Source organism: Miscanthus floridulus, chromosome 14 (genome assembly GCF_019320115.1).
Source record: "Miscanthus floridulus cultivar M001 chromosome 14, ASM1932011v1, whole genome shotgun sequence".
Lineage (NCBI taxonomy): Eukaryota > Viridiplantae > Streptophyta > Magnoliopsida > Poales > Poaceae > Miscanthus > Miscanthus floridulus.
In genome coordinates this window covers 69,112,809-69,169,972 of record NC_089593.1, presented here as the reverse complement: position 1 = coordinate 69,169,972, position 57,164 = coordinate 69,112,809, and the positions used below count along the sequence as shown (strand labels likewise).

General features: G+C 44.4%; 2 protein-coding genes across 2 annotated transcripts; one reads left to right on the top strand and one right to left on the bottom strand.

Annotated features, from left to right (window-relative positions):
* Positions 1 to 26,329: 26,329 nt before the first annotated feature.
* On the bottom strand, positions 26,330 to 28,337 carry LOC136504615 (cytochrome P450 81Q32-like). Its single transcript, XM_066499572.1, has 2 exons — positions 27,234 to 28,337; positions 26,330 to 27,141 (listed from the first exon to the last, which is right to left on the bottom strand). Exons 1-2 carry the CDS (start codon positions 28,173 to 28,175, stop codon positions 26,503 to 26,505), a joined length of 1,581 nt encoding a protein of 526 aa, XP_066355669.1. The 5' UTR covers positions 28,176 to 28,337; the 3' UTR covers positions 26,330 to 26,502.
* Positions 28,338 to 54,755: 26,418 nt separating this feature from the next.
* Positions 54,756 to 55,998, top strand: LOC136505445 (zinc finger protein 1-like). Its single transcript, XM_066500598.1, has one exon. The coding sequence runs from the start codon at positions 54,925 to 54,927 to the stop codon at positions 55,681 to 55,683; it is 759 nt and encodes a 252-aa protein (XP_066356695.1). The 5' UTR covers positions 54,756 to 54,924; the 3' UTR covers positions 55,684 to 55,998.
* The last annotated feature ends 1,166 nt before the right edge of the window (positions 55,999 to 57,164 follow it).

Below are 57,164 nucleotides of genomic sequence, written 5' to 3'. Positions count from 1 at the left end.
GATTCTCGTCACAAGGGTAGGCTGGCTGGGAAGGGCACCAGTGGTAGAAAAGTATTCATCGACCATGATTACAAAGAGGTGAGTCAGGCGCATTACAGTGTCTTGCAGAGTACACAACTGATGCAACCGTATATTGATGAACACTTGGCTATCATTATGGCGGAGAGAAATGGCCATTCGGATGATTGGGTCATGAAACAGCACAAACAACGACTAACTACATGGTTGAAGGACCAAAACATACCGCCTAGAGAAACCATGAACTCTATTACCATCAGTAGGTTGGCGGAGGGGCCATCGAGACAAGTGACATTTTGGAATGCTTATGACATCAATGGGTATACGTACTATACCCACGCAAAGGATAGTAAATATATGAACCAAAACAGTGGCGTTCGAATAGAGGCTCTCGATGGATTGGGGCAAAAGATCCAATACTTTGGCATCATTGAAGAGATATGGGAACTTGACTATGGAAGGGATATAACGGTGGCCCTGTTTCGATGCCGCTAGATCAAACAACACCAACTGAACGAGATTAGATTGAGAGTCCTAGACCTCAAGAATCTAGGCTATCAAGATGACCCTTGGATGCTCGCTTCATGTGTCGCACAAGTTTTCTATATGTCTGACCCACAAAGTAACCTTCCCTAGAAGAAGAAGACAAAACACGTGGTTGCCTTCGGGAAACAGCACATTATTGGAGTTGATGGCGTGGATGATGTTGAAGCTTACAATAACTACGATGAGATGCCGCTATTTACAGACTTTCCTAAGAAGATCAATATTGTGGAAAAGAACCTACCCAAAGACATATTGCCATGGGAACGAAAAGGTGTCAAGGGGAAAGTTGTTACAGCGGGCTAGCTAGTTGTTGAACGTGGAGTGTTTGTGTAAGTGTGTGTTTGTAAGACTTTATTTATGCATGCATGTGAGACTATATATTTATATATGTGTATAAGACTATATATTTTTGTATGTGTGTGAGACTACATTTATGCATGTGTGTGAGATTACCCTTTGCAACATCCAGATGAATCTATTTCAACATCCACTCTATTACTGCTAAAACTTTATGAAATCACTTAACACTTTATAAAATGAAGAAATGGCCAAAATAAAAGTAGGAGATCTTGACGAGTTATACAACTTTTATATTCATCACCTTTACAGCTGAAATCATTTAGTGGTTGAAAATCAGGTTTGAAGCTGTCATTTTCTGAAATTCAAAATTTGAACTATTCAAATTTTATCAAATAAAAAGATGACCAAAATAAAATTTGTAGATAGTGATGTGTTCAACAACTTTTATATTCATCACCTTTACAGCTAAAATTATTTATTGGTTGAAAATCAGGTTTGAAGCTGTCATTTTCTGAAACTCAAAATTTGAATTGTTCAAAATTAGTGACAAAGAAAGATGACTAGACTCAAATGATAGAGCATGATTTTAGAAAATTTTAGGAAAAAAAACCAACATATTTGAAGTTAGTATGAGGGAGAAAAACTAGTTACAAGTTTTAGCCACACATTAAAAAGAGAAATCACACTTGTTCATCATTGATCATCATGAACAGTTGTGATTTTTCTTTTTAATCTCTGGGTAAAATTTGTAACTAGTCTTTCTCCCTCGTACTAACTCCAAATGTGATGATTTTTTTCCTAAAATTTTCTAAAATCATGCCCTATCAAGTCACTGTGTTGATTTGGTCATTCTTTTCATTTGACAATGTTTGAGCAATTCAAATTTTCAAATTAAAAAAATGATAAGTTCTAACGGGATTTTCAACTATTAAATGATTTCAGCTGAAAAAGTGATGAATACTAAAGTTGTATAACTCATCAAGATCTACAACTTTTATTTTGATCATTTCTTCATCTGACAAAGTTATAGGAAACATTGCTCACAAATCAATATGTTTCTCCTATACTTCATGAAACTATGAGTCATATGTGAATTTGTGAACAATGTTTACTAATATTTTATCATATGAAGAAGTGACCAAAATAAAAGTTATAGATAGTGATGAGTTCAACAACTTTTATGTTCACGACTTTTATTGTTGAAATCATTTAAGGTTTCAAAATCTTGTTTAAAGTTGCCATTTATTGAAATTTAAAATTTCAACTATACAAATTTAGTCAAATGAAAAGATGATCAAAATAAAAGTTGTACATATTGATGAGTTCTACAAATTTGGTATTCATGAGTTTTTCAGCTGAAATCATTGACTCTTTGAAAATATTGTTTCAAGTTGAAATTGTTTGAATTTCAAATTTTGAATCGTTCAAAAAAAGTCGCATGACAAGATGACCAAAATAAAAGGTTTACATGTTGATGAGTTATACAACTTTTATGTTTACAACATTTTCATTTTATTTCATTTAATGTCATAAAATTGTAGTCGAAGTTTTAAAATTCAAATTTTTAATTTTGTTTTTTTTTGTTTTCTATATTGTTTTTACTACAGTTGTTTATATATATATATATATATATATATATATATATATATATTTTTGCATATATAGAATAATACAAAATATTATATTTGTGCATATATACAATTGTTTTTATATTACTTTGTTTTTTGTGATATAAAAATACAAAATTAACAATTTAATAAAATAAAAAATATTTGTAGGGGCGGCTAGATCAGGAACCGCCCCTACAAATGCATTTGTAGGGGCGGCTGGATCAGGAACCGAGGGGCGGTTGGATCAGGAACCGCCCCTACAAATCGCCCTTGGTATATAACTAGGGCCGCTCGGGTGATAAATTGTTGGGTGCTCTCTTCTTCCTCCCGACACCGTCAGGCTGCCTCTCCGTACCCCAAGGCCACAGCTCGACATCCCCGACGCCGCCGCCTCCCTCTCCGCATCGCCTCTCCGCCACCTCCCACCGCCTTCCGGACCTCTCCCGACATCGGCGCCCCCTCTCCACACCCCCGGGCCACAGCTCGACATCCCCGAAGCCACCGCCTCCCTCTCTGCACCGCCTTTCCGCCGCCTCCCGGACCTCTCCCGACACCGGCGTCCCCTCTCCGCACCCTCGGGCCATAGCTCGACATCCCCAGGCCGCCACGACGCCACGCGCCCCATCTCCACGGTGGCTAGGGTTTGCCAGATCGACTTCGGCGGGAGCTAGGGTTTGAGCTCCGCCGGCTCGGCCGCGTGCTCTAGCTGGTGTCCCCACCACCGGTGCTCCCTCTCCGACCTGGACCACCGAACTCACCGGCCCACGCACAGCCGCCGGTGTCCCTCTCTGTTAGGTCTTCTACAGGTACTCCCAACCCCTTCTCCATTCCCCGGCTAGCGATTGAATGAACTTAGGTGGATAGCACTTGTTGGAGTTTATTGTTTGGAGATAGCAGCAGCAGCATCTGTAGCAGAAATATCGCTATTAGACTAGACCCATCAGTATTAGCAATTATTAATCACTTTCACCCATGAATTAAGCGATCGATAGTGCGGTTGGATACTCTCTCTTGGCCCGTACTGCTTTTTGCTTACTTAATCACCACTTTGGTTCTTAATCCACTTGTCGGATGTTGGGTGTTAAGAGTTATCTAACTGTATGCCTAGCTACATAGTATGCTCATACACTAATACTCTAGCTACTAATTGGGACTTGTGATCTTGAGTCTTGACTGAGTCAAAGATGCTGATATGAGCGGTTAGCGCAAATGTTTCAACACACAAGAATTTTGATACTGCCAACAATGCTGCTGTGTTAGCTTATCTCATAACAACTATATATGGGAAGGATTTCTTTTAGGCATGATGTGTGAAATGACTTATATTTTATTGCTTTGTTTAAATGGCCAATTTCGGTTGGCTCAAGGCAAGTTAGAATGGTGCAACAACTATTCTATTTGATGTGACATTTATTTTAAATCAGAGTCTAGGTTTGGCCATATGGGCATAGAAACACTTCCTAGAACATCTGACCATGTCCACTAATTTTCTTATAAACCATTCACCTTAAAATTTTTTCCAAATTAAATGTTTATAAAAAAATATTACCCTGATCCATCTTTAATAGAACTCTCTTCACTATCTTTTTTTTAAATAATGGAGCTGCTGACTTCAAGGTAGTGAAGCCTTGGCAGAATTCGATACCCCAATAATGCATTATATCTATTTGCAATACCTTCCGGCATAGGAAATTTGCAATACCTTGAGATCTTTGCGGCTGCAGCAAATTTACTAGAGGCCACTACACCTAGGCAATGGAATAATTTTATGGATGCACTAACAAATTGTACTGGTTCACAAGTATTGGACCTTGGAGATAATCAACTCCAAGGATTTATACCCAGTTCCATAGGCAATCTTTCAAGCGATCTTTTCTTTTTCAGTTTGCAAAATAATCCTATCTCTGGTAACATCCCTGCTGATATTGGGAAACTAACTGGCCTGACAAGAATTTAGCTGTCCAACATGCTACTTAGAGACACTATCCCACAAGAAACTGGCAGACTATGGAGACTTGAAATAATAGATCTAGTAAATAACACCATTTCAGGAGAAATTCCACCAACTTTTGGCAAACTTACCAAGATGACCCGTCTCTTCCTCCAAAACAATGAACTTGTAGGGAGTATACAACAGGAGCTAAGTTCGATGCAAGCCTTAGAATCAATCAACCTATCAACTAACAATTTTTTAGGAAATATTCCAAAGGAAATTATGCTTCCCTCCCTTTCTATAGCCATGGACTTGTCACACAACCATCTTAGTGGTCCACTGCCACTAGAAATAGGCAAGATGAACAATGTACAAAAGATTATCTTATCAAATAACAAATTATTTGGTGACATTCCAAGCACCATTGATGGGTGCCAGATATTACAGACACTCTATCTTGACAGAAACATGTTTCAGGGTCCTTTCCCTTCATCCTTCAGCAGCATGAAAGCACTGCTAGACCTTAATCTATCCCATAACAATTTTTCTAGTCCAGTGCCACAATTCATCGATCAGAGGTCGGATAGTTCATGCGATCTTTTTTTAGAGGTAGCTTTGCACGTTCCTGTGCGTGCGTCCTTTCTGGAGTAGGTCGGAGAGTAGCCCCTCGTCGCTGTGCATGTACTGTCCTTGCTTGATTTTGCTTTGTCAAAAGCTTGCTTGATGCATCCATGAAATACCAAATCAATCATTGGCTATATATTTACTAGAAGTGTTATATTACTTCATTTTGATTAGAGTAGTATGCATGGTTGAGAGCTTATCTCTATCTGTACCTCTTTCTCTCTCTCTGGTGTGTGCATAGCAGCAGCAAGGCTGCTCAGCCAAGCCTGCTGATCCGCCAGGCCATCCAGACAAATCAGCCAAGTTTTTTGTGCAGCAGCAACATCTCCTTCCTGTGCTGTGCGTTGCCTTGTGAAGACTGATTTTCTGATTGCAGCTCTTGGAATTTCCAGTCCAGCAAGCTGTTTTGTTCGTATCTTCCGCGTTTGAGCTCTTGGAATCTCCTTCCAGTTTGACTTACTAAGTGGCTCCTGCTATACTACTATCATACTACTCCTCTACTACTCTCAACTACACTACTAAGTGGCTCTACTCATGTACTACTCCTGCTATACTACTGTTCTACTACTACTGAACTACTCTCTACTCTACTACTACTGAACTACTCTCTACTCTACTACTACTCTACTGCTATACTATTGTCCTACTACTGTCTTAGACTACTCTACTGAACTACTACTACTCTACTTGCTACTGCTAGCTACTCCTACTACTACTAGCTGGCTACTACTCTACTCACTTCCCTATACTACTAAGTGGCTGCTACTAAGTGGCTCACTTCTACTACTCTATCTACGACTACTACTGTATCTAAGTGGCTGCTGCTCTTAACTACTGGCTGCTACACTTCTCTACTCCTCCACTACTCTACTCCTCTACTATTATTGTATCTACTATTACTCCTCCTCTACTCTAATCCATTATTTACCACATCTAAGTTACCAGATTTTGATTTGCAGGGGTCTTCCAACCATGTGGCAGCAGTCAACTGTTTTTTGGCTATTTTTCCTATCCTCTATGTTTGGGAAGCAGCAACTGCTTTTTTATACCTTTTCCTCTCTATGTTTGTTAAGCAGCTGTTGCTTTTTTTTTGCCAAATCTCCCCTCTCCTCTCCTCTCCTCTCCTTTATTTTGCCGATGATGAAATTATCTAAGTCCATACATTATATGGAATATGAGCTGATGATCAAGAACTTGTGAGGAACTTGGCATCATTAGCAGCCACCCCTACATTACCTTCTCCTCTCTTCTTTGTTATGATGCCTTGATGCTCTAAGTTCATGATCAAATGATGATTAACATATTTTTGAGGCCTCTACTACTGCTACTACTCATTTTTTTGATATATTATTGTTTTATAGGACTACTTTGGTTTATAGATATTTTTGATTTCTTATACCTTCTCGCGTACCTAAAGCACACTTTCTTGCATCTATTAGAACAAAGCGCGAAATAATGTCGTGGACACCAGACAGTGCAGCCTGATGCCCCGAGCATGATGAGCAGCCAACCTATGAGGAGCAAGCACTAGAGGACCAGCTTACTCAGGAGCAGTTCAATAACGAGTTAGAAAAGGATCTAGAAGTGATGCTTACTCAGGACTAGTGTGACGAGGAGGAAGGGGGCGCAGAAGGAAGAGCAGGAGAGGCTGCTGAAGGCGAAGAAGAAGAGGATGATGATGATGATTCAGAAGAGGAATATGTAAGTCCCAAGGATCTTTTCCCATGTGAAGCCAGAAGGAGACCAATGGAGGAAGATTTGGACAAGGATTTTGACCCGAACGAGGAGGTAGGGATAAAGCCTTAGCTTGTAAATTTTGCTAAAGCTTTGGCTGTGTTACCTCTGCTAACACTTTGACCTATCGTATATACAGGTCCCTCCTAAAACTCGGAAAAGATGACATCGACGTCCATGACATCTCACTGGACACGATGGAGTAGAGGAAAGGAGAGTAGAGGCAACAACCATAGAGATGGACATTGAGGCCTCTGCTCCACAACCTCAAGACACAACTATGACTACCGAGCCTAAGAGGAAACAGTGGCTTGTGCTCGCAATGGCAGCAGGCGGTGTCTTTGCCCCCGGTTCCTCTGTGCCTCCCGGTCCTTTGCTCGTGCCCTTAGACGGACTGCCGGGAGGTGGAGGTGGACTTGTTGTTGGAGGAGGAGAACGAGGGTGAGGGCTTGTGCCTCCCAGTCCTTTGCTCATGCCCTTAGACGGACTGCCGGGAGGTGGAGGTGGACTTGTTGTTGGAGGAGGAGAACGAGGGTGAGGGCTTGTGCCTCCTGGTCCTTTGCTCATGCCCTTAGATAGACTGTCGGGAGGTGGAGGTGGACTTGTTGTTGGAGGAGGAGAACGAGGGTGAGGGCTTGTGCCTCGGGGTGAGTTCCTTCCCTTGTCATCCCTGCCATTGCCTTCGTCATCACCGTCGCCATGATCCAGATCATTGGGGGGACAAGATCCAGCAACGGATGGTTGTGATGCTGGTGTTGCCGTCAGCGTAGAAGTCGGCATTGAGAGAATGATCTCTATGTCATCCTTGTTCCACAGGACTTCGGAACCCATGACAGCTCCAAGGATCGTTACCCTTCTGTAGTTGGATATTCCATTTCAAATTCTTCGTATTCGGTCACATACCATGTAAGTATCACGGCAGCATAGTTGGCAGGGATCTGGTCTTGGTTAAAATCTTGGATATCTTCTTTGGGGTGCATGTAACCCTCACCCACGGTCAACTTTTTCGCCCTGCCGAATGGGATCGTGAGGTGGACGCGCATGGGTTCCCGGATGTCGTCGATGGGGTGCCTTGGGCGATCCTCTATCATCGACAGTGGCTGCCCTTGTGTCTGCCCTTGTGGAACTTGAGGCACAGCCACGCCAGCCTGGCGAAGCATTTGTGACCTCATCGACACCATATCTGGGTCATTGCTCATGAAGGCTTCTCTTATGGACTGGCTAATCATTTTGGCCATGCCTTGATCATAGCCCTTCTGAAAGATGCCCTCCTTGTACATCTACCTTGATCGGTATGTGGCAGCGTCGGATTGCCATGACTCCACTGAGTTCTAGCTCATCTTCGATGACATGCCACGGACACGGCCACGGTGCTCGGGGGTTCCCAGCGCCAGGGTCAGCAAGTCCTGGCCCCTGCGAACCTCGAAGCTATCCTTGGATTTAGCGTCCTCGATGAGAGCCCTCTCCACCTCCTCAAACTTGGGCTCATTGAACTTGCTCGCGCCCTCCTTGAGCTTCTTCGGCTTGCGGGCATAGATGAAGTCCTTAGCCCTCAAGTCTACACCATCGTACGGATCGGGAAGCCTGGTGGCAGCTCTAGCCCTTTCTTCCTCCTGCCACTGGGGCTTCTTACCAGCAAACCTAGTCATGCCCAAGTGGTGGGGGTGTAGGTTCTTCTTCGTGAGTGCGCTGAACTTGGTGCTCTTTGCCTTTGCTTCTTCTGTTGTTCTTTGTTTGTAGAAATCTTCCCAGTGATGTTCCTTCACCATAGTGTATTTGACACAGGGTGACTTGCCTAGCTTCAGGTAGTACCTGGTCAGCATGGACTTGAAGTTTCCAAAGGCTCTTCCTGCCACGTGCATGACCCACTCCCTGCATTTGTTCAGATCGGTGTCCTCGGGATAATGGAAGCTCCTCATCACCTCACCCCAGATATGTGTCTTGTAGTCGACTGGGACATTGTTCCACTCCTCCCAAGTGATCTCCACCTTGTCCTTGACTATACATGCCACCTGGTTGCTGAACTTGGCAAGGACCGTGGGAGGCGACAATGGGTTTCCCTCTGGTCCCACCTCATGGATCACATGGACTTCGTCGTGGGTTTCCCTCTGGTGCCTCCCATGTTCCCCCCTTCTCAGCTTTGTCCTCTGACCCCTAGACTTGCCTGAAGTGGTTGGAGATGGAGTGGGGGGTTCTTTGTCCCTGACTTGTTCCTCCTCGAAATTCAATTCTCGAGGCACCACCGGCATCTATTCAGGGTTTGGAGACCGCGCACTTTCAACTTCATCGTCCCTCGGTTGGTAGGTTGGATCATCTTCGTCCCCTGTACGACGTTTCTTTGTTGGCCTCGGGGTCATGGACACTTGGCTCTCGAGGCTAGTTGATGATGATGCACTAGGGGTAGGGTCACGCCATTCGCTTATTGGTTCCTCCGCCATTGGAAAGCTACAATGAATACATATTTCAGTTGTATAGACACAGTTATAGAGTAGTAAAGTAGAGTAGTACTAGAGTAGTAAAGTAGAGTAGTACTAGAGTAGTAAAGTAGTAGTAGTTGGCTCAGATTTGCCCCATTGTCATCACATCGCTTTTAAACTAGTTGCTTGTATATGGTATACAAGCCATCCTAGTTTAGCGGGGGCACTCGATCATCATCGCCGCTGCCTCAGCATAAAAGGGTTCACATCATTGCATATGCCACTGCCTTAGCTTAGAAGTGTGAAAAGAATCATCATTGCAAATACCAAACAAAAGCCATCAAGATAGTTTCAAAATTCGGCCCCAAAGGGCTAAGTCCTTCGGCCATCAAGATAGAGTAGAAGACTAGAGGAGGTGAGAGTAGAGTAGAGTAGAGTAAGAGGAGTAGAGTAAGAGCTGTACAGCTCAAAAGTTTGTTTGGCAACATAGGCAGCAATAAACCCCCATCACAGCTCAATCAAATTTAGTCAGTAAGAGTAAGAGTAGTAGAGGAACTACTCAATTTAGTCAGCAAGAGCATAGTAGAGGAGTAGGCAATAGAGGAGGAGAGAGTAGAGGAGTAGGCAGTAGAGGAGGAGGGAGTAGTAGTAGGCAGTAGTAGTAGTATACTAGTAGTAGTATACTACTAGAAAGTAGTAGGCAATAGTAGTAGTATACTACTAGAAAGTAGTATACTAGTAGTAGTATACTAGTAGTAGTATACAACAGTAGTATAGTAGTAGTATAGGAGTAGTATAGGAGGACAGTAGTAGCAGACAATATAGGAATAGATTAAGTAGAGAAATAGGTAGCACCACCACCAAAATTATATCAAATTTGGCAAAATTGCAGCAGAGTGACCAATTCATCTCAAAATTCTCACAAATTTATCATGTGATCAGTTTAAAGCAAGGTGCATCATAGGCAATGGCATATGCTTAGAATTTTGTCACAAATTTCTTTGGCATCATAGGCAGCAAAAAGAATTGAATTCAAATGCTACGGTTCACCAAAAGCATCATAGATCAGTAGTATAACAGTTCAAAATTCACCAAGTGTAGTATAGCAGTTCAGTTGAATTTAGAGTAGCAGCAGCAGTAGTAAGACAACAGTGGTAGAGAGAAATAGGTAGTAGGTAATACAAGTATGCCTGATAATAATAGCGGGGTGACGGCGGCCCTCGGTGTCGGCGGTTGGCGCTAGGGTTTCGGGGACAGGGCCCAGCGCGGAGGAGCTTGGCGGCCGGAGCAAGGGTTCCGGGGATGGGGCCCAGCGTGGAGGAGCTCAGCGGCGGCGTGAGTCTTCTCAGTGGCCGGCGCTAGGGTTCTGGGGACGGGGCGCCGGAGGAGCATGGGGGTGGGGCGCGGGCAAGGGAGGGGAGGACGGGGGCGGGTACGGGCACGGGGGAGGAGGATGGGGGCGGGGGTCACCGCGAAGGAGCTCGGCGGCGAGGATGGCGGCGACGGCGCTAAGTTTCGGCAGCCCTTCGGGGTCGAAAATGAGGCACGAAAGACTTAGAAAATTTAGGCGAGCAGCAGCACATATATAGCCACGGATTAACCGCGGCGGGCAATATAAGCCGCCCGCCGCGGTAAATGTTTACTGCAGCGGGCACCTTAGACTGCCCGCCGCGATTAATCGATTAACCGCGGCGGGCGCTATTACGTGCCTACCACGGTTAATATTTCTAATCTTATTTGTTATTAATCTAAAACTAATATTATCAATCTAAAACTTATTAATCTAAAATTTATTGTTAATCTAAAACTTTTATACTGCAGCGGCCACTGATATTTATTATTAGTAGAGAGTAGTAGTGTGTAAGTAGAGAGTAGTGTTGTGTAGTAGTAGAGTAGTGTTGTGTAGTAGTAGTAGTAGAGTAGTGCTGTGTAGTAGTAGAGTACATGTGAGTAGTAGAGAGTAGTATTAGTACAATAGATAGTAGTAGTATTCTATAGTAGTAGTAGGTTGAGTAGTACTAGTAGAGTAGTATTGTATAGTAGTAGTAGTAGATTCAGTAGTACTAGTAGAGTAGTATGGTTCCATGATATTAATAATAAGTTACAAAACTTGTCTTCAATAGATTGAGCTCTATATTATTACATATATGTCTCTGGGATACATATATCATTTTGGTGCAGGTGCTCTCATTGTCCTCTTCTCACCATCGGGGCGGGCCCACGGCATCATCCTGGACTTGTTGAATCGGTCCTCGACGGCCTTGATCTTCTTTGGATGATCGGTAAAAAGCTCGAGCTCTGCGTAGTTGTTGTATTGTTCGGGACTCTGCACCCCATCAGCTCCCACAATCCGCTGCTTTCCAGACACAACCACATGCCTTTTTGGGTCCTCTGCATATATATAGTAGGCCACTTGCACAACATTGGTTGCTAGTACCCACGAGTCATCTTTGTAGCCGATGCTTTTGAGGTCCACGGTGGTTAGCCCATAACTGTCCACTGCAACCGCATTCGGTTTGACCCACTGGCAACGGAAGACGGTTATGCGTAGGTTTTGGCCAAAGTCAAGTTCCCATATTTCTTCGACTTGCCCATAGTATTGCCTCCTCTAGCCCGTGGACTCTTCTTCGCCCTCGTATCGAACACCGCAGTTCTGTGCTGAGCTCTTCTTGTCCTTGTCTTTCGTGTGGAACCTGTAGCCCTGGACGTCATACCCTTGCCACGTGGTGATTTGGCTGGATGGGCCTAACACAAGCCTCTTAACGGTCTCTGTATCTTCATCAGGGCATCCTTCAAGGGGTATGTGTTGCTCTTTGAGCCACTCTATGAAATTGCTCTTGTGATGGTTCTGGACCCATGCCTCCGTGCGCTGCCCGTCATTAGCGGCACGGATCTCTTCTAGGTGCTTTTCAATGTATTTCTCCATGCTCACTAACTGATGAAGGATGCTGTAATGAGCTTCTTGCACCGTTCGGTTTGCCACATCGGTGCGTACTTTTCGGCCTGTGCACCCCATCCCTGAGGTTTTGCCTTCGTGGTGATGGACAGGCAGCCCAATCACCCTCCCATCTCTTATGTACCTCATACACCAGTTCATGGCCTCCTCCGTTGTGTATGCCTCGATCATAGAGCCCTCCGGGTAAGCGTAGTTATGGACGTATCTGTTGAGGGTGGACATGAACCGCTCGTACGTCCACATCTGGTGTAGGTACACGGGGCCCAGTTGATGGATCTGATCGACCATATGCATCATTAGGTGTGGCATAATATCAAAGTAAGATGGTGGAAAGCACATCTCGAGCTGGCAAAGGGTCTCCGCGATGAACTCCTTCAGGGCAGGCAGCTCAGCCTTATCAATGACCTTCTGGGTGATGTAGTTAAAGAAGTATGACATCCGTGTGATGACCATCTTCACATACTCTGGATGGATAGCCCTAATCGCAATTGGTAGGAACACCGTCAGCATGACGTGGCAGTCGTGTGAGTTGTAGCCGGTCATTATGAGGTCTTTCATGGAGACCAGGCTCTTGATGTTGGAAGAGAAACCAGTCGGCACCTTGATACCCCTAAGCAACTTAAGAAAAGCCGTCCTCTCGTCTTGCGTTAGGTTGCAGGCCGCATCCGAGATATCGACTTTACCGTTCTGAGGCGGTCCCGGGTGAAGGTCCGGCCTGATGCCCAGATTGACAAGATCCATCCATGACTTGATACCATCCTTTGTCTTGCCCTTGATGTCCAGCAGGACACCGATCGTGCTTTCGAAGACATTTTTCTCCAGGTGCATGCAGTCGATGGCATGGGGTGTATTCAGTGTTTTCCAATATGACAGGTACTTGAAAAAAATTGACTTCTTCTTGAAAGAAATGGCGGTAGGGACTTCCTCCGTCTGGTCCCGCTTTCGCTTCCTTGTCTGCTTGGTCCCCTCTTCAGGTGGCTTCTTCTTCTTTCCAAACTCCACCTGATCCATGTCCTTGACCATCTCATACACCTTTGTCCCCCAACTAGTCTGCGTCAGTTGATCACGCTGCGGCTCGTCCTGATTGTCAAAGTATTTGTTCATAATACTTCTTCTATACCTATGATTTTTGGTGAGGAACTGTCTGTGCCTCATGTACACCGTCTTATTGGATCCCTTAAGGTAAGTGTAGCAGGTCCCGTCGATGCAAATTACGTAGCCGATCTTCCCTTTGATCTGCCCCGACAGTGATAAGAGACTGGGGTAATCGGTGATGGTGACAAAGATGATTGCTTTTAGTGTGAACTTCTCCTTGTGGGATGCATCCACCATCTGGACCCCAACATCAAATAGTATCTTCATTTCCTCCATGAACGGCTCCAGGAACACATCTATATCGTTGCCGGGCTGCTTTGGTCTGGAGATAAGCATGGTCAGCATAAGGTACCTACGCTTCTGACATAGATGGGGAGGTAGGTTGTACATGGTGAGCACGACGGGCCAAGTGCTGTGCGAGCTGCTAAGCTCACTGAACGGGTTCATCCCATCGGTACTCAGCGCGAACCTAACATGCCTGGGCTCCTTGCCAAACTCCAGGTAGGCCTCATCAAAATCCTTCCACTGCTTGCCATCGGATGGGTGCCGTAGCTTGCCATCGTCTTTCAGGCGGTCAGCTGATGCATGCTAGGACATGAGCTTGGCATCGTTCGGGTTCCCGAATATTGCACGTAGGCGATCGGTCACGGGCAGGTACCACACCGATAGTGCTGGACTTTTCCTGTGTGTGTAACCCTCTTCATCGTCCTGCTGAGCCGAGATCTATTTGGCCGCACTACTTTCTTTGCCCCCTTCTTGTTCTTCTTCCGACCACCCCGCAAGCCTCCCTCGTCTTCTACATCCACGCGACAACCAGCATTTTTCTTGTACCGACTAAAGCCGCAGTGCGGACAACTCGTCAAATTCTCATACTCAGTGCCTCGATACAGGATGCAGTGGTTAGGGCATGCATCAAACTTTCTAAGCTTCATCGCCACTGGCCGGATCAGCTTCTTGGCCCGATAAGTATTGGCAGGCACCTTGTTAGCCATTGGGTACGTGGTGGCAAGGTAGCTTAACAACTCATTGAAGCTAGTGTCAGACCAACCATGACGAGCCTTCAACATCAACATATGGAGGTTAAAACGGAGCGTCGTGCACTCCTTTGGACAATCGCCGCCGTCCTTATAGAGAGGATCAACTGCCGCCTGCTTCAACTCTCTGAAATTCTCCAACCACTTTGGGCAACCCAACACAACGTCGTCTTCATCGAAGTGTTTGACTAGATCTTCAACAAGCTGTACATCCTCGGGTTGGCTCACAGTATCCTGACCATCCCCACCGTCGCCGGCTTTGTCGGCCATGTCTTGCATTAGATCATCCACCGTGATGTAATCACGACAACTGTTGTCACTATCGGCTGGCGCAGCTGCTGCTGAAGATGATGAGGAGCCGGGTGCTCCTAAAGGATCTTTATTCACCGGTGGTGCTGTCGTCGGCGGCGTCGAAGAGCTCACTCCAGATGCACCGCCACTCGCACCAACTCTTTCGCTGTGAAATGTCCAGACTGTGTAGCCCTCGACGAAACTATACATGATCAAATGAGTTTGCACCTCGCTGTCTCGGTGGGCTTTCAGGTTCTTGCAACGAGAACATGGACATATGGTTGTCATCCGCTTCAGTCTCTCATGGTGAGCTTTACCAGCAGCAATAAACTTCCTTAATTCAAAGAGGTACCGCGGATCATTCACTCTATCGAACCGATACATCCATTCCGACCTATCCATCATACCTGCGAACATTATCCATCACAATCAACATTAAATAAAGAAGAATTAGGAGAAATTGATGACTTTTACGTCCAAAATCATGAAAAAGAGAGGAAATGACGATGTGAAAGATGAAGCATGCATCTATGATGAATCTAAAGTTAAAGAAATACATAACATCATTTTTTCCATTAAAATTGATCTAGATCTAGATCTAGATCTAGAGAGAAACTCTAGGTGATGGAAATAGAGAGAGAGGATGGAAGGAGAGAGGGAGAGCCTTTATGAACCTCTTATGATGTCCTCCTCCCTCAAATCCAAGTCCTTCAACTCAAATCAAAAGTTTCCTCAAATTTTAGGGCAAAGCCTCCCCCCATGAGTTTAAGAGATGAAGACCCGTGGAGAAGATGAATGGGTGGTGCTGTGTATTTGTACAGGCTTTACCGTGGCGGGCAAGATAAAGCGCCCGCCTCGGTAAATCAACTCTTTACCGTGGCGGACAGTTTAAAGAGCCCGCCACGGTAAATCGTATTAACCGCGGCGGGCGATTCATACCGCCCGCCGCGGTAAATAACGATTTCCTGCGGCGGGCAAGTAAGGTTGCCCGCCGTGGTAAACCCTTTTCCCGCAGCGGGCGCCTCGGTGGCCGGCCTCGTTGGCCGGCCACCGGTTAACCGTGGCTGGCAAAAGAGGTGCCCGCCACGAAGCCCATTTTGGCCACGCTGCGCAAATTGATTCCTGTAGTAGTGAGTTGTATTTGCTAAAATAATTCGAATAGGGCATTAAGGTTCTATGTCACTAAACATCACAGAAGGCATGATCTAGTAAGGAAGGAAAGCTAGCTATAAAAACACTCGGCCTGTTCGTTGGTTGGTTTCTGGGCTGGTTTGGGCTGGCTGGTGCTGCTTTGTTGTGAGAGAAAAACATTGTTGGCTGGCTGGTTTGGGCTGGCTGAAACTAACAAGCGAACATGGTGACTATGTGCGGTAAGTGTAACTTACTTCTTCAGTACCCCATTAGATGGCTGTCAAAAGCATTACTTAACATTTCCATATGCAAAATACACAGTGCCCCAAGCAGAAGCCTGGGAGTGTACATTGTGGATACTATGTATGTTCTATGATGAGTAACACCGGTGCATACAGGAGACACCCCTTAAGGGTAAGTTTGAACCTCTTCAACCATAGTATAAAACTTCGTACATGATATGAAATACTAAACCGAAACTTGTTCTCTTATAGTGGAAAGAAGAGAAAAAAATGAAAAGAGACCCATACAAGGATGACCAACTCTTAGAGCTCGTCGAGGACCTTTGCAACTTCATATTGGACCAGATTGTACACGTCAAAGACACCTACCATGACCGAGAGTCTGACTTAGGTAGAAATCCTCAGTACTAACACCTTCATGAGACTGAAAGGCTAGCTCTAGGACGTTGATAACAATGTGTATGGAATTTAACATTGGTTTTACCTTGTGAATTATGTCTATTTAATGATGGATTATATATATTCTTGTGAATTGGACTTGTAATTGTAGTTTATATAATACTCTTGTGCTTGTATTTTATATAATACTCTTGAGCGAACGCGGTTCGGAACGTTGGTCGCGGGGCGTTTGGCGGGATTATCTCGCTTTCCTCGCTCATGTTGGTCGCGGGGCGTTCGGTGGAACGTTGGTCGCGGGGCGTTCGGCAACGCGAACACTGGATGGAATACGCGGAAACAAACAGTGTTCTGGTCGAAATTGAATTGTAAATTTAAATTTTTTTTGGAGAAAATATACTGTAGGGGCGGTTCTAAACTGAACCGCCCCTACAAATAGGTCCTATAAATCGATTTGTAGGGACGGCTAGTAATACTAGCCGCCTCTATAAATCGATTTGTAGAGACGATCTGGGAACCACTCATATAAATACATGATTTGTAGAGACGGTTTGGTAGGGGCGGCTGGTCAAACTACCCCTACAAATAATCTTGAGCCGCCCTTACAAATGATATCTGTAGTAGTGGGGTCCGGGCAATGGTTCGGTTGCAGCGGTGCCCGTTAGTAATTTCCAGGAACGGAATGGAACAGCACATGGTTTCTCGTCGGATTACGGCAGGTTCGGACAGAGCTGTCGTCCTTGCCGACGGTTTGAACTCGGCTACCGTCCGCTGGCTCTTCCTGTCTGCGTCGACTGCCCGCGAGCGTGATGTGTTGAAGGAGGAGTTACGGTTGGAGGGGAGGTGCCCGGAAGCGAGAGTGGGAAACCATGCAAACCTCATCCCTGCTGGAAAAGGATGGAAGATTAGTCTATCTATATCAGGGCTCGCTGTTAGCCAAGCAGTAAGCCACTGCGTGCTGCACTGCTGCGCCACACTAGCTGATCCAGAGATCGTTACGCAGGCAGCAGCAGGCTAGCTGGGGCTATAAATGTCCATGCAGCCCGAGACACGACGGCACGGCACGAAGCCCGCTTTTTTAGCACGACACGAGCCTGGCCTGGCCCGGTGACGTGCAGGCCCGGGCTGGCCTGGCCTAAGGGAGCAGGCCGTGCCTAGGCTGCTGCCCAGGCCCGTGGGTTGGCACAGCACAGCCCAGCCTGCGTAGGCCGGCCCTCCCCCTCCTCACTCCTCCTCCCCTCCCCGCGGCCCAGTGTGGCCCAGTCCCCCATAGCCTGCTAAAGGCCCATCGCCCCTAACCCCAACTCCCCCTCCCGACACCGACAGACGGCCGCGCCTCGCTCCCTCTCTTCCACACGGCCGTGCCGCATCACCTCTCTCCCTCGCCCCCTCTCCACGACTTGCCGGCGGGATGCGCCGCCACGGGCTCCTCTCCTCCGCGAGGACGCGCCTCGAGAGCGAGCGCAGCATGCCCGAGTTCCGTGACTTCCGTCCCACCACTGTCTCGAGCTCGGCCCGTCGAATCCCCTACGCCTGCCTGCTCTATTCGCTAGATCTGGCATCGAGGGCCTTGAGGGAGAGCGCTCCGGCGGCCGACGCCACCTCCTCGCCCCCCGTACCAATGGACGCATGCTTCTCCTCCATGGTCAAAGCCTCCCGCAGACCGCAGTCCCGCGTGGCCGCACCGCAGGCACCGGCCTCGAGTGCGGTAGCCTCAAGCGGCTGATCTGAGGCCGCTGCCGCCGTTGGAGCACGTGGCCGATCTGAGGCCGCCACTGACCGTGCCCAGTGCCTCTGCATCGCCTCATCATCGCGCCTCTGCATCGCCTCCCCGGCCTCCTCCACGGCTCCACGCGGTCACGTGCCTCGATGCCATCACCGCCTCCGCATCCTCATCCACGTCGTCGCCTCGTGTGCCACCACGGCCGCAGGACAGCGCCTCGACCTCATCCTCCATCCTCTCTCCTTTCCCCTGCTGATGCGGGCCTCGGGCCAGCCTGGCCTGCTAAAAAGGCCGTGCTTTCTGGGCCGGCCCGGCATGGAAAGTGGCCCGACGGGCCGTGCCTGGGCCGTCGGCCAGGCACGGTGGACTGGGGTGGCACGGCCCGGCGGCCCGTTGTGCTCTACCGTGCCGTGCCCTACCGGGCCGTGCCTGGCGTGGGCCCGTGCCGTGCCGGGCCAGGCGGCTCGAATGGACATTTATAGCTAGGGCATGTTTGGATGCCGAGCTATAGCCTTACTTAGATGTTCTGCTAGCCAAGCTTAACCTTGCTTGTTAAGGAGAGCCGATTTGTGACCTTGCTTGTTAAGGAGAGCCGATTTGGCTAGCTCACTTCATTTCAGTTTCCGGTTATAATCCAATCACTTATAATCACTGTACCTCATGGATTTTTTTTCGATTATCGATTCTGTTAGTTCAAAGTTATGAAACGACGGTTAAAAGAATCCGAAATGATTGGAATGTTTGGGGGGGGGGGGGTTCTCGTTTTTTTACCAATAATCCAATTATAAGGGGGAAAAAACATAGCCTTCATCCAAAACTGATTTGCACAGAAATAGGGGTAGCAAGGTAAGGGAACCAAAGTTGTTTCATTTTTCGGTTCCTGTGTGGGCAAGGCAAGGTGAGGCTTGACCAAATGTGCCACTACTATTTTTCTCACTGAGGAGATAAGCTAATTGGCAACAGTAGCTGACTGACGACTAGCTCGGTCGGCATGCCCACATCGCGTGTGTACTTTTCTCCACCCTCTCCATCACAAGGATGATATTCACAATGTATGTGACGATTATGTTGTACAGTGACTCAAATTCTACTTGTAATAGCACTCAAGAGATATGTGTGCTATTAGGACTTCTAGTTCTGTTAGGATTTCAGCGCAGAATTCCTAGGAGTAGGACTCATTTCAGCGCAGAATTCCCAGGAGTAGGACTTTTTCCTTGCATGTATAAGGGCCTTTGGAGGAGACTATATAAACAAGGGGTAGAGGTCATAGGCATCAACCAAGCCAACACAACGGTCCCAAGATTGGTAAGGAGCAATTGAGAGCGCTCAAGAGGATAAGGCTAGACAACGACTCTATTGCACTAGATTCTTGTATAGGCCAAGAATTAAAGGGTCATAGAGGGGTCAAGCAGGGTTCTGAGAAAGCAACAATCACGTGTACTCTTAAGAAGTTGTGCTTATAGAATTTTTGCAGTTGGCTTCGCGGAAATTCTAATATCTTTGTCGTGGTTGCTTCAACATTGCGAGCTTGTGTCATACTCGCAATTTCTTTCAAAGATTTGAGGGCTACTGCATCATATAAGTAGGCAGATTCTAACAGATTAACTATTTCTAGTGAACTTAAGGGTTCCAAGGTAGGGAAACATGGCAAAAACATCAGGAAAGGTTTTTTTAATGGAAGGTAGACAAACACATTTTGTTGTGGTAGATGCTTTGTTTATTTCTGCTGTCTTCTCTTGTACTGCTTTTCACCGTGACCTGCATCTTCGTGGATCCCGTGCTAACCCACCCATTGCACGGCCCATCTGGCCCATTAGCTTCCCAGTGCATGGATGAGACATTTCCATCCGCTTGAAATTTGGTTTGCCCCAAGCCGATGAACCAAAATTGGCACCAGCTGGATCCCAAGGTAGCCAGAGATGTTTCCCTCCACTTGCTCAAACAACATGATTTTATAAATGTGGAAGTTATTATGAGCAGCTCTATCCAGTGCCCCTTTTGGCTGAGCATGAAGATTATTTTCACTTGTTCTTGGATCGTCACAAAAGCATCAACTTTTGGAATTCAGTTGGTGTCGATCCTTCCAACTATTAGCAAGAAGATGGGATTAAACAACTCTGCACCTCTCCCTAAGATGCATTAACAAGGACAGAAGAATTAGAAGCACATTCTAATTTGTGTCGTCATTCTAAGTTTTTTCTCGCAAGGATGAAGTAAACTCTCAAATTTCCAGAAGATGTTTCGATGATCTTCCAACCTGGGTTTGTCGATACCATTCTTCTGTAGAAAAGATAATCTTTTTGAGTGGTCCATTCTTTTGGAATGTACTTCTCCTCTTTCCTTTTTATTTCTCCTCTCCCCTTTGTAAATATCTGCAAAGTCTTCCTATTTTTTTTGCCTGGTGTAATGTTATATACCGTTTTTCAATAAAGTCCAGGCATCTTGCATCATTTTAAGCTTGCATAAGTTGTCAGTAGATTCTTTAAAGAAGCCCTTAACTAAATTTCCATTGTTCTCAACTCTGCTAGGAAATCATTCGTGGCAGCTTGCCTCCAAGGTAACAAAATTTCCACTGTTCTATACTCTTTACTGTCCTTCCTTGAGGGTCAGCCACCACGAATAATTTTCTTGGTGGTATTTATGGGTTTCTTGCGAGTTTTTGGCCCTCGAGGCTATTCCCTTTTGTGGTATTGATAGATGCTACCCAGCTACTATTTTTGTTATTGAATAGCTATATGTGTGGATACACGATATTCTGATACGCAGGGGCGGAGGACCATTATGGCAAGGTATGGCAGCTGATTATTAGGCCATGTTCGCTTTGCTGAAAAGCCATGACTGAAAGTACCGTTCACTGATTTTTTGTGCGAGAAAAACACTGTTTGTTCGCTGAAATAGTACGGCTCATAAGACAAGCGAACATGGCCACATGTCGCAGTTGCTCTCTTGAATCACTGCCCCTTGCGCTAATCTGCCATGACAAGAGCTCCTAACCTCTTAATGTTGTCTAGAGGAAGAAGAAATCATCTGCTCTTATGCTCTGCGACTCAACCTGTATTTTGGGCCTTAAGCCTATGTGTATTCCCGACTTTGCAACTTCTCATGAACAATTGAATCGTGATCTCGTCCGGGCGTCCGGCCGTCACCGTCTGTGAGTTCCAGTTCCAGCCCTCTGCGAAATTGTGCCCTAGGCCGCTAAACGAGCTCCAGCGAGCAGGCGAGTTCCGATGTGGCAATAGGCGAGTTTTGGCGATTGTCTGCACTCTGCGAGTTCATGCAAATACAGTACAGCAAACAGTATCTTAAATGTTTTTTCCGTCCTTCGTCATTTTATACTTGATTATGACGGTATTTCATATGTGTATAAACCATTTTAATTTTAAATTTTATACTTTTATTATCTATGTTATCAATTTCGCCGTACCTAAAGTTTTTTCCGTCCTCCGCCACTGCTGATACGGATGCCGGTACGATGATACTATAATTCTTTGAAGCACTCAAGGTACATTAAAAATATTTATAGATTTCTTAAAATGCAAATAACTTAATATGTCATAGAACAAGACACAATATTATAAATACATGATGTCACGAAACATAGAAAATAGTTTTTTTCTCGAATATGCGAAAGATTTGCGCATCATTGTAATTAAAGTATAATAGTTTTAGCGTACAAACAACGCGCTTCTGGTGAGCGCCTTAGGAGGTCTATAGAATATAGACGAGGGCTAGGCCATCATCTCATACAAATTCAAACTTTGATATTACACAAATGGTAGATACACTACTACACAAAAACTTTTGCGAGACATTTTCAAATGGGGCTCCGAGGCGGCCCAGCAACCGGCTGCCCTGCCTCGAATAATGCTTATTAACCGAGACGGTTGCCCTAACATAACCGCATCGGTTAATGTATTAACCGAGACGGTCGCTCCAAAACAACCGTCTCCATAAATCAGGTGTGACCGATTGGAAAGAATTGCAGCGCAAGTGGCAGCGCTGGGCCCGCCCCCAGTCCCAAACCATCGGCGCCTCCCCTGGTTTTTCTGAAACCACCGTCACGTGGCGTGATATTATTGGCCACATGCTTGGACACCACACAATCGCCCACAGGGATCGGATCCACACCGCCCATCCCGCCTCGCTCTCTGCGCTGCCCGTTGTGCGCAACGTCCGCACCGTCCTCCACCGCGCGCAGTCGATGCCCCGGATCACTGGCGTGGAGTCCTTGGACGGCTGGATCGGAGGCCACTGGAGTCATCTCAACCGTTAATTCGTTTGTGCTTCTTCACTGAGAATGACAGGCGAGCCCCACGTGACGTCATCTCCAGCCTAACGGAGAAATATCTCCCCTCCCTCTCGTGTACGCCCGCACTCCCTCCCGACGCCGCGCATCTTTCTCTCTCCCTCAATGCCCTTCTCTCTTCATCGACGCTTCCATCTGTGGCGCGCCCTCCACCTCCAGTGGGCCCCTCCCCTCTAGAGCCCAACGACACTCCTCTCCTCCCGAGCACGATGGCGCACGCTCTCCCTCCTGAGCACGACGGCGTACCCCTCCATCATAGTGCGGAGCGGCGTGGTGGCCGCACGTTGCGGGGCGCGCAGTGGCCGTGGTGGCGCGGGATGGTGTGGTACGGGGAGCGAGGTGGTGAGCGGCGCGGTGGCCATGGTGGCGTATGGGCCCAGGTGCAGCCTCCCTCTCCTCTAAGCACGGCATGGCACGACGTCCGTCTCCTCCGAGCACGGCACGCTACGGCCTCCCTCTCCTTCGAGCTCTCGGCGCTAATTCGGCCTCCAACTGGCCACCGGCGACGGATCCGGCCACCGGAGGTGGTGGGGGCGTAGATCCGGTCATCAACAACAGTGGATCCGGCCACGAGCGGCGGCGACGCGCGGGACCGGGCTCGGTGGGCTTTTTTTATTTCCTGAAATTATTTACGAAGGCGGGCTACTTAACTCTACCGCCTTCATTAATAGCATTAACCGATGCGGTTGCCTTATTCCGCCCGTCTCGGTCAATCGATTAACCGAGGTGGTTCCGTTAAGGCCGGATTAACCGTGACCTTTTGACGGAGACGGACAGCTTGCCCGCCTTGGTTAATCCAATTTGCCCGTCTCAGTTAAATTTACTGTTGTAGTGACAACCGAAGTAAGGGCAGCAACACCGCCTAGGAAGTGGTTAAAAATCAAGAAGCACAATAGCAAACATAGAAAATAGTTTAAAATCAACAAGCACATGAGCAACAAAACATGAGTTCAAAAATTTTAGGGCAAGGTCAAATATGATTGCTCCACATAAGCTAAATATGGAAACAATTTCATCCAAACTATCTCTTCAATCTTGATGCTTAAAAAGCTTATCCATCTTCACATACCATATACCGTCAAATTCAATCTCGCCCAATCCAACGTGAGATTAACGACTTTGAGTATTAGGATGCATGGAGGATTAGAGGTATATTGATGGAGCATCAGAAATTAAATCTTTTTATTTTTAGTCAAATCTTTCTAGTACCTTCTAATACGTCATTTGGGAGTATTATAGTGTGTGGTATCGGGACACTCAAGTATGGGTGATACGAGAAAGCTGCGCTAGGATAAGAATAACAGTTTTAAAGTAATCTGGTCAGTTGGTCTGCGATATAATTTTTTTTTAAAAAAAAGAGTATTGGACCCGCGAACAGATCAACTGTTGTATGCATGGCCCCTAGACACATGACGTGGCTTTTAGTACTACTAGCCCCTGCTTAGTGACTTGATTGATTGTTTAGTGTGGTATTAGTGACATGAACAGAGTGCGACTGTGCTCGTTATGCAAGTGCAGCGAGCAGGGTGGGTGTTATCTAGTATGTTACGAGCTTTATCTGAATTGTGCTCCTAACTTGTATGAGATTAATCGTTACTACTTGTTGAATGAGATGGGTCAAATTTGATGCCTGGTGTCATATTCTACAGGTTGACATATCTATCGCTCTTAAAATATCATTTTGATTTTGATGTTTATTGATCGTTAACTTTTAGGTCGGATTGTTTGATTTATAATATTACTAGAATGCCAACACCATAGTCATTTCAGATACTATTGTATCATTTCTATTTTTAATATCTGAGAATAACAACATGGAGCTATGCCTTCAGGGTCCAGGCTTTTTTTCCCTTCTTTTGACAGGTCCGCAAGAGCTGTTTTCCGGTCAAACAGAAAGAAAAGTACCCTTTTTCTGCAAACTTCCATTTTCAAAAAACGAGAATAAAAACAAAAGCTACTAGTTCTTTTCTTTCTGTTTGACAGGGACATAGTTGTTGGCAAGGTAGTTGACAATGGATCCTCAGCGGCCCATATGCTTCAGGTTGTTTGCGTCCTTCCATCGATGATAGAACGTCCTCGTCAATTCTCCTCCCTTCATTTTAAATTATAGGTTGTTTTAGTTTTTCCAGATAGATAGTTTTTATCATGTCTCTAAACATAACTTATTAGTCATGAGACTGCTATGTCTCTAAACATAAGTTATTTGTTTCCAGATAGCAAAGAAGGCCCAATCACTCTCCCCCTTCAAACCAGCACTATCCACACTCCACCTCATCCTCGCCACAGCACCAACCGCCAGAGCACAATTTGCCGTGACATAAATGAACAAATGCACCGCCTTCTTTGCTTGTGGCCTAAATCAACAAATGCACTATTGCCGTGACATAAATGAACAAGCGCACTCTGGCTTCGACGTCGGTCTAACTTCACAAACATTCTTCCAGTGTTGTTAGGGCCTCATGTTGACTACAGACTACCAAAAGTGTATACGGAGAGCTTTCTCCCATAGAGAGCACATATAGATACTATATGTAAATAAGTTGGTCTGTTACGTATACTGAATTGGCCAACAAGGGTGGTAGAGGTTTTATAACAAGAAGCAACGGTGGTAGGTGGGTTCAAATGGTGATAGGCACAATCAACGGTGGAGAATCAATTATGTGATAGTTATATAGATCCAATGACAAGTAAGAATACTGGCGGGTCAGAATGATAACCAACAATAATATGCAAATGTCAATGCCAGGTAGTGGCTTGACTCGGCAGAAATATATCACTGTCGGGTGGTGTTTTTAGCCGGTAGTGATAGACATCATCACTGTCAGGTGATTAGCTTCCCACCAATTTTCTGAATCCTCGCCTTGCCACTTGATAGTGATTAGTAGTCATCTGGTAGTGATGCTCTGGTAGTGATTGTGTGTTCTGGTGTAGTGTCTAGTGGCCTCATCGGAGCTTACCACTAGAGCTCTCCCAACAATCATGACTCATGTCAGAAACTAGCCATGTTAGTGATCGAAGCTCCAGTGCCTCTTCTTTGGTGACCATCGGAGGGTTCCGGTAAGCTCTATCTCCATGCGCGCACAAAAAACACCTTCTCTGGAATAAAACTCCGTAGATCACTCCGATGCCATTACCGGAGGCTTCGGGTGCTCTTGGATTGGAACAGTTTTGCAAAAGTTTTGGATCGGAACACACCAACACATATCTAAGAGTATAGTAAAAATGATGTACCTAGAAAAACTAAAACGACCTATGATTAGGGCAGGAGGGAATACTTGTATGCTGTAGCAAGCAGAACATGCTGCTGCTTCTAGCAATTTCATTTGGAAGTGGCAAACTGACGCTTTGTTTAGTTCCACCCCAAATTCCCAAAAAGTGCTACAGTACCTGTCACATCGAATGTTTACGGCCCGTGCATGGAGCATTAAATATAGACGAAAAAAAACTAATTGTACAGTTTGGTGGGAAATTGCGAGATGAACGTTTTGAGCCTAATTAGTCCATGATTGAACACTAATTGCCAAATAAAAACGAAAGTGCTACGGTAGCCCCAAATTCCAACTTTCTGAAACTAAACGCGCGCTGAGGTTTTTATAATACTTACGTGACAAAATAGGAAACTACTGAAATATTACCTCAATCAGAATTCACAAGGGTAATCCAATTCTACCAAATAGCTCCTGTTTCAATCTTCTATGTTAGATATAAGATTGTCTCTGAAATCTGAGTCAGGCAGCTAATCTTAATTGTCAGAACTTAGAAAGTAAGAAGGGTCAAGTTAACCATCGGATGCATAGTCTCTGAATCATTTGAACCATCAGAAGAAATTCAGAGGCATTCCCAAATGGTTCAATATCTGGATCGGAGGGCACTGCTGGTTTAAGATCCGAAATCAGTTTCGGTGGGCATACATCATTGCTTGTAATTTTGAAGACTTTGGTATTTATCATCAGATTGCTAATTGCAACTGGCATTTTATCTTCTTCTGTTTCACTTCATGAACAAATGCATAGTGGACACTGGAATAAGCTACAACATTGATATATCATTCACATCTAGCTGGAAGCATTCTTCCTTACAATCATAGGTAACTGAATAGCTTAAGTGTCACATAATTCTGCTTATTCTTCAGAAACCAATGTTCTGTTATTCATGTTGATCCAGAATTCCAGATAGCATGCTATTGACAAACTCCCTGGGCTGACAGATTGCTGCCAACGGCTTCGCCATAGGCATAGACAGGCCAACTCCTTCGGCCATGTCAGGAGCACCACATTCACCGACATCCCACTCGAAGCATTGGACGAGCGCCGCCAGTGTCAAGCTAACAAGACGCATTGCCAGCCCCTCCCCTGGGCAGCGCCTCCGTCCAAGCCCAAATGGCAGCAAGGGGGCGGTGACCGTGGTCACCATGCCAGCGTCCAAGAACCGCTCCGGCCTGAACTCTTCGGGCGCCTCCCATAATTTGGGGTCCCGATGGATCGCCCAAGCGTTCACAAGGATCATGGTGCCACGCCGGACATGGAACCCACCAACAGTGCAGTCCTCCATGGCCTCGTGCGCTGGGAGCACTGGGCCGACAGGACAGAGCCAGAGGGTCTCCTTGACCACACATTGCAGATATGGGAGGTTTGCGATGTCAGACTCCTCCACCAGCCGGGATGTGCCGACATTGGTGTGCAATTCAGCTGTCACTTTCCGCATTGCTTCCGGATGCGTCAGCAGCAGCGCCATTGCCCACTCAGTGGTCAGTGCCGATGTGTCCGTGCCGGCGCTGAGCAGTATCTGAATAGATGCATCATCACGGAGATTGCAACCATGTCATGAATTCACCATCGTGGTGCCACAAAGACTGATTCATAGGAGAGATTACTCACCAAGACAATGCCTTTGATGACAGTGTCAGTGTAGTACTCGGGATTAATTTCTTGCAGCGACAGGAGTTCGTCAATGGCGCCGTTCTTCTCCGTGTGCCGGCCACCGGTTCTGCGACTCTGGCATTTGTCGCGCACGAGGCCCGCGACGAGCGCGTCGCGTCTCGCCTGGAGACGGATTAGAGTCGCATCGACGCCGCGGAGACGGTCAATCCACCGCAGCGCTGGGTAGAAGTCCCCGATGCTGGGGGCGCCGCTCACCGCGAAGGTCTCCTCGATGATCCCCTGGATCCTGCGCACGTCGTCGCTGTGCCCAGGCGCGCCGGTGAGCGAGCGCAGCATCACGTTGAGCACCAGCTCGAAGAGCCGGGGCCGGAGCGTCACCGCGGCGCTGGACGCGTCTGGTCCAGCGGCGGCGGCGTCACGGAGCAGCAGGCTCTCGACGAGAGCGGCGACCTCGGCGCGTCGGTCGGCGGTGCACGCGGCGAGGCGGGACGCCGAGAAGAGCTCCACGGCGAGGAAGCGGCGGACGGCGCGCCAGTGGTCGCCGTGGAACGCCCAGCTGACCACGGTGTACCCGTACCCGAGCCTCTCCCCAGCCAGCAGCCGCGGCCTGCCCGCCAGCGCGGCGTCGTGCGCCGTGAAGCACTCCTCGGCCGCCGCGTGCGACGACACCAGCAGCGCGCGCCGCGCGCCCAGGCGCAGGGACAGGAGCGGCGCGAGCTGGCCCCCGGTGCCGTGCGCGGCGGCGAGCGCGGCCAGCGAGCGGTGCAGCGGCTTGCCGAGCAGGTGGAGGTGGCCGAGCAGCGGGCGCGACGGCGGGCTCGGCGCGCCGCTATTGTCGTGCCCCCGGACACGCCTGTTCCAGACAGCGGCAGCGATGAGCAATGTGATGACGATGGCAATGGAGAGCAGGAGAGCGTCGCCGCTCGGCGACGCTTCCATGGCTGGCAAGACTCCCAGAGGGCGGCGCTGTAGCTGGGGTGGGGAGGGAGGAGGGCGTGGAGGAACGAGATGGGGAAGGAGATACGGCAAATCCTGAAGCCAGAGAAGATAACGAGTTGATGACCTTGGGAGTTGGGAGAGTTGTCATTCGTTAGTGTGCAAAATTACATCTGGTTCTTGTAGAACGAAAATTACCACTGTTGGAGTGCCGGTGAAGAAGATACGGCAAATCCGGAAGCCTGCCACTTGAGCAGTTGACCTCACCTATGGAGGGAGAGGTTGACGTGGCAACCATCTCAAGGATTGAGGTGACAACGGGAAAAAAACAGTGGAGATTACTTCATGAGGCCAAATCCAACATATGATTTTTAAATCAAGGAAGTCCAATTTACCTCCTCGTTCGATTTTCCTCCCTTCCTACAAAAACCAGTTTTTTTCCTCTTTTAACTTTTAGAATCATTTACTAGCAAATATGCCAGCACGTTGCAACGGGAGTATTTTTTCTTGAGAGTCTAAGAACCGCCGCGGGGTTTAGGGTTTATTTAGTTTATAACCACAACTTGCCACGTAATAAGTTAGTCACGCCATAGTTTTTTATGTAATTGTGTGGTTCACTGTCATAACTATGATGTGTCACACTTTCTTAGCACTGTTTTCACATGTCAGTCTTATTTTTTTACCAAACTTTGCCGTAAGTGTGGCTTTTATTTTGCTCCCTATACTTTGATCATGTTTGGCTTGGCTTGTGCATGCTCACCGTGCAGTGCATATGTGTCGACATAGAATTTCGTCCCGTGCCGAGGGCACACGAGTAAGCCGGAAGGGTCCGCTTGATGGAACTGGAGATCCGCCTAGCTTCAGCGCAGGGATGGTTGATCCTGCGCACTCCTCCCGATACGTGCCAGTCAATTTGACACTGCAATTGACAAGGAGAGAAAGTTTATCAGTAATTAAGGGCGAAACATGTCGGTGTTGCCAGACAGTCCCGAATATGCAGCTCTGAGAGCCGATATAAAAGGAGATCGACTAAATAGTCGATTCCAACATATCCATAATAATAAATCGGTTAAAGCTCATGGGGTTGTGTAAGAAGAATCGGTTATCGTTCAGGATGCATATCATTCTTTGGACAAATATTAGTCAATGGCAATAAGATGTCAACAATAATTAATTCATGCTAAGCCAATGATTGCAAGCAACCGAACTCCTTTATAAAAGAAACAGCTCATCAACATTCAACCATTTAATAGAAATAAATCTAATGAACATGTTAGATCTCATCTATCGCTATAACCAGTGGGGCATGAGGCAGAATCATGCAGGCCATAGAAACAACAATAGACTCGACGACCCTAACTTATTACTAATATCAGTGGGGCATGAGGCAGAATCATGCAGACTGTAATACAATAATAAGATCATAGGGCTAACACACCTTTTAACCTATCGTTACTTCAACGATCTCGTGATGCAAACTGTTCGTGAAAGCGCTTGATATCGGCAAAAATAGTCGATTCAGGCATAGCGCACAGTTAAGGTCATGCCCTCTCAGGAATAGATCTACCAAATAACGATCCCCACTCCACGGTGCTAACAGTGGGGTGTGAGGCAGAACCACACAGACCGTGATAACGGCCCATGGAACAGTTTTCGCTAGCCAATAGATCTACTCAAGATCAAACATGCCTTAACCGCACGCTATGTACGATCAAGATTGATGTAAAACAGCCAATAAAATATAACTCATCGTTTAAAGTACAGATTAGATCAGTTTAGATTAAACAACGATGGGTTAAAAAAGATGTAAGGCCGATCTAGATCAATCCTAATTGAGCGAAGTGATATTGCTGTAATTAAATAAATAATGGAAGCAATAAGCAATATCGGTAACTTAATGAATCTATCCGAAGGAACGCCACCCTTAGATAGAGCCGATAACTTGACCTTAATCTGGTTCAAGCAGTGGAGATCGACCGAATTGAGGCAACCGTACTCGAACTAGATAAGAGTTGATAACTGACTTATACCAGAGTCGTAGTGAAGGTCGACCGGATCGATGCAGCCATACGAACAGAGGTATAAGCCATGACGGTACTTACAGACAAGCAGTGGAGGTCGATCGGATCGATGCAGCCGTACTTGCTGAAGAACTCGCCGAGATCTACTCTACTCCTACTCCTAAGGGGTGGCCGGAGCCGAAAAAAGTAAATAACTGGTATTTGATTGATTGTGTGTCCTTTATTATAGCCGGGGTTTGATATTTATACCCGAGACCTACGCATGACTCCTGTCTAAGCACGACTCATCATAATTTTTGACCCTAGAGAAAACATTCCTAATTTAAGATAACTTGGACTCTAATCTTTCCCTTTTTGTAGAGTCCAACATGTCTCGTTCTGGCGCCGATCATAGCCTTCATCGTTATTCGCTGGCGCTATCTAAAGAATGTTGATTCTAGTTTTGCATTCGAATCAGCTAGTTTCGATCTGCACGCAATTGATTCCTTGATGACATGATCTTGGAAGTTTTCGAGTCCCTGTGACTCTTCTTCTAAATTTTGGTATAAACATATGCCCCCAAATTTTGGAATAAAAGTAATTTTATTCCAAAATTATCATATCTGTGCCCCCGATAGGTCCACAGTCACGGGAAAAGAATCTTAATCTGGGGTCTACTGCTTGTCGTCGTCTATATCAGCTCATGAGCCCATGCTTCAAAACTTTTTACGAGAGCATCATTGCTTCACGGGCTCTTGGATTCATCCATCCAGGCCAGCTATAAAAATATCTATCCGACCCTGGCGAGAGCAACTCAACAATTCAGCATGTTTCTCTTCTATCTTCCTCCTCAAGTGCTCCCGACTACACTGGACCCTTCATGGTCTATCCTTTTGCTATAAAGATCTTGAGCGGTTAGAAGAACTCTTGTGCATAGGCTGATTGTGTCTCCCATCTTAGCACCTTGTCAAGCAAGAGAATCAGCTACTACGGTTAGAAGAATCCTTGTGATATCGCCTGGGTCTTCTCTCCATGCTCGCAGAGCTATTCTAGTATTTGCAAGGGCCAAAATGCGTGGACACTTCCTCTTGTTTGCTCAATCAAATGCCCATCGGGAAAGCCACAAGCTTCTTTCCAGCGGCTTCCTAGTCACCGAGAAATCAGCTGGGCATATGTTAGACAGGCGGCTTTCTCCTTCCTTTGTCGCAATTTTATCAACGGGCCGATGTGACTCGGTTTATGATGACTTTCAGCCCTGTGGGGATTCGAACTCCCTTCAATCCAAAGAAACTTTGGTGGGCTGATTGCTGGTTAATATAAATCTTTTGTATCTATCCCATGACATTGGGAAAGCAATAAGTCCGAATCTGTTATCTCTTTGTTATTTGTTCCCTGAATTCTCGGAGAGTCGATCTTTTTTCCATATCTGGTTTCAATTTCACACCGCTGGCGAAATCTACCTCTTTGCCTTCCCGGGCTATATATACGGGTCACGGCTGGGGATCGAAAAACAACTCGCTTCACCTCATACCTTCTGTGTCCTTAGTATAGTTCCTGCTCTTCTGTAGGTTTGAGACCATGGAGAACAGCAAGAAGTTTGCTAAGGAGGCCCTCAATGGACCTGCATCATCATGGTAGCGCCTTCATCGTCAGGAGGGTACAACTCATGGTGCCCCCACTGCCTCGGGGGATAGGACCGACTCCATTCGGCCTTTAGGGTTCTCTTCTTTAACAGCTCGTCGCCAGCTCCCTTGTTATCAAAGGAGACGGATGGACAACGATGATCTGCTTGCCTCCCTTGATCGGCATGGCCAGAGTCTCGCTGAATGTCTCTCCCTCATAGAATCGACCATGGCCATGGTTCGATGTCGATCACCTCCCGAGGTCAGTTCAGTGGAGGATAAGTTGGCCAAGGCCGAGGCCAGAATTACGAGTGAGATATCTGTCGTAACCTTTGCTTCCTTTCAATTTCATCTTCAAGACTCTGATTATCTCCCCTTTGAATCTTTTTTTAGATCTGTCTGCCCAACTGGAGAGCCTCCAATTGGATGCGGAGCACGTGACGAGATTCGTCAATGCCAGAGGCGCCGTCTCGGTGGTTCGCCTGCACGACATCCTGAACCGTGTTAGGGAGGTCGCTTTGCATGGCGTTCGCCATGGTGCCGCCATGGCGCTGGCTTCTACGCAAGTCCATTCTAGCCACGAGCTTCGATTCCTTCCCCATGGTTTCCCAGCCACGGCGCACCTTGAGGATTATGAACGCCTGATTGAGGATTTCTTCAGTGATGCTAACTCCGTAGCCTTTATCTCCATCTTGAGTGATTTTCCTTTTGTTTTGTACTTCATACTATATGCATCACTTTATCCGTGTTTACTTTGCTCCTACGGGCGATACACATTATACCGGCCTTTACCCCTCTGGGTTTATCTTCGCACTAGAAGTGATACCCTTCTGGTATCGGCTATTAGAGCTGACAACCGAGCAAATTGGTTGTCAAGTATTAATCCAAACATTAGGGTAATATTTCTTTAAATATTCCCCATTTGATTGCTCTGCCGAATTCTTCTTATCCTTTTAGTGTTTCCAAAATATAAGTATTACCCAGCGCACAACGCTTGATCCGATAAGGTCCTTCTCAATTAGGTGACCACTTTGCCGGATTTGTTGTCATTTGACCCGATCGGCAATTTTACTCTCTAGACTAAATCTCTCTCAGAGAATTGCTCATTCTTGACCTTTTAACTGTAATATTTTGCAATCCTTGGTTTATGGGCTTCAATGTTTTTTAAGAGCACGCAGCCAAAGGCAACTCAAGTCTTCTAAGTCATTCATCACAAAATTTCTTGTAGACTCCGGCTGATAAATTGCTCTGCAACATAACATGCCTCGATCCAGTTTGAACTTCCCAAGGAGGGACTGTATTATGGATATGCACGAGTTCATAAGGTGACTCTATCAGCTCTTTTGCTCTTGGCCATCAGGGGTAATTCATCCCTAGCCCTCTCCAGAGTCTTGTCTCCCTTCTCCATTTTTGAAGATCTGGTCCTGAAGGTGACACAGGCTTCAAGGGAGTCTTTTGATCATGAAATTCTTTTGGCCAAGGGGAACTCAAACAGGCATGAGGCTAAAGGACTGTCACAGTCGATTGATCACCTTTGTTCTGGCTAAAGAGCCGATTTTGAAAATAGCCGATTCCAGACTCTTGGTTTTAATCCTATCTAGGTCTAAAAACACGACCTTTATTAAGAGAGCCTTTTGATCTTCTATCCTTAGTCATCTAGCGCCGTATTCTCTTTGGTACCAATGAGGTGACGCTTTGCCTCCTATTAATTGCGGTTGCCTTTTACACGACCTAACACATTCACCCCTTCGTCCCGTGGCTTCAAATACCGACCGAGGGCTTTGGCCTTGAACACATCCGCACTTGCAACTGTTCCTATTTCTCTGCCTTTCTCCGCCCTCGTAGAACTCTGTAGCGGCCTTTCTCTCTTCCTGTAGATTCAATCAACTTCATGGTCGGCGAGGAGAATCACGGCAAGCGCGCGGAGGAGGAGGTCCTGGAGGAGAACATGCCAATGAACCAGCGCCTCCAATGCATGAGGTGAGATTGATATCCTATGTTCATGATGATGATCTTTTTTGACTCGCCTATGGTTCATCGTGAATGACAGTCTTCATCTCCTCTCTAGGGCTGGCAAGCCCTCTAATGCTGCATCTTCCGTGTCGGCTTCATCGTCGGGCTCTTCCAACTCATATGATGGCGACGATGCCTGGCGCTTCTTCCAAGAATGGAGGGTGGCGGAGGACCACTATTTTGAAGCAATTCAGAAAAACGGCCAGCTTGAGATCTGTCTAGGGGTCTTCCAAGCGGGCCTTAATGTGGCTGAGGAGGAGGCCAGTGCCATTTGAGTGTGGCTGGCTGAGTCTGACGCCATGGTGGCAGGTAAGATGAGTTCCATGTATGCTTCTATTCTGGTTTCCACTGCCTTTGTCTTGATAGTCTTTTGTAATCGCCAACCCAAATGGTGCAGTTGGAGTCTCTCCAACTGGTGGTGAACGTGGCCGTGGACACCGTCAATGCTCGGGGTTCCCTCATTGATGCTCGTCTCCAAGACATCTCGGCCCGTGTTTAGGAGATTGCCCACTATGGCGTTCGTCATGGCGCGTCGGTGGCATTAACCGCGGCATAGGTCTAGACCGGGCATGACCTCCATGCCATGGAGGTTGGCTTACCAATTAGCGACGACCCTGAGGGACATGAGGATTTGATAGAAGAATTCATCGTAGCGGCGGAGGCCATCATGGACATCACATCCGCTCAGGATGTAGTGAACAAGGTCTTCGATTAGTTTGTATTTAGGGTAAACCGATGAACAAAGACTCCTATTCTTTCATGAATGTGTCTTGGTGCAATACCCTTGTGTATGACTATTTTTGTTTTTACTTCTTGCTCTGGAGGCGATACATATCGTATCGGCTTTTATGTCTTTGAAGATTTTCATCTCAGATCTCATTTTTTAAACTAGAGGCGATACCCTTCTGGTATCTGCTATTAGAGCCGACGACTAAATGAATCGGCTATCGAGTATTGATCAAATGCTAGGATAACATCCTGCAGAACCTTTCATAGCAAAGGTCAAATGATTAATCAACCTAGGCCAAGTATTTCATTATGTGCCACAAAACTTTGTTTAAGAAATCCATTGATTCTAATCCGCACTAAGGATTCCATTTAGCATTCATACGTCGCCCTAAACCCATACTCAGAACTAATGCTTCCTTAATCCAACGGCCGATGTGAATCTGTGACTATTCACTAAAACAAACTCTCAGAGTTGATTGCTTGCAACGGCTATTGGCTTTCATTGCTGATTTTAATGAAGCCTCCTTCCCATAACTTGCCAGAAAAGCACTAGAAGTCTCCTAGTTCCCAGAAGACTGGATCGATTGTTGCGATGCTCACAGACTCATCAGTGCGAACCAGCTCAACATCATCTCCATGCCATTGAATCAAATATTGATGCATGGTCGATGGCACACAACAGTTTGCATGAATCCAATCACGACTGAGGAGCAAATTGTACGACCCTTTTCCATCGATGACGAAGAATGTGGTGAGCAGAGTCTTACTCCCGATTGTTAGTTCGATGTTTATTGCCCCCTGGATCTTAGATGCATTACCTACAAAATCCTTAAGCATCATGTCAGTCTCCATCAGATCTTCTAGTCCCTTGCCAAGTTTATGAAAAGTAGTGTAAGGCATAAGATTGATAGAAGCACATCCGTCCACCAACATCTTGTTCATTGGCTTCCCATCAACCAAACCTTTCATATAAAGCCTTTAAGTGCTGATGCTTGATTGGTTTATCAAATATTGCTTGTTGTACAACTGTCAACTTGGCCACTATTTCTTCATACTTTGATTCATCAAAATCTAAATACACTTCTTGATTTATCGGAGCTCTGAATTCTGATGGCAATAGAAAAGCCATTTGGATATTAGTCGATGGTTGCTTTTTATTGGCTGTTTGCTTAGTACGCCATACTTGAGGTTTACTGGGTGCCTGAGCCTGTTCCAACTCTTTATTCCTTAAGCGTTGCACCCTTCTCTTCTGGCTTCTAATTAAACCTCCTGGACACCATAGACCTTCCTGCCAAACATATTTTCTTTTGTTGCCTTCTTCTTCATAATCAACCCAGTCTTGGTCAACAACTCTTTTTCCAAGCTGATCATGAATACTTTTATTTTTAAGTGCTGATCCATGTTATTACGATGATATGCATCTTGAGCATGGATAGACCGGCGGTTGGTTTGAGATTGCCTAAACTCCCAATATTGATTGCCGCATTCTGGACAGTCATGTCTGGTAGGCAACTTCAAATCTTTATTCCAGCAATGTCTGAAGAAAGGACAATTCCAATGTGATTCGGCTTGTTTCCTTTTATACCTCTCTTTTTCCAGTTGACGCTGGTATTCTTGATCCTTTAACCAACGCAGATAATCCTTTTTCTTCTGTCGCTGCCACTTATTCAACAGAATCCGAGATGTAACTCACGGCCTTGTCACCCCTACTCATATTGGCTCTTTAGCTCATCGCGACGTCTCTTAATTTCCCTATATTTGTCGGCCGATATTTGCATCATGGGATCGACTGTTCCAACTTCTTTTGATTTGGTTGATGTTAGGACCTTAGTCTTTCCTTTGATCAGCCTAGCATCAACCATGTTTTGACCTCCTGAGAAAGGATTATCATCAACTTTCATTTTTCGAGGCGTATCAAATTTGAGCCTTCCTTGTTGAATTGCCCTCTGTATATGCTGCTAGAAGATTCTGCATTCATTAGTGGAATGAGAAGTAGCGTTATGAAACTTACAGAACTTCTTATTCTTTAAATGATCTAGGGGCAACATAACATGACCATCGGGCAACTTGATATGCCCCTTCTCAAGCAAGAAATAGAAGAGCTTGTCTGATTTTATGACATCAAAGTCATAGCTCTCCTTGACTCCTCTTCCCCAAGGATTTGGCACCATTACTATCTTTTTGCCCCAATTCCATTTAGCCACAGCAACCTCTTCTTCTTCATCTTCATAGCCGTCATCGACTGAGTATGGATTATAAGCTTCGGCCACTGTGGTACTCTTCTAGAATCGGGTATCTCTACGCATATTCTAGAATTGACAATTGAGCGCTGCCACTCATTGAGCCAATTGACCCAAGTTATCAAATTCTTATCCCAGCAGTTTCTCTTTCCACATTGGCAGCATTCCTTGAACAACTAAAGCAGCTAATTGATCATCAGCCAAGTTTAAGGAGAAGCACAAGTTTCTAGTTTCTTAGAACCTCTAAAGAAACTCAGTACCTGAATCATTAGTCTTCTGCCTTATAGTTGTTAGATCGGTAATTTTCTTTTCTTCAGTCCCAATGTAAAAATATGTATGAAACTTCTTCTCTAGGTCAGCCCAATTGACAATAGAATTGACTGGTAGTGATGAAAACCAAGTGAAGGCCGGCCCTGACAGGGACAAGGAGAAGAAATGAACTCGATGGGCATCCTCAACTAATGCTTCGCCTAATTGTGTAAGATACCGACTGACATGTTCTATCGTGCTTGTACTATCTTAGCTAGTAAACTTAGCGAACTCTGGGAGCCTGTAATTTGTGGGAAGAGCGACCAAATCATACCATTCTGGATATGGGCATTTGTACGAGAAGGTCAGCCCTTTTGGCTTCAGACCAAACTGATTCTTCATCATCTTGGTCACCTTCAGCAGCATCTCATCAGCATTTGAATTTAGATTTCTCTGTACTTGCTGACCCATCTGTGAATTTAAATCGCGTGTTCCTTGATACCCTAGATTCGGAATCATGTGAAGGGTGTTATAATCTGATCCATAGTGATATCCTTGTGGAATCTCTATCTGCTAGGTCCTTTGCTGGCTTGCTGCTTGAAGTCTCTGATTATAGACATAAGGATCTATATCTCTACGGATCCTTTGAATTGATGGTGCTATTTTTTGAGCCGGCGACGGTATGTGGCCTGATGTGCCAAAATTGATCACCTGGTTCTAACCTTGCCCCACCGACTGTTGCACATGCTGTACTGGCGGTCCAGGATTATATTGTATCTGATTCGTAGTAGTTCTTTGAGTCTATTTAAATGAACCCTAAACTACTTGGACATCATCATTACCAGTTGGTGCTGCTTCTTTATGGCTGGTACCGACTTGATTAGTCCCTTGGGTCAATGGATCTAGAATGTTGTAATAAGCTGGCCTAACTTGACCAACTAGAAACCCATGAAATGCTTCTTTCATGGCGTTGTGAAATGTGTCCAAGAAAGCTTCATTTTGGCTTGATATGGCATCACGAATAGATTTGTCTACAACTTCCATAAAGAAACGCTTGTCTTCAGCTTTAGTTGTATCTGTCTACCCGTGTAATAGAACTCTTGGTAGTGGAAATTTCTGAACAATTGTGTTGTCACGTGTTTTGGTGTAGGACAACAAACATTTGCTCTAAAACTCTTCTGTAGCTTTGCCGATGACATCTTTATCTCCATCAGGTAGATCTTCATAATGTAGCATAAGGATGTCTTTGTTGTTGTGAACCGCCATCAAAGGATTGTGGTGTCCCACCGAGCGTGCCAGAAACGTGTGTCGACATAGAATTTCGTCCTGTGCCGAGGGCACACGAGCAAGCCGGAAGGGTTCGCTCGATGGAGCTAGAGATCCACCTAGCTTCAGTGTAGAGATGGTTGATCCTGCGCACTCCTCCCGAGACGTGCCAGTCAATTTGACCCTACAATTGACAAGGAGAGAAAATTTATCAGTAATTAAGGGCAGAACATGCCGGTGTTGCCAGACAGTCCCGAATGTGTGGCTCTGAGAGCCGATATGAAAGGAGATCGACTAAATAGTCAATTCTAGCATATCCATAAGAATAAATCGGTTAAAGCTCATAGGATTATGTAAGAAGAATCAGTTATCATTCAGGATGAATATCATTCTTTGGACAAATATTAGTCAATGGCAATAAGATGTCAATAATAATTAATTCATGCTAAGCCAATGACTGCAAGCAACCGAACTCCTTTATAAAAGAAACAGTTCATCAACATTCAACCATTTAATAGAAATAAATCTAATAAACATGTTAGATCTCATCTATCGCTATAACTAGTGGGGCATGAGGCAGAATCATGCAGGACGTAGAAACAACAATAGACTCGATGACCCTAACTTATTACTAATATCAGTGGGGCATTAGGCAGAATCATGCAGGCCGTAATACAATAATAAGATCATGGGGATAACACACCTTTCAACCTATCGCTACTTCAACGATCTCGTGATACGAATTATTCGTGAAAGCGCTTGATATCAGCTAAAATAGTCGATTTAGGCATAGCGCACAGTTAAGGTCATGCCCTCTCAGGAATAGATCTACCAAATAACGATCCCCACTCTATGGTGCTAACAGTGGGGTATGAGGCAGAATCACACAGGCCATGATAACAGGCCATGGAACAGTTTTTGCTAGCCAATAGATCTACTTAAGATCAAACATGCCTTAACCGCACGCTATGCACGATCAAGATTGATGTAAAACAACCGATAAAACATAACTCATCGTTTAATGTGTAGATTAGATCAGTTTAGATTTACCAACGATGGGTTAAAAAAGATGTAAGGCCGATCTAGATCAATCCTAATCGGACGAAGTGATATTGTTGTAATTAAATAAATAATGGAAGTAATAAGCAATATCCGTAACTTAATGAATCTATCCCAAGGAACACCACCCTTAGATAGAGCCGATAATTTGACCTTAATCTGGTTCGAGCAGTGGAGGTCGACCGGATTGATGTAGCCATACTTGAACTAGACAAGAGTCGATAACTAACTTATACCAGAGTCGCAGTGGAGGTCTACCGGATCGATGCAGCCGTACGAACAAAGGTATAAGCCATGATGGTACTTACAGACAAGCAGTGGAGGTCGACCGAATCGATGCAGCCGTACTTGCTGAAGAACTCGCCGAGATCTACTCTACTCCTACTCCTAAGGGGTGACCGGAGCCGAAAAAAGTAAATAACTAGTATTTGATTGATTGTGTGTCCTTTACAATAGTCGGGGTTTGATATTTATACCTGAGACCTGCGCATGACTCCTGTCTAAGCACGACTCATCACAATTTTTGACCCTAGAGAAAACATTCCTAATTTAAAATAACTTGGACTCTAATCTTTCCCTTTTTATAGAATCCAACATGTCTCGTCCTGGCGTTGATCATAGCCTTCGTCCGCTGGTGCTATCTGAAGAAAGCCGATTCTAGTTTTACATTCGAATCAGCTAGTTTCGATCTGCACGCAATTGATTCCTTGATGACATGATCTTGAGAGTTTTCGAGTCCCTATGACTCTTCTTCCAAATTTTGGTATAAACAATATGTGTTGTGAGTCGTGGTACAAAAAAATAGGACTCTAATTCAAATCACATGGTTTGTGGCCTGGTGTGAGTCGCGGTACATTGACATGTTTGTAGAATCCACTTTTAAACGGTTTCAAAAATGATATATATGTGGCAACCAAAGTATGGCACCAACCATGCCTAAAAGTATCTTCATGTCAGGATCCTTTATTAAAATATAATGCAATTTAGTTATTGTAGTGCCCAATCAAGATGATCATCAAGCACTTCAAATTACTTTGACCTAATCATTTATAACATTTCATCTTGTATTGTTCCGCTGCTGAGGTGAAATAAAAAAGGAAATCAAGTATTTATGTATCAACCTGTATTTCTCGAATCAATGCAACTCAAAGGAGAATCAAATACAAAACATTTTGGTTTATGTCAAATAAAGCATATGGTGCCTCGGTGTGTGGTCTCACTTCTATTATTGGAGACCTGGGTTCAAGTCTTGTGGCTTGAAGTTTTAGGCGTATTTTTCATAGGCTAGTTGTTTTTGTTGCAGGGACTCCCAAGTTCCAAGGAGCGGACGTGCTAGAAGATGGAACACAGGTGAGCAGCCATAAAAATGTGGATGGAAACCGAACTGGAAAATGAATTTGAACCCGGACTAGAAAAGGAAGTCGGAGGAGGCAGAAAAATAGTACGGCAGAAATTTTGGCTCTTTATTATTAGGTACAGATTGATTTATTTTTGCACTTTGGGTGGTTTTAATGGTGATTTTGCTGATGTGATGCCACATCGGAGGGGTTAAATCGGACGGAGCTAAAAGTGAATGTTCAGGAGGTAAATTAGACTAGAAATATAAATTTATCCAAATATTTTTACATGAAAAAATAATGCAATTAAAAATCTTATAATATGGTTAATCTTAGAAATTTTGTTTTACCTCGGAAAATTATGAAACTAGTTTCACCGTTTTTTTTCTAAGTTCATGCTCTATCTTATGGCGCATAGCTTGAAATTGTTTGAATCTTGATGGTCCATTTTGGTGCTTATTTGCTAGTAGAAGCTCTCGTTTTTGTATTATAATTAGTCAATGTTGATTGTCCAACTACGTAGAAGTGTCAATAGAGCATCAGAACTACGTATTTGCGATAGGGTAGCCATTGGTCCCCTTTCCGAGATAAATTCCAAAGTAGTTTGTGTTAGCCTATCTGGTTGGATGCAGCCTTGTCGCACATATGCAGTCCTGACCACGCTCCACTAGTGCTTACATAGTCCTGATGATGCTCCACTGGTGCTTCTACGTAGTCGGGCAATCCACACCGACTAATTATAATAGATAATGAGAGCTTCTACTAGCAAATAAGCGCCAAAATAAGCCTATCGGGATTCAAAAATTTTCAAACTAGGTACCATAAGATAGAGCATGATTTCAAAGTTTTGAAGCTAGTTCCATAATTTTCAGAGGTAAAACAACTTTATTTTATGATTACACCATATTTTAGGATTTTAAGTGCGTTATTTTTTCATGTAAAAATATTTGGATAAATTTTAAAAAGATGTATTTTTATGATTTTTGGATATATTTTTTAAAAAATTTCCTTGTCCGATTTACCACTCCGAGCTTCGGCTTACTTTGATTTACCTCCTCTGATATGACGGCCCATCAACAAAACCACCGTCAAATCCACCCAAGGTGTAAAAACAAATGGTTTTGAAAGTTAAGGGAGATAAAAAAAACTGATTTTATCATTTAGGGAGAAAAATCATATCCACACGATAGCTGAGAAGATAAACTAGACTTTTTCCTATTCAAAATAGATCCCATGCAATATATAAGGCCTATATTTTAGCCCAACAAGGCCTGGCTTTTTTCTTCCTCCGATGTTGCCCAATGCATAGCTTGTAAGTCATGGATTTCTATTTACGTGTAAAATACCTCTTTCAACCTTTAACTTGCACTGTAGTTTGATTTTCTATACCTAGTAATAAAAATGCAAAATTACAGCCTATTTTTTCATCGGGGCTGTAGTTTGATTTTTCTATACTTGAACCATTTCTATACATATCGGTTCACCTCAATGGCTTCAAGTCACTTTTAATAATGATTTGATCCTCAACTCAATATGACTCCTCATAGCTTGATTACTTCCTCAACTCAGTGCAAGTACTTTCTTCTTCATATTAGCCATGGTACCTCGGTCCTTATGCCATCGCTTGCCCTTCACCTTGGTTTAGTCTCTCGAAGCCCTTTCCTTGCTATCTTCACCTTATCAAGCCATACTCAAGTCACATCATATTAATCATCCATTGAAAAACTATTTCTTTAATAGTATGATCCTTGCTTGAATATCTTCTAGATATGAATGTTCAGATCAATCAAGCTTTAGTTTCATTCACAAAAAGACATATATGAATCAACATCAATATGGTCAAGCCAATTCATGATTCTTTATATCCTTTTCATTTTGGCTTGACACTCATAACACTCACTTCAATATCTATCTTCATACTTCTAGCTTGATCAAGTTAATGCAAAGTGATTTTCTAAATCATTATCCATACAAGCAAACCAATGTAGAGAACATCTTATATCCATTATACATTGCCTCCTTTGTCATTTCACCTTTGCTTGATATTTTCTCACTTATGCACTCTTGATTTATTCTGCAATCCTTGATCAAAGCTAGTCCACTATCCAACTCTTCTTATTCATGCAAAGCAAGCCATAGAGAGACCAATCAAAAATAATCAACTCATGTCTCATTTTCTATTTGCCAAATATTCTTCCTTTCACATGATGTTATGATATCCCACAACATAAAAGCCATTTCATTGATTTCATTTGCATTGTTGTTAGGGATGAAAATGGACGGAAACGGGTGAAAAAACTCCTCTCCCATTTCTGTTTCTATATTTTTAGCGGAAATGGGATCAGGTTCGGGAAAAACGGAATTAAAAACGGATGAGGATATATGAAAATACGGAAACAGACAAATACGGACGGAGAGCCAGAAAAATAAGTTAGAATAACATGATCAAATATTCTTGAGTATACATGAACAAAGTCACAGAATAATATACACGCACAAAATTATCGGTCCAATATTCACTAGTATACCATGTGTTAACATGCATAATTTGTGATTAGTAGATTTATGAATATATCAATTTCTAGACATATCTCACATAGATTGAAAATGAGACAAAAAATAGAATAAATACAGGTCAATTCTGGATAAAAATGGGATCTCGCGGAGGGACAGAAAAACCCCTTTCTTGTTTCCGTAAATTCAAATTTTACTAGACCTTTAATGGTGTTGTCATTCAATTCACCAAAACCCACTAAAGGGCTAGATGTAGTTACAATCTCCCCCTTTTTGTTGATTGATGACAACACAATTAAAGCTTATAAGAGATTGATAAATAAAAATATTTTAAATCCTATGATATAGCGAGCTCTCCTAAATGTTTGCATTGAAAGAAATTCAAATTTTGGCCTCAAATGCCAAAAGCACATATTTAAGATAAAGTGTAGGAACTCTCCTATATCTTAGCATTCGTGGGGTGCAAGGTGTCATTATGATAAACATGATGCTCATGGTAGTTCATGCAGTCAAGAAGTTTCTGAAGCTGTCATGTGTGACATTTCCGCGACTGAGCACGGCACTGCCGCACAGTGGCAATCAGAGAAAATAAATAATACACCATTCAAGACATGAACATCACACTAGCATAAACGGTCCTTATCAAGAGCATCAATTTAAACTATCCTTGCACACAACACACAATAAAAAATAAAAAATCTTATATGCCTCTCTTTTACCCCTTTAAATCCACATATCAATCTCTCCCCTTACACTCTCCCAATATTTCTCCCCCTTTGGCATTTGTTGAAGGTCACTAACATCAATTATAAACTGTCAACATAACCTGTATTTATACTTAATTCCATCACCAAACATAGGCATAGGGATTTAAACTAATAAATTCTATGAGTTTTGGTGAATCTGTGTTTTCAGTAGGGTTTATCTAGAAAACTATCAAGGAGGATTTATTCATCAAAGTAAATCACATTTATCCGCAACGAAACCGACACAGGAAGACTCTAGAACACTCCGGAAGGAAACCCACCAAAGCAAACCCCAAGGGGCTGACATGTGGGGTCCGCTAGCCCCACCTACATGCTGGCCAGCCCATGGGACCCACCTATCAGTCTCTCGCTTCGAATGTCGGTTCTCCACCGCCATTGAGATCCAATCTATGTAGTCCTTTAAGTTAGTTTCATCCAAGGCCTCACATTGGACGCATCAGCCTATATATACCAGCCCCTGCCACCCTCCCTAGAGCCATCCTAAACCCTAATTCATATTCTCCTAGTCAGGATTAGAGCTAGCTATCAAGAGAAGATTAGTCCTCTATAGGATTTAATCTTATAATAGAAATAGTGAGATAAAAAGTGAGGGAAGAGTTTGGAGGAGATGTCGGCTTGTCGGTGCTCTCTCTACGGCTTGTACCTTGGCGGAATGAAGTTTTACTTGAGCTTGCTTCTGAGATTGCTCTGGTAATCAACTTCTAATTCAAGTAAGTATTTTGTTTATATTGTTCATCACGATCACGACTCTCTTTTGAGTGCTTTATTCTCTTCCTTGGGGAGTAGAGTATTAATCATGAGTGTAAGCGTGGTGCTTAGACTTAGGTTAATCGTGGATGCACCCTGCATTCTAGATTGATGGTAGATCGCAATTGTGACATCAGTACTATATAGCCTCGTACTATATAGCATTGTTGATCCTTTGTAGTCCACCTCCCATCTGTAGGCCATGTAGGACCCAGTTATGAAGGAAAGCATCCTCTGCTGGTGTCTTTCCCTAGTAATGTCCTTAGTTGAACAATAGAATGCATAGCTTATCTAAGTTAGAATAAGAGAACCACAATTATCCTATCTATGCTCCTATTTATCCTTAGCCTTGTTGCTACTCCTAGTTAAGTTAAACCTTAACCTAGTCGCTATCCCTTGTTAAGTTAGACTGTAGTTAGTCTCACATGTTTCCCTGTGGATATGATACTTGAAATACTTCTGGGTGAAAGCTACATCGGTATTCATGCGCTTGTGGATTTATCTATGTGCATTAAATATACCTACAAGCTTTTTGGCGTTGTTGTCGGGGAAACGGTTGTTGAATTAACTTCAAGCATAGCTTGACATTTTATCTTTTATTCTTTCTTTTGTTTTTTCTTTTCACTATAGATTCCACTCCTATCTATCAATATGCTGCACCTATGAGCGCGCGCCTAAAGCCATCGAAATCTTTAGAGCCTATCCTAACACGTGGCTATGAGCTACACCTGTGTTTTATAAAACTAATTCAGGATCAATCCATCTTGGGAGAAGGTGAAAGGTCCTTGTGTGGTTTTGGTAATTGAGTGACAACCTAGGTGGACTAATTGTGTTTATGTGAGATACACAAGTGATTAGTCCATAGGTACATGTGTGTGAGCAACATATGCCATGAAGGTGAAAATGGCTTAGAAATGTTGCAAAGCTCACACATGTGATGATGAAGGAGCTCATTGCAAATGAGACATGACATTAAGTCATGTGATCAAGGTGGAGAAGATCAAGACATGACTTAGCTTGATGGACCGGTTGCAAGCATAAAGGGCAAGTTGGAGGCTTTGGAGCGATGGACCATGTTGCGGTGAAGCTTAAGCAAGACTTAGCGCCGATGGACGAAGGTAACAGTAAAAAGCAAGTGAAGTCAAGATTGATTAACCAATATGATCACATGATGATATGAAGTGGATCATATCATTATTGATCGTGTTGGTGCATGTGTTGCATCGACATTGGAGGGGATGGAATGGAATGCGCAAGGCAAAGGTATAACCTAGGGCATTTCATTTCACCAGTCATAGGTGTGTAGAGAAGTTGATGACCGGGTTTAGGATAGATGGCCGTACTATCAAGAGGGGTAAACTTATTTGCATATCGGTCATCTAGTGCCACTCGAGTGATCTAACTTTGCATCGTCGCTAGGATTGAGTGGCGTGGCAAGTTGAGTGGCTAATTCTTTAGAAAATGATTGTGAAAATGCTAACACACATGCACATGGTGGTGTGCACTTGGTGGTGTTGGCACATTTACAAAGGAGATGTAGTTGGAGTTGTGTGGATCAACTCGGCGATGGAACTTAGGCGAGAAGGGTTCAAAACTCCACCGGTGGAGTGTCCGACGGTGCCACCAGCACCCTATACAGAAAAGATAGGGTCTCACAGAGTAGACCAGACGCTGGTCACGTGGTGACCAGATGCTGGTCACGTGGTGACCAGACGCTGGGGTCCTACGTCCGGTCAGTGGCAGCAGAGATCACACAGGCATCGGTCTTCGATCAGACGCTGGCGCTGAAAGTGACTGGATGCTGGCACGGTGCGTTCGGTCAGGCTGACATACGGTGATGTAGGCGACGCAGAGAAGTTGGAGAAGGACCAGACGCTGATGTTGTGTCTGATCGTGACCGAGCGGACGCGTCCGGACGTGACTGGAACCTTACTGGAAATGACCGGACGCTGGGGTTCTGTGTCCGGTCAGTTTGAACAGCTGCGTCCGATCATCACTTGACCATTGAGATTGGGTGAATAGTGTTTGAAGCTGATGACACGTGGCAAGCATCGGATGACCGGATGTAGAGGTCCTACGTCCGATGATCTGACCGGAGCGTCTGGTCGTCCTAAAATTTGCCCAGTGAAGGGGTAACGGCTAGTTTAGCCTATGGGGCTATAAATAGAAGGTGGTCTCAGCCATGGCTTGCGTTGAGCACCTCGGGGGACTTTGTGTCCATGCTTGTGAGTGCTTAGGAGCCCTCCATCTCATATATGCTTGATAGTGATCATTCGATTGTGTGAGAGAGCGATTCTAGTGTGATTGCATCATGAGGTTGCATCGAGTGGCACTAGGTGATCGAGTTGTAAGTTGGTGGTGCTTGTTACTCTTGGAGGTTGCCACCTCCTAGATGGCTTGGTGGTGGTCTCTGTCGAAGCCTGCAAGAAGCTTGTGCGGTGCTCCGGAGAAGAGCTTTGTGAGGGGCATTGTGCTCGTCCCGTGGGAGCCACAAAGAGCAACTCTAGTTGAGCGTTCCATTGAGCTACCCTCACTTTCAAGGTAGGTTCTTGCGGTGCCCGATGTGCAGGCTTGGCGGGTGATGCCAATTAGCCGCCGAACCACCAAGTGAGCGGCCGATACAACGGGGACTAGCGTGTTGGCAAGCACGTGAACCTCGGGAGAAAATCACCGTGTCAACCTTGTTCTTCCCGTTGGTTTGCAATCTCTTTACATAAGCTTGTGATTACTTTTATATACATTGTGCTTGTGTAGTTTCTCTTATAATTAGTTAGCTTGTGTAGCTCTCTAGTTACCTTCTTGCTTCTGTAGCATAGAAGTAGCTCCCTTGCGTGGCTAATTTAGTTTGTATAACCTTGTTAGTCATATTGCTTAGTTTGCATAACTAAGTAACTTGCGCTCTATAATTTGGCTTATGTAGCCTTGTTATTGAGCATTGCTAGTGAGCATAGGTGGCTTTGTGCTTTTGCTTACTAGCATATGTAGGAGCCCCACTGTTGCTTGAAGTACTAGTGGCATAGGTTTGTGTGACCTTACTTTTAGAATTGATTAGGTGAGCTCTAGCTAGCCCGACACCTTAATTGCATAATTAGAATATTTGCAAGGTGCTAGAGAACATAGATAGAGGGGTGTAGTCTTGGCTAGACCGATAGTTTTAATTCCACATTTGTTTCGGTAAGCCGACACGATTAATTTTAAAAGGACTATTCACCCCCCCTCTAGTCCGCCATCTCAACCCTACAGAAGGCAACAAAACCCCATACTCACACCTACAAGAGTTTGGACAGACCTGTGCATGCTTGCATATCGCTGGCATGTCTGACAAGACCTTAAAATGGAAGTTGTTTCTTTTCTCTTTAACGGAAAGAGCTAAACAGAGGTTCTAAATTTTAGAAAACTAGAAGAAGAATCTCTTGGCACATTATGGGAACGTATTAATAGTCTCGTCATCACCGGCCTGGACCTTGCTATTTTAGACCCGATGCTCCTTCAACATTTTTATATGGGTCTTAGCAAGGATTCTGTGCAAACCCTTGATCAAGCCTCTAGATGAGCTTTCCTTCACTTGTCTGTTGGTGAAGCAAGATCTATGCTTGATAAAATTAGTGGAATCACTCGCTGCACTAGCATTTATAATGAACTCCTCGAGGAAGAGAAGGAATCATCTCCCGATCAACAAGAGAAAGTTTTGATAGCCAAACCACAACCACTCCAATCCCAAGATTTAGCTGTCAATCTCGAACCATCAATACCCCAAAACCCCCCAAGGGAAGAATAAATTCAACATTTTGAAATTTCTTGAGAGGATGATTTTTTTATGGTAATTTTGGGAAAAGCTTAAACTTCTAGTTCCATAAGAGACCTTCGAGCGAATATAATTCAAATCCTCTCAAAAAGGGGTCTCTTAAAAAGCGTTCTTATTCCCATATAGGACATTGGGAAGAACACAAGGGTGGTATGTCTAGTGAAACCATAGAAGGAGAGCCAAGCTATCTAGAAGCCATTCCTATTCTCTCCCCTTCTATGCCCATATTAGATGTCTCATCTGAACACATCTCTAAACCCATCCTTGACCCCAATGATCCCTCTTACGCTCTTTCTTCCACGACTCATGATGATCCTAGAAACCTACTAAGACACCCAAAGCATAGGAGTCATGAAGGCCACAAGGAAGACCAAGAAGAGTAAGAACAATGGCTAGAGGATATTAAAAACTTATGTGTCGTTGCCAATAAATGGATGGACGAGGCCTTAGACGAGATTAAACCAAGAGCCACCAATCCATGGGAAATCTTGGACAATAAAATGTCCAATGAATGTCATAGGCATGGAATGATGGAGACAATGTTTTCGCCTATAGACATTCATGAAGAAACACCCTTGGAGCTTAAAAAGGAAGATGACATAAACGAGCATGAACGTTATTTCATGAGCACATCATTAAATCATGCTCGGATGAGAAATCTCCTAAATCAATTGGTCTCTCTAACATTGCCACACATGAGATCTTCAACCCTCTAGTGCTTCATGTTCATAAAGACTTTGAAAGGGTGGTTGTAGATGCATATGTTTATCACAAATATTGCAAATCTCATTGGCATAAATCTTGAGATAGGCACACAAAGGTTGGTGTTGCAGGGGAAACCACTTTACCAATTTAAGACACAATTTGAAGGTCTCCAAAGGATCAGCTTCTGTCCTAAAACAAGCACTTTTGAGAGACAACACGAGCTTTTACCTTTTGCTGTGATGCCCTTGTGAATTGAGAATAGAAATATAATTGTGAAAATATTCCTTCAGGTATTTTTGGTCACTAACCGTTCTAGGTTTGAAGCAAAAAGAATGAAGGATGATGACCCAAGGTATGTCCAACCATTTATCATGCAACATTTAAGTACATCCACCCAAACTTGATTTTTCTGCAAATTTCAAGCAGGGGATAGACTTTCCTAATAAAATATCTCTTGCCATGTTGCTAAATTATTTTGGTTATCTCTACTTTTAAGACATGCTCAATTTACTAAATAACAATCGTGTTCTTTCATCTCCGTTTGAGTAAATCTCTATAGTGCTGTCATGTTACCTTTGTCTGCCATAGTAAGTTTTGGTTTGGAAGTACTCGACATACTTCCAAAGATTTTTTAAATTAAGCGAGGTGCTTAGGTTAAAATGCCTTCCTTAATCAAATTAGACATGGAGTCCAGTTTGGTTATTAAACTAAAAATTACTTTAGCGGATATTGGATATTTTATTAGACTAACCCCTATAGGAAGCTCTCAATTCAGTTTGGGTAAGACACGAGATGAATTCAAATCGGAGATGAAGCAAGGCACATGACGAACTCCAATAACATTGCGTAAAGAAGACATGACTCATTCAACATGGATGAAAGAACTATATGTATCAAAGATCATGCGCTTTGTCTTTAGCTGCAAGTTACCTTTGTCTTGAGCCATGCCTGTATAGAACATGATAAACAAAAACTATGCTAAAATAATTCTAACACTATCATTTCATTAGCATGGAGGAAAATTACAAAATTCTGGACAAACAACCCGTGTTTTAAAATTGTATTTTTCTTTGGGTATGTGTTGTCCACTAATCCTTTGCAGGTATAAAACAATGAGTGAGGTGGAAGGTCTAACAAGGTGTCAAAAGATCAAAGAGCAGAAAAATGGCATGACAAAAGGATGAGAAAGAAAGGGTGCAATTTAGGAAACAAGAAGCTCATGAATAACTTGTACTGTGAGGCTAGCCAAACAAGGAAAACTTCAAGCAAATAGGAAGGACCATCACGAGTCATCTACTCTTCGTCACATGGTGTCATCACGCTCCAATGACAAAGGTAACATCCAAAGGTAAATGGTCATTACTTAAAAAGTTTTTCCATGATTCTAGTATGCAATAATTAAGAAACAAACATGTTTGAGTTACAAATTTACTTGATCTAACTTGATTAACTCAGCATGTTTTCAAGCTTGTTCCTAGCACCACTTTTTTGATCTCATAGTTTTAACTAAATGAGCTAAAATATTGCACATCCTATCTCTAGAAGATGATATTCATAATCATGTAAAGTTAGATACATTATATAAAGATAGACAATCCTTCCATAGGTTAAGCAACTCAATCTTTTCTGCCAAATGAACTTAAATAATCTTTTGGTCTTATCACCCATGACATAATTGAACATAGCACATAACATCAACTTCATCTTGTTCAATGTGCCTAAGGTTAGAGAAGAATAAGGAAAGTTTTAGTTATGTTGGTGTTTTTCCACCAACAAAGTCCATGAACTTGATCTCTACCTTGTCTTTATGAGCAGGACACACTTCAAGCAAAGTGTGGGAGAGTCATTGATTCTCCAATTTCTACAAGTGGAAGCGCTGAACCTGTCAACCCAAAATCAAACTAAAAACCAAGGCGGGTTTGGCAGAAGGTGACATTACCATTAGAGGCACCACCACAAGAATCCTCATCTTCAGAGTGAACCGAGGTACTTGATCAATGAACTTCACAAGAAGTCCAGTTCGAAGGTCTTAAAACACCAAACCCTCACCAAAAGAGCTAACTTGGGGGAGAAGCACCTCCGTGTATCTAGGTAAGTATGTTTTTCCTTTGTTCTAGTTTTAGTTTCTTTTAAATAGTTAAGAAATTGGTGAATGAAAAACAAAATAAAAAGTTATCTATATAATAAATATATATAGTTATAGTAATAATGTGTGATCTAGTAAAATTAAAAACAAAATAAAAAGGTGTGTATAGTTTGCTTTAATTTATTTTTAAGAGCTGAATAAAATAAAGAGGACTCAAAATAATCTCTTAAATGGAAATGATGAATTGTTGCTCTTTTGTAACTCCTTTCAAGTACCTAATTTTCAGCCTTGAATACTCCTGAGTTTTGGATACGACTGATTTGATATAAAGATTTACTCTGAACTTGAAACTCATGGGTAGCGAATGCTTGATCTAAGTCTAGGTAATTGACATATATGATATGAGAAGGTCTGAGCTGTTGTTTATCTTGTTCTAACTAACACTAAAGTTCTAGAGATTTACTTTTTGAAAAACACAAAAATGCTACATGATGAGTTCTTGTAGACAAAGCTTGAATTCACACCAGAGCCATACATGTTATTTAGGCTAGGAAAACTTCCACATATATGTTGCTTGCTTTTGCATTGAGTTTTGTCAAGCTTTGATGACCCTTATAAGAGGTTTGTCATGCTCTTAAAATTAAGATCACGTACACACCATCCAAATATGCACTACTTCTATACTGGGTGTAAGCGTAAAAACATGCTTTCCATCTAGATTCACCCAAACATATTCTACTCCTACATTAGGGGTGAACACAAAAACATGCTTGATAGGTTTTCCATCCACCAAATAAATTCTCCAAGTTCTTGTTACTATCTCAAAAAGTTCTATTGCAGAAAAGAGATATGAGGCTATGCAAAAGTTGTTCATAAAAAATGATGATGAGAAAAACATTGATAAGTGTCCGAGATATTTAAAACAATGGGTACTCAGATGTCCGCCTGAAAAAGAAGAAGAAGAGATGAATAAGATAGCCCCTACTCTCTAGCAAAAATATTTTCAAATTTTTAAAAGAGAGATAAGTTTTCAAGGAGCAAAGTAGAATTAGGTTTGGCACAATATATATCCACCATATATCCACACACATGCACATCTTGATTTGATAGAATGACTTAACTCTTTTTAGATTCGAGGTTTGACTTTACAACATATGCATTGCAAGTATGCTCTAGCTTTCTCCCTACCTATGAACTCCATATAAAGCCTTAGTGGTAGGAAGAAAAAGACATAACATCTTTATTGTCTTGGTGAGGACCATAAATACCACATATATTGAGAGGCTTGTGGGTGTCATACAATGAAATCTCTGAGTTTTATTTTTAAAACTTATAAAAACTCCAGAACAATGGTGGAACAAAAAACTTAAGATATAGTGCTTGACTTGATCGTTCTGTCTTTCAATTGCTCAAGACCCAAATGAAGGCTAAGAAGCCCCATGATTGAAGGTAATGTGGGTAAGTTTGAAAGTCAGATTAGTTTATTCTAATCCAGAGGATAATTTTTTATTGAACACCTGTGTACTTTTGAGGCGTGAAAACATTGTAGCAACTCCTGATCCATTGCTGAGTTTAGCTTTGCTCAGGGACTGTCAAAGGTTAAGATTGGGGGAACTTGTTGACGGTCACTAACATCAATTATAAACCATCAACATAACCTGTATTTATACTTAATTCCATCACCAAACATAGGTATAGGGCTTTAAACTAATAAATTTTATGAGTTTTGGTGAATCTGTATTTTCAGTAGGGTTTATGCAAAAAACTGTCGAGGAGAACTTATTCGTCAAAGTAAATCATGTTTATCCACAACGAAACCGACGCAGGAAGACTCTAGAACACTCCAGAAGGCAACCCACCAAAGCAGACCATGAGGGACTGACATGTGGGCCCGACCGGCCCCACCTGTAGGCCGGGTGGCCCATGGGACCCACCTGTCAGTCTCCGCTTCGAATGTCGGTTCTCCACCGCCATTGAGATCCAATCTACGCTGTCCTTTAAGTCGGTTTGATCCAATGACCCACTTTGGATGCTCCGACCTATATATACAAGCCCCTACCACCCTCCTGAGAGCCATTCTTACGTGAAACATAACATCATAAGTGGGTCCTATCTTACTGGTTCAGTCTACAAAGTCTGGAGAAAATGGAGGAGAAAAATTGGTAAGGCTAGGAATTTTTTTTAATGGAATCTGAATCTATTTTTGGTGGAACATTTAGAAAGAAAGAAACTGATGAACCTTTCTGACACAAGGAACCGCTACAAGTGGCATATCTAATCAAGGAAGACATTCAACAGCATGCATGGGATTGCTTTTGGCGATGACCAAGCCGGTCAAGGAAGTGGCTTTGTGTTCCATTCCCGTTTTTTAGGCTTGTACTTTCGGTTTTGGTTTCCGTGAGTCATTTTAGTTTGAGTGTTGTGAGTGACAGGGGCTCGGCCTGTGCTTTGTGTTTTTCGAGTGTTTGTAATAAGCATGGTTCGTCTAAACGGCCGTTTAGCCTGTTTACATACCGTTTAGACCCTACACGGTGGTACACCGTTTCTGTTTAATCGGTTATTTTGATCATTTAAACGGCCATTTTTTCCTGTTTAAACACCCGTTTTGCTCAAATAATGGGCTAAACAGTAGATGGCCTGCCGTTTGCCATTTAACATTTAGGATAACACCGGTAACAAGGGAGTTGTAAATATTTTTCCTATCTTTTCCTGTACTAATTAATTTCGGTAAAGATTTTGCCGACCTTTTAAATAAAGGCAGGCTTGATTTGCCGACGAACCACTGTCCACTAGCTAGCACGTGAGCGTGAGAGCAGAGTGTGTTTACGAACTGCAGTGTTGCCGATGCACGGTACGTACGTGGCTGTGACTGTGCACCCTACTCGTACATACGTGTATGCCGCCACGCCGGCCGGCCTAATCGTGGCCACACAGCCATGCACACACCTGTAATGACCTCATATCATCATATATTGTAATATATAGTTAAGCGAAACAAACACCTCACTCAGCACGCGTCACGGCAAGTAGTAGCCACTAAGCCACAGAAGCACGCAGTGGCATCGGCGGTTGGGGGCAGTTGGCGCCGCCTCTGCTTCCCGCGCCATCCCCTGCCGCCCAGTGGAATTTCCCATCTCGCGTGGTCGTGGTGGCGGACACCAGGCCCGGTCCGGTCGCCCTCACCACTTTCCGGCATCCGCATGGCATGACGAACCCAGCCAGACCCACCCACCGATAACAGACTACAGAGTGGTGGTCAGCTCAGCTGACACGTCATTAAAGTGTTAACACTCTTCTCTGCTTCTTTCTACACGTCGATCTTCCAGGCCAGAGTGTTTGACCCCGGCACTCCTCTACATCGGAGTAGTTATCCTTCGACTCCGCTGGGTATAAAACGCCTCCCCTTTGCCCTACTCCTCCACTCACTATCACTTCCAGAAGCAACCTACCCACTGCTCTCTTTCTTGCCTTGCCTTTGTAGCCAAGCACGCAATAAACTTGCAGCAAGCAGTTTGTTGCACGGTTCAAATCAGCAGGGAGCATATTTATTATAGGCCCGCGAGATCGACCGATCCGTCGGTGGTATACAGCGAGCTGATTATAAATTCGGCACATGGCGGTGGAGGCGGTTCTTGACGCCGCGGCGGCGGATCAGGTCGCCACCACTAGCACAAGCAGTGGGGCGGCAGAGGAGGAGGATGTCAAGGCGGTGGTGCAGCAGGAGCACGGCCAAGGGTTGGCGAAGCGGAAGCGCTCCAGGCGCCGCCGCGACCGCGAGCAGCAGCTGCTGCCCAAGGAGGCCCCCACCCAGGAGGAGTACCTGGCGCAGTGCCTCGTCATGCTGGCCACCGGCCGCCGCGACGTCCCGGCCCCGGCCCCCGCGCCGCCGTCGCAGGGGCAGGAGCACGCGTGCTCCGTCTGCGGCAAGGTGTTCCCGTCCTACCAGGCGCTCGGCGGGCACAAGGCCAGCCACCGCATCAAGCCCTCGCCGCCGGCGCCGGCAACGGAGGTAGGGGATCAACACGAGGAGCAGAAGCCGGTGCTGCCGTCCTCGTCGTCCGCGGGCTCCGCAGGCGCCGCCGACAACAACAAGCCCGCAGCGGCGGCGCACGAGTGCAACGTGTGCGGAAAGGCGTTCCCGACGGGGCAGGCGCTGGGCGGCCACAAGCGCCGCCACTACGACGGCACCATCGGCAGCGCCGCCGCGCCCGCCCCCCCGCGCGCGTCCTCCTCCTCCTCCTCCGCGGCGGCGCCGGCGGTCGCCTTCGACCTCAACCTGCCGGCGCTGCCGGAGCGGTGCGCGGGAGCGGAGGACGACGAGGTGCTCAGCCCGCTCGCCTTCAAGAAGCCTCGGTTCTTGATCCCGGCTTGATCCCTTAAGCTCATCGATTGATCAGCAGCAGATTGATCTGTTCATTGTAGATCAGTTGTGCTTGTACACCACCAAGCTTGAATTGAATTGTTCATGTAGCCTGTAGCTGTAGGTGGTGGTGATTAGTTGGATCGTGTGTATACTACTATTATACGTAGACACTGTTCATTATGCATGTATTCTTCTTCATTGTTTAATTATTAGGTATAGGGTGTAGGAGTAGGTAGAACCAAGAATCATGAATTCTTTCATTGGTTGAATCGGTGTATATGCATGTAAATAAATACAATATACAATAAAAAAACATATATCTTGGGAGAAATTGGCAAGTCTACAGTACTTCTAACACAAAAGCATGTGATGTGGTAGACTGGAGATAATGCAGTTGCTTGCCGTGTGAGCCTGGCAATCAATCACAAGCATATATCTGTGTGACAGCAAACTAGAATATACGGACTACTCAGCTCCTCCTATAGGCATTGATTAAATCCAGCCTTCTTTAGTTCCTCGTAAACTCCCGACTTTGATATTATGCAAAAAGAAAATTCTTTGTCACATCAAAATTGCGATACATACATGGAATACTAAAAGTAGACGAAATTAAAAACTAATTACATAGTTTAGTTGTACTTTGCGAGACGAACATTTTAAGTCTAATTAGTCAACGGTTGGACAATTATTACCAAATACAAATGAAATACTACAGTACATTTTGCCAACTTTGCACACTCAAAGTTTGGCAACTAAACAAGACCCCAGTGTGTAAAATTTTAGAGTGTCATCCGATCGGATGTCGCACAGGAATATTGCACGGGGTGTTCGAATACTAAATAAAAAATAAATTACAAAATTCGTCAGTAATCCACGGGACGAATTTATTAAGCCTAATTAATCTGTCATTAGCATCACATTATTAAATCATAGACTAATTAGGCTTAAAAGATTTATTTTGTAAATAAATCGTAAACTGTGTAATTAGTTATTTTTTAGTCTATATTTAATAGTCTATGCTTATGTTAAATATTTAATGGGATAGAGAGTATACTGTAGGAGAAGTAAGCCTAACTCAAGTTGTATAAACTACTAGTACTACCTTAGGCTTTGTCAAAAGCAAGCAAGCACGAGTGTGGCATGTATGGTACGACTACTGATCCGTTCGACCGTTCCAGTTTGGACAAATCGCTGCTTGGTTGCCGGACGAAAAGACCAAGCTCCTCTGCACGACTACTGATCCGTTCGACCGTTCCAGTTTGGACAAATCGCTGCTTGATTGCCGGACGAAAAGACCAAGCACCTCTGCGTTAAGATGACCAAATACAGACGGCGTGGCACGACCCGGTCCCCATAAAAAGTGGCCTATAAATTAGTCAGAGCTGTTCGGCTGATGGTTTTTACGATTGATAAGTTCAAGCTTTCCGTTTTTTATTAGATATCGCATTAGCTTGGTTTTAAATCAAACATTTATATCTTTGACTATCCAG

Coding starts and splice junctions, on each gene's coding strand:
- LOC136504615 (XM_066499572.1), bottom strand. CDS start 28,175: ATGGAAGCGTCGCCGAGCGGCGACGCTCTCCTGCTCTCCATTGCCATC. Junction 27,142..27,233: donor TCATCAAAGGCATTGTCTTG/GTGAGTAATCTC, acceptor GCATCTATTCAG/ATACTGCTCAGCGCCGGCAC.
- LOC136505445 (XM_066500598.1), top strand. CDS start 54,925: ATGGCGGTGGAGGCGGTTCTTGACGCCGCGGCGGCGGATCAGGTCGCC.